Below are 72,089 nucleotides of genomic sequence, written 5' to 3'. Positions count from 1 at the left end.
CTGGAAAATCAGGTCAGGCTGTACAGTGGACACTTGTACTACATATTACGTCAATATACATGGTGCCAGGGGACAATGGCACAGAGCACAACCTATGCTGTAGACACTGAGAGTGTCCACATTTTGTGATGACACACATGGCACCTATGAAAATATGCCCCAGGGGACAGTAGTGGCCACACAACTCCATGGTCCTGAATGGGAATGACTGCAACACACGCCACCATCCCTGCACTATGCGTATCTCACACTCATGCACATCATGTCACAGGCCACAACATAGGACATGCGTGCTGTAAGGCATGACACTTGAGAGATTAACTCCCATGTCTGGACTCAGCATCAGTGCCAACTGACATGGAACCCACAAGCACTGAACTGGACAGGGCACAGGCAAGGTCCCAAAACCTGTTACACACCACCCCCACACATGATGCTACAGGCATAGTTCACGTGGAGAAAGTGCCAGCCTACATAACCTTGTGAAGGAGTGACTACACACAGACCAGGGAACACATTGCAAGGAGGGGAAGGGAGGCAGGAGAGCACCGCTATACTGTGGGTAACAGGATCTGCACAGCACCTTTAAACCCTGGCAGTGTATCCATGCAACTGTGCACTTACAAATGCTGGTGACACACAACAAACACACAGGTACCTACCCCCTTCCTGCTGCTGCTTCTCCTGTAAGCGCCTGTCCAAGTCTGGAAATACCACCGCCAGCACACGCTTGTGGATTTGGGTCAGACGGCGGCGCCCGCGGTTCTTATGGGTCTCAGGTGAGTCCCCCAGCAGGACCCGTGCGATCCTCCGCGTCCAGCACTGGATATCTTGCCAGCGTTTCCTCACCTGGGCCAGGCGCCGCTTGCGACCCTCCGTCCTCCTCACGGCACTGACGATGTTAATCCATATCTGCTTCTTGGCAGAGGCGCCTACCTGTGAGGATGAACAAGTGACACTACATCAATACACCTGGCACATGTCACAGAGACACATATTAGAACCAATTTGCTGTTTACAACAAGGCATAGTATGCATCCAACGCATTGCACCTTTGTCATAGGGACATGATCCTCTGGGGAAGGGCAAAAGCAGTACGTGCCATTGAAAGTACACAGGTGGAATGAGGGCAACGACAGAATCAATGATCCAGGCTCACACAGTGCATCACAAGCTACACCAGGATAATGTGCAGCACCTCTAAGCAGTCACATGCCACAGGCCACTGACGCTACCTCAGCAGAGTACACAGACACACACAGGCACAGGACATTCACCTGCCAATGCCAAATGCAGCGACAAACCTCACTCTGCACATGTGCCACTAGACGGGGGGGCTCACAGGTGTGGGGCTGGCTCTGCACGTCAGACACACAGCACTGCTCCCTGCTCATATCACATGGGCAGGGTATATCCATCCCTCACGCAGCCCGGGTGCCACACTCCACATATGCACCCACCCACATGACAGGGGACTTACACACACACCGATGTCCAGGGTACGAACACATCATGTGGACACTCTCAGCACAGGTACACAGAACTAACACACATCTGTGGGTACAGTCACCTGTCACACTGGGCTGACCACATAATCACATGAGGACTGTAGAGGCTACATTCCCAGGAGGACAAGACAGGCAGAATGTGGCATGCACCATGCAGTGATTGTCACAGTAAACACAATGCAAGTGAGGACGGCAGACATGCACCACAGCATGCTCTGGCTGGGAGACATCAGGCATTCCCCCCCGGGACCCCCCCTACAGTACATAGCATGTGTGTCACACCTGGACACAATGGCAGAAGTCACAGTCACAAACAAGGGACACAGTCTGTGCTAGTAGACTCTGCACTCCCCTGATACCCTGGTCGCCCATACAGCAGGGGGTACTGTGGGAGGATCACATCCAGCAATGCCAGGTTCTCCTCCAGGGTGAAAGGCTGTGACCTCTCCACAGACCTTGACATGGTTCCAGGGAATCAGTAGCAGCAGCTGGGTCGTAGAATCCAAAGATGTGCAGGCAAGTGCTCCCTCATGGGACCTGGCTGCCTTATATCTGCCTTGCTGGCCTGTTTCATGCACAGGAGTACAGAGTGATTGGTCACTCACATTTGCATTCTATGTTTCCTCCAATCCCTTCAAACCTAGCACAGTCATTGGGTTCTGATGGTGTTTTCTTCTTGAGCATGATGTCAACTCCAGAACCACATTGCAACAAAGTAGATTTATTCAAACTGACTTCTGCTGTGCACCTGCTGAAAAAATTCAAACTTTAAACGTGGTCTCCATGACAACCAGCATGCATGTAGGCCTTAATACTTGTCCCTCATGTGTCCCCTATGTAATTTGGAGTTTCACACACATGTACAGTGCGTACCAGGGCCCTAGGGCACCCCAAAAGCATAGCAACGGCCCGTACAGGCGTGTGTATGGTCCGTATCACTATGGGTGTGCTCGCGTATGCGTACCCATAGTGATAGTGAGCGTACAGGCGTGTGTACGGTCCGTACCACTATGGGTATGCATACGCGAGCACACCCATAGTGATAAGGACCGTACACACGCCTGTACGCTCATTATCACTATGGGTGTGCTCGCGTATGCGTACCCATAGTGGTACGGACCGTACACACGCCTGTACGCTCACTATCACTATGGGTACGCATACGCGAGCACACCCATAGTGATACAGACCCTACACACGCCTGTACGCTCACTATCACTATGGGTGTGCTCGCGTATGCGTACCCATAGTGGTACGGACCGTACACACGCCTGTACGCTCACTATCACTATGGGTGTGCTCGCGTATGCGTACCCATAGTGGTACGGACCGTACACACACCTGTACGCTCACTATCACTATGGGTACGCATACGCGAGCACATCCATAGTGATACGGACCGTACACATGCCTGTACGCTCACTATCACTATGGGTGTGCTCGCGTATGCGTACCCATAGTGATACGGACTGTACACACGCCTGTACGCTCACTATCACTATGGGTACGCATACGCGAGCACACCCATAGTGGTACGGACCGTACACGCGTGCGCGCGTGCGTACGCTCACTATCACTATGGGTGTTCTCGCGTATGCGTACCCATAGTGGTACGGACCGTTCACACGCCTTTACGCTCACTATCACTATGGGTACGCATACGCGAGCACACCCATAGTGATACGGACCGTACACACGCCTGTACGCTCACTATCACTATGGGTGTGCTCGCGTATGCGTACCCATAGTGGTACGGACCGTACACACGCCTGTATGCTCACTATCACTATGGGTACGCATACGCGAGCACACCCATAGTGGTACGGACCGTAAACGCGTGCGTACGCTCACTATCACTATGGGTACACATACGGCAGCACTCCCATAGTGATAGGGAACGTACACAGGCCCTCTGAGCGAATGTACGGTGCCTTTCATACATCACAGTGGTGACAGGCAACACACAGGAAGGAATATGGCTGACATACTTGTCCATGGATGGACATCAAGGCATTTTCTGGGCAGTACTACATGTGTGGGGCACAGGTGTGAAAGGCTGTGATGTGGCACATTACTCCTGAGTCGAGAAGGCACCAGATGTATGATGAGATGTGTACAGATGTCATGTGTGACGGTGCAATGTGTGCCAGGCATGCCCTTAACTCCTTTGACATGTGTGCATGTCGTACTGCACACTTGGGATGAGCGTCACTGGCATGGCACAGTCAACAACACACGCAAGTGTCCCCTGATGCCCGCTACAGGGGTTACCACACCAGACATGTCACTACCCACGGTGCACGATGTGTCTATGTCATGTATGTGTGGGGTGTTCCCATTAGCTTGATGTTGGTGCTCCCTCAAAAGCATCAGCTGTTGCAGCAACCAACATGTGTCTGTGTGTGGATGGACATGGCACACTGTTACGCACACCAGGCCACATGTGGTATCGGATGTGAGGTGCGCATGTATGCATGGGACACGGAGTAGCGTCACAAGGACATGTCTGCATCCTCTCAATGAATGTGTGGTGAGCCATTACATGTACACCTTATTGGCAAGGTGTGTGGGCTGTCCTAGTGTCATGTCATGTGACCTGTGGCTCTAGTGTTCCGCTACCAGTCTCTGAAATCGACATCCTACTTCTGCTGATGTGTTGATGTATGTCACTCCTGTGTTGCGTCTGGCTGTTCACTTACACTGGGACACAGCTAATCCCATGCCATGGCATGTGGAGGTTCACAATCTCCGTGTGTAGCTGGGTCTTGGTAGGAGTGTCACCTGGCAGCCATACGTGTCCAGGGCATATGGCACATACCTGACTCCATATGTCGCATATGTGTATTGACAGATTAACATGTGCTCAGTACAAATCAATTGTTGTTGTAGTGCACTCACTCTTCCTTGTCACTTCCAAATTACTGCAGAGCGCCGCCTCTTCCCCGACCAATTCCGGACTTGGCTGACATGCGGGAGAATGACTGTATCCGGTGCTACCGCTTCCCCCAACCATTGATTGAGGAGTTGACGGCGAGGCTGGCACCACACCTGCAACCGCTGCACAGGTGTCCTACAGCACTGACACCCAAGCTGAAGGTAATGGCAGCCCTACATTTTCTTGCCACGGGTACCTTTCAATATACCATAGCTCATGTTGGTGGCATGTCCCAGAGCATGTTCAGCCGTGTGCTGCATGATTTCTTAGAGGCCATGTTGCTTCACCTGGATGAGTTCATCCATTTCCCAACTCCTGAAATGTTGACTGGGGTCAAGCATGGATTCTATGCCCTGGAAGGGATGCCCCATGTCATTGGGTCCATAGATGGGACACATGTGGCTTTGGTACCACCACAGGCACAGGAGGTAGCGTACAGGAATCGAAAGCACTACCACTCCATCAATGCCCTTGTGGTGTGTCTGTCCAACATGGTGATTTCACATGTCTGTGCTCGTTTTCCAGGATCAGCACACGATGCCTACATCATGAGGCATAGCAGGGTGCCTGAAATGATGACGCAGCTGCGCAACGAACGAGCATGTGTTGTTGGTGGGTACACTCTGTCTGTCCTGTATTTTGCGTAGACTTCCAGCACGACCGCTTCTCCTGTCCTACTTATGTCCATGTGGTTTCCATGTAGGGGACGCTGGCTATCCCAACATGCCATGGCTGATCACACCTCTCCGCAACCCCATCACGCCGGCCCAGCTCCGCTACAACACCGCCCATGGCCAGACAAGGCGAGTGATAGAGAGGACATTTGGCCTCCTGAAGAGCCGATTCAGATGCCTCCACAAGACCGGCGGCGCCCTCCCATATGCCCCGGCTAAGGTCTGCAAAATCTTCATGGTCTGCTGCATGCTGCACAACATGGCAGTTGAGAAAGCTGTGCCACTCATCCTGGATCAAGATGATCAGGACCATCCACCCGTGGAGGACGAAGGGCTTGGCAATGGGGCTAGTGATGTGGAGGATGTTGTTCCGCAAGAGGACATCCGGAGTCGGCTCATACGCGACTTCTTTGCTTAGTGGTGAGTACCAGTGTCTGTGTGTGCACGCATTGGTCCCCGTGTGGCATGTGTTGCGATGTGTGTGTCCATCTGCATGTATGGCACGTGAGTCAGAGGTGTTTGTGGATGTGTCACTGGAGTGATGGTGCCAGTGATGAGTGTATTTCCCCAGTCATAATTGTGACCTAGCATGTTGTCATCCTTACATGTGTCGAGTACATGCACATGCAAGTGGCTGTGCTTGTTGTGGCTGACTTCTTGTGTGTCTCTCATCCCCAGGTACTTGCGCATGCCGTCTGCCGGTTGCATGGTTGTGGCACTGCTATTCCTCATGGACACGTCATCGTGTGCTGACTCAGCGTTACACGCACGGACAAGTTTGGAAGTCTCCTTAGGGTAAGGGATGCATCAGGGGTGTATTGGGTGTGACAGTTGTTTACGATGTGTGCACACTGCCCCTGTCGATGTTTGGTTCCTCTGCAGACATGTCGCATCACCATGGGACACGACATGCAGCTGGGTACACCTGAATAGATGGTCAGACTTGTTGACAGTCATCTGTGATGGGATTGTGGATTGTGATGATGGCATCAATGTGTGTTACACTGCCCTCGGACACATACGGTTTGCATTGGCTTGACATGGTGTGGGACTTCCACATCAGAGGATCAATGGTGTATGGCAGCCTCTCCGTGAGCAGCAGGGGGTGTTTAGCTGTTACCCGACACTTGTGTGCCAGTTCCATGGCTATCACGCATTTGTGCTGCAGAAGGGGGGTTCCAGTGTTGGACCCACACGTTACTCCACATGACCTGTTCATGTGTACTCCGAGTTGCCTCTGCATTCCCGAATACATGAATAATAAAGGTGTCCCTATGCCTCCAAGGTGCCTCTTCTCAGTCAATGCTGGTGTGTTGCCACGGTGCATCCGGCATGTCTGGCATGGATTTCCGTGATAGTGGCTATGTGTCTATGTGTAGAGTAGCAAGATGCTAGCTGTTTGTGTGGGATTACACTGTGTATTGTGCATGATGTCCATGACTGTGTGGGTATTGTGACATGTGCCATCCCCATGCATCCAACGTTGGCCGGGCCACCATTCTCTGCATCCACCTGACTCAAGCTTGCAGGACATGGTTCTGCCACCTGTCCACACATACCTGGGTGCCCCCCCGGACACTCCACATGATCCCTGACCTCTGCGCATGGCTGTCGCTGTACTCAATATGTCTGTCGGCACGGTTGTGCGGCCACCCCCTCAGCTGGTTGGGCCCATCACGGGTGTGTATGGTGCTCCATGTCTGTCTTGCCTAATACAATGTGACCCATGTGTGTCCCGTGCCAGACTCAGGCCCCAGGATGTGGATGGTTGAAGTCAAATGAGAACTCAGGCATGGTTAGACTTTACAAGACACATGTAAGGTAATAATGCTAAATGTAGGCATCTACTCTTCATGGTGTAACTCTTTATTTTGGTTGGGGTACGTGGGGGGGGTATGACATGAGGGGCTTTCCGGGTGTGTGGAATCCAAAGTTCACTAGGGGAGTTGGTGTCCTTGCCATTGGAAATCCTCAGAGTCCATGCCACAGTCTTTGTCAACATTGGTCAGACAGTGACCAGCAAGTCAATGTGGCAGAGAATGTCTTTTGCTGCTGTGCTGCTGTTGGTCCAGTGGGCCAGGTGCCAGGCCAGGTGTCCTGGGAGATGGTGCTGTTGCGCTGACCCTCACGGTCTTTTCCGTGGACGACCCGCCCTCCTGCGGGGACCCTCAGAAGCAGGCCGTGACGATGTTTGGGATGCTCCGTCGGATGTCTCCTCCTCCTCCTCATCCCTCCCTGTGGGTGGTGATGTTCTACGCCTGGTGGCACAGGGAGGGTTGCCCATGTTGTCAGCTATCCGACGGAGTGTACTGTGAATTCCCGTGAACACCGTCACAAGCTCAGCCTGTCTGTCCTCCATCCGCCCTTGGTGTCGCAGTAGACAGGCATGTTGCTCCACATGTTGCTGGGCCTGCTGGGTCTTGATCTCCTCGAGGATGGACACAACCTGGGCCATGCCCGTGGTGTCCTGCCGGTATGTGTCCAGGATGTTTCGGACATGGGAATATACCGGTTCCGCAGCCAACTGGTCAGGCTCGCGCCTCCGCCGTCCTCCACTCCCACCACCCCTGCCCACTTGCACCTGGCCTGCCCTTGTGGGCACATCGGGTCTCCGGGACCCCTGAGGGGTGGCATTGGCGTTGTCGCCTGCCTCCTCCTGGGTGCCCGGTACACCGTGTCCCTCCTGGCCAGCCTGGCTGCATTGTGGTGGTGGGGCAGGGATCCTGGGTGTCTCCTGGGATGTGGCAGGAGTGGGGGTGGTGGTTGGCCCAGTTGTACCTGACGCAGGTGCTGCAGGTGGTTGGACACCAGAGGGGCCAGGTTGGTCGGGGTCGGGTTCGTCCACAGAGTGGTGAGAGTCATCGCTGCCGGTGGGTCCGTCATCCCGCCGAGCCGGGTCCTGTGAGTCATCCCCCTCAGTGTTGGGGGGTGATCCACGACGTTGACCTGTGTGTGAGAGAGACAATGTTATTTTTGTTCCATGCAACATCCATGTTTCATTCGTTTCTACGTTGGCACATTTCCTCTGGGAATTTGGATATGTCTTGCATTCCACTCAGAGTGCACTTGTGCATGGGTATGTCCCTTGGCCACAGCTTTTGCGACTTTACCTATGTGTGGCACAGTCTTACTTGCTGCGTCAATTGTGACTGCAGTCAGCAGTGGAGTGAGCAGGTGTGGCGAGCCATGCATTGGCGCCTTCCGTGTTGCACTGTACGTGGGCACATGGAGTTGTTCCACACACTTAGATAATGCAGGTAGCTGGCGTTGTGCTCGTGCACTGGTTGAGACATGGCCCTGTGTTTTGCCATGGAGAAGAGGGGGGGTTCAGGCACTGGCCTCCCTTGTCTACATGCACGCAGTCCACCTGCTGTTTAGCAGACATTCCCACACCCCCCAGGGCTGAATTGGTCTCCCTGTGTGTCCCTTTCTCACTCCCTCTCTGTCCCCCTCTCCCTCCCTCTGTGTGTCAGCCTCCTCCCTCTGTCCGTCTCCCTGTGTCTCCCTCCCTCTCTCTCCCCTTCTCCCTCCCTCTGTGTGTCACCCTCTGTCACCTCAGTCCAGCTTCCTAGGCACACACTTTTAGCAGATCTTTGAATGGCCCTTGGCTTGTTGATGTGAGTTTGTTTCTGACCTCCAGGCACCCATTGGGTGTAGTGTGTGTGTGTGCGCAGCTGCTGTGGTGGTGTGTGCTGCCACTCTTTCACAGTGTTGGCTGTTCATTAGCTGCTGTCATGTGCAAAAAGTGCCTTCAACCCCATGTCTTAATGCAAGGCGTCCGCCATTTGCTGGCAAGTCTTTCCTGTGTGGGGACACACTGTTTGTCTGGCTGTGACCTAGGCCATATGGGCAGAGGGCATTGTTGTCTGCTTCTGAGTTGCACTATGTGATTTTTGGGGCCCACACTCCCGCCATCCGGCTTACCGTGTCTTGTGTTGGTGTTTTCTGTGGCCTGTGACTTTGCATTGTCCAGCTGGGTGCATGGGGCATGGTGGCGCTAGTGGCATGTGCGTGTTCATGGGGTGTGGTTGAGTCATGCGAGAGCTTGGGGTGGTTGCGTGACTGATTGTGAGTTTGGTTGTGGATGACGTTCCCTCCATGTGAGGTGAGTTGTTTGTGTACTCACCCGGGTCTCGGAGTCCTTCTAATCCATCCACTGCCACCACCGGCAGTATGGCCATCACCCTCTCCTCCCAGGGATGGTATTGTACGGGTCTGGGGGCGGCCCTCCTCCTGTGATGTTGGCCTGGTTGTGGTCGTCGGTCATTTTGGCTCGGACCCTCCTCCGCAGATCGTACCACCTGGCTTGGCATTCATGCCTGGTCCTTCTGGTGGACGCAACAGCATTGACAGCATCGACAATCCTCTGCCACATGGCTGTTTTTTCGGAAATGCTGGTCTGTCTGACCAATGTTCCAAAGAGGTGTGGCTCGACTCTGAGGATTTAGTTGACAAGGACCTCCAACTCTTGGCTAGTGAACTTTGGATTCTTGTTAGTGGGCATGGTGAGGGGTGTGGGTGTGGATGGTTGTGGGGGGTGTGGGTGTGGATGGTTGTGGGTGTGTGGGTGTGGTTGTGCAGGTGTGTGTGAATGTGATGAGGGGGTGTTTGTGAAGGTGTGTGTGTGGTTCCATGATGGAATATCGTTAACATAAATATCGTCAGAAATAAATATCGTCACTAAAATATCGCTTACATTAATATCGTCATCCTATACTTAAACAAGAATTCACACAAATATCGATTTTTTTTTATCGACAACCCTAATATCGTTCACACTAATATCTACAACATAAATATCGACTACAACATTATCGACTTTATTTTAAATATCATTACCTTAGACATTTATATCGACTATACTAACATCGACGACCTATCTGCTTATAGAAATATACAAAAAATATCGTCTTTTTATTACCAACTCGATATGCACGATTCTTTTATTTTACTCACTTGTTTTTACTATTTTACTTTACAAAACTATTCACACATATAATTATTTAGTTTTCCTAATACTTATTGATATAAAAATATATAATATATGTTAAAAAAAATTACATTTACTGATACTATCATACACTCCGATGGCCTAAATGTGAAACACATTTCATTATTTTCTACATATAAACTATTTACATATAAAACAAAAAAGCACATATAAAACTTTTTACAAAGTACTTTAACAAACAAATAGTGATGCAACAAACTCTTACGAAAATAACGGTTTTCTAATTCGAAATTACGTTCTCGACCAATGATTTTGAAATTTCACTAATTGAACCAATCAAAACCTACCATTAATTAACTCACTAATATAAAAACAATTACACACTTAACGTAATTTACCATTTTTGGCACAAACTTGGAGAAAAACGGTTACCTTGCTGAGAGAAGAGAATACAAACCTACGACTACAACTACAAAACGTCATACTACACTTCAAGTAAGTAAAATCCCATTGCTGTTTTCATTCAAATTTAGCAAAAAGTAGATAAACTCCCTAATTTAAAAACTGTTCTTCTTTATAGTGAAAACAAAACATGTTGAACTTATCAACAACGACCAAAAAATTAGATGTAAAAACATTTATAAACTACCTTATCCATGTCTACTTAGATAGCTGATAAAAATTATTTAAACTTGCTAAGTAAATGTACTATTTACTTCATATGTTAACAACTACTATCATCCAAATACTATAAGTAACACAATGATTATTTTTTACACAGACTCTACAAAATGATTTACCTATCTACAACTACACTACCAACATCTTCTACTACATCAAGTAAGTATAGTCACTGTATGTATAACAATTCTGAAAGTAAAATCAAACACCTATAACACTAAATCATGTCTTTCAATTATTCTTTAACACTACTACAGAACTTAAAAATAAGAAAATTCAGAAAGAGAAATAAGAATAAAAGAATTACCAGTGAAGCCACATAGTAAGTATATGTTCACGCTTTTTCCTGCTCTTATACGCATCTCTGTAAATCGTCTTCAATGTTCTTAAAAATACATATATATATTTTCCACAGATCTACCTTAGACATGGCAACTGGAGCTACTTTCATTACTTCGCAAAAAGGGAAACTAATGCTGAACTACATGGGTTACACCTACACCCAAGAAAGAGTAAAAGCGAATAAGACCCATTGGAAATGTAGCAAATATTACTCAAGTGCATGCTATGGTAGAGCAACAACTGTTGATAACAATGTGGTAAATGTACGTGAGCATAACCACCCACCAAATGTAACAGAAGTGGAAGTTAGAGAAGCACTGGAAACATTGAAAGATTCTAGTAAAGGATCACAAGAAACAAGCACTAGTATTTTGAAAAATGTTTTAAGCAAAGTGCCAGAACATGTGACAGGACAGCTACCTTCTATTCCCAACTTAAAAAGATTAATTTCAAAAACTAAACGTGCTTCAGATCCAACTCCACCAACGCCAGAAAGTTTTAAGGATATAAAAATATATCCTGAATATACCATTACACATAATGAGGATAAATTCCTAATGTATGACAACCAGAGTCATGACAAACGAGTTTTACTTTTTGCTACTAATAGTAATTTGCAAAAACTTAAATCATGTGAAACATGGATGATGGACGGGACTTTTAAAGTTTGTCCCAAACCTTTCTATCAACTTTACACCATCCATGGGGAATACCAAGATACAAATATCCCTCTAATTTATACTCTGCTGCCAAACAAAACAAATACTACCTACGTTGAACTTTTAACAAAGATCAAAGAATTAACAGATAATTACTATACTCAAAGAATTATAATTGACTTTGAAATAGCCATGATTCAAGCTATCCTTAAGATATATCCCCATACCTCAATACAAGGTTGTTATTATCACTACAACCAAAGTATATGGAGGCACTTACAAAAATCTACCTTAAGCATTGAATATTGTACAAACAGTCACTTTGCTTATCAAATAAAAAAGTTGATTGCATTGGCATATGTACCAACAACAGAAGTAGCTAACTACTACAATTTATTAATTGACAGCCCTTTCTACCGCACCAATGAGAAAATACTAACTCCCTTCTTGGACTATTTTGAAGATACCTGGGTTGGAAGATTACATCGTTCAGGCCACCGTAGACAACCTAAATTTCCAATTCCATGGTGGAATGTGTATGCTAGTACAATAGCACAGAAAGCTAAAACTAACAACGCAGTTGAAGGATGGCATAATGCCTTCCAAGCCACTTTAGGAAGAAGTCAACCAACACTTCACAAACTAATCCAAAGCATTAAAAAAGAACAAAGCTACCAAGAACTCAGAATAGAGCAATCCCTTTCTAAAATTGGCCCTAAACTAAGTGAACAAACATTAAATATGTACGAATATCTCCAGCAAAAAACTAGACTGTACCCAAGTATAGAAGGTCTAGCATACTTAGACCTAATAGCTAAATCCATCCTTTAAATATAAATTTACCATGTTTAGTAATAATTTACTTTTTATTCTTAAAAAACAAATGAATATTGTAAAATATACATTAATATGTTCAATAGAATTAAATATTAATTGTTTATTGTATATTAAAAAATGTTTTTCATTGTTAAATATTTTTCTCAGATGTTAAAAAATGTAAATTTATGTTATGTACATATCGTGATAAAATCAATGTCATAAAAAATATGTAATATATTAAATTTTTATAAAAAATATAAAAATTTAATATACTAATGTATGCATAATTGAAACTGTATTTATGTACAAAACTGCAATATAATTTGTTAACAAAAATTATATTAAATGTTTTATAAAATGTTCAAAATCTTTGCAGTAACAATTTAAACTATGAATAAAAAAAAGATCTAAAAATTGTTATTTCTTAATTTAGAAACTTGTCATATGTATGTAAAAATGTTATAAAAATGTTTTTAATTTATATTGTTGAAATGAATATTACAACATGACATATATTATTCTTATTAAAAATAGTAAATAGATAATGCTGGATAATAAACCATAATAATTAACTATTCTAACTCCAATCCTACGTAAGTCAGGGTAAATGGTGGATAGTAAACCATTATAATTAACTATTCTAACTCCAAACAAAACATAAGTCAAGGAAAGTGCTGGATTGTAAACCATAATAATTTACTAATCTAACTCCAATCCAACATAAGTCAGGGAAAGTGCTGGATTGTAAACCATAATAATTTACTATTCTAACTCCAATCCAACATAAGTCAGGGAAAATGCTGGATAGTAAACCATAATAAATTACTATTCTAACTCCAAACATAACATAACTCAGGGAAAGTGCTGGATAGTAAACCATAATAAATTACTATTCTAACTCCAATCCAACATAAGTCAGGGAAAGTGCTGGATAGTAAACCATAATAAATTACTATTCTAACTCCAAACATAACATAAGTCAGGGAGAGTGCTGGATAGTAAACCATAATAAATTACTATTCTAACTCCAATCCAACATAAGTCAGGGAAAGTGCTGGATTGTAAACCATAATAATTTACTATTCTAACTCCAATCCAACATAAATCAGGGAAAGTGCTGGATTGTAAACCATAATAATTTACTATTCAATGTCCAATCCAACATAAGTCAGGGAAAGTGCTGGATAGTAAACCATAATAAATTACTATTCTAACTCCAAACATAACATAAGTCAGGGAAAGTGCTGGATAGTAAACCATAATAAATTACTATTCTAACTCCAAACATAACATAACTCAGGGAAAGTGCTGGATAGTAAACCATAATAAATTACTATTCAAACTCCAATCCAACATAAGTCAGAGAGAGTGCTGGATAGTAAACCATAATAAATTACTATTCAAACTCCAATCCAACATAAGTCAGGGAAAGTGCTGGATAGTAAACCATAATAAATTACTATTCTAACTCCAAACATAACATAAGTCAGGGAAAGTGCTGGATAGTAAACCATAAAAAATTACTATTCTAACTCCAAACATAACATAACTCAGGGAGAGTGCTGGATAGTAAACCATAATAAATTACTATTCTAACTCCAAACATAACATAAGTCAGGGAGAGTGCTGGATAGTAAACCATAATAAATTACTATTCTAATTCCAATCCAACATAAGTCAGGGAAAGTGCTGGATAGTAAACCATAACAAATTACTATTCTAACTCCAATCCAACATAAGTCAGGAAATGTGCAGGTTAGTAAACAATATAAATTTTTCTATCTAAATTATTTTTTATACCCTATTACCCTATAATACCAAAATAACGCTTCTTCAATATTAATTTAATATTTTTTATTAATATTAAAAAATAAATTTCATGTAAAATTTAAAATTTCGAAGTTAAATTTAGATTTCATGATAAATTTCTAATTTATTAATATTTTCTACACTTTTAAAACACGACATTTTTAAATTACTACCCACCCTAATCCCCTATAATACCAAAAACCCGCTCCTAAAATTTTTTTTTTGAAGTTTAAAATTTAATTACAAATTTAATTTGGTGAACAATTCGAAATTTCTAATTAAAATTTCGATTTCTTAATTATTTTCTAATATTTTTATATTTTAGAAATTTTGTAAAAACCAAATTTTAAATTACTACCCACCCTTATCCCCTATAATACCAATAACCCGCTCCTAAAATTTTTTGGGGGAATTTTAAAATTTAATTACAAATTTGATTTCGTGAACAAATCGAAATTTCTAATTAAAATTTCGATTTCTTAATTATTTTCTAATATTTTTATATTTTAGAAATTTTGTAAAAACCAAATTTTAAATTACTACCTACCCTTATCCCCTATAATACCAATAACCCGCTACTAAAATTTTAACAATTCTTTTGTAGAAAATATTTTTTAACACATATTATTACTAGTAGGAGTTTTGTAAGTTTTTTAAAAACATAATACATATTTTTTTATAAATTTTATAACAACTTATATTTTTCTGTCGATATTATATGAAACGACATTTTGATCAACGATATTCTGTTCATCGATATTTTTTCTTGACGATCTTTTTGTCATTCTCAAGAAACGATATTTTTTACAAAGATATTTTCTATTACGATATTTTTCACAGTCGATATTCTTACCACGATATTAATGCTAGTCGATATTTTCCCGTCGATATTCTATCTTTATACCGTGTGTGTGAAGGTGTGCAAGTGTAAGGTGTAGTAAAGGTTCAAGTATGGTGCTGTAGGTTGTCTGTGGGGTCTGGCAGCAGTGAGTCTGTTGCAAAGGCTCATGGTTTGTGTGTGTGGGCCCTTTTTATTGGTCCATTGGTGGGTGTGGCTGTGTTTGAACTTTGGGTGGGTGTGTTATAAGGAGTGGTTGTGTTTTGGGCCTCTGTTTGGGATTTTGGCAGTTGCAGGTCAGTGAATGTGTTGTATTTGTGCTTGTTGGACATGTTTTGTGGCTTTGTGACATTCGAATAGTGTATTCTTGTGTTGTTGTGCTTTGTCCTGGTTGTGTACGTGTGTTTTTAGCGTATGTACGGTGTGTACTTCGGCAATTTTGTTGTACAGTGCTGTCCTTGTGTCTGGCTTGGTACGACTCGTACATGCGCGATGTTGGGTGAAGGTGCTGGTGTTGGGGCCTGGGGTGCGCTCCGTACTTAGAATGTTGGGGTGGGGGTACACTCCATACATACGCAGGGGAGGGTACTGGTCGTACATCCACGGTTGGGGTGGGGGTTCGGGTCGTACATACACGGTTGGGGTGGGGGTACGCTACATACATACACGGGTGAGGGTTCGGGTCGTACATACACGGTTGGGGTGGGGGTATGCTTCATCCATACGCGGGTGAGGGTTCGGGTCGTACATACACGGTTGGGGTGGGGGTACGCTTCATACATACGCGGGTGAGGGTTCGGGTCATACATACACGGTTGGGGTGGGGGTACGCTCCATACATACGCGGGTGAGGGTACAGGCCGTACATACACGGTTGGGGTGGGGGTACGCTCCATCCATACGCGGGTGAGGGTTCGGGTCGTACATACACGGTTGGGGTGGGGGTACGCTCCATACATACGCGGGTGAGGGTTCGGGTCGTACATACACGTTGGGGTGGGGGTACGGTCCGTACATACACGGTTGGGGTGGGGGTACGCTCCATACATACGCGGGTGTGGGTACGGGTCGTACATCCATGGTTGGGGTGGGGGTACGGTCCGTACATACACGGTTGGGGAGGGGGTACGCTCCATACATACGCGGGTGTGGGTACAGGTCGTACATCCACGGTTGGGGTGGGGGTACGGTCCGTACATACACGGTTGGGGTGGGGGTACGCTCCATACATACGCGGGTGAGGGTTCGGGTCGTACATACACGGTTGGGGTGGGGGTATGGTCCGTACATACACGGTTGGGGTGGGGGTACGCTCCATACATACGCGGGTGAGGGTACGGGCCGTACATACACGGTTGGGGTGGGGGTACGCTCCATCCATACACGGGCGAGTGTTCGGGTCGTACATACACGGTTGGGGTGGGGGTACGCTCCATACATACGAGGGTGAGGGTTCGGGTCATACATCCACGGTTGGGGTGGGGGTACGGTCCGTACATACACGGTTGGGGTGGGGGTACGCTCCATACATACACGGGTGTGGGTACGGGTCATACATCCACGGTTGGGGTGGGGGTACGGTCCGTACATACACGGTTGGGGTGGGGGTACGCTCTACATGGGTGTATATACACGGGTGGGTGTACGGTCCGTACGTACGGGGGTGTACATGCACGGCTGGGGGTTCGGCGCGTACATACGGGGGCTGGGGGGTGGTTCAGCGCATACATACGGGGGCTGGGGGGGTGTTCGGCGCATACATACGGGGGCTGGGGGGGTGGTTCGGCGCGTACATACGGGGGCTGGGGGGGGTGTTCGGCGCGTATGTGGGCACATGTTTCCATGGTTGATATGTGAGTTCGGTGCGGACGGTGTTTTTTCCATCCGGTTGTAAAATCGGACGCACGGGATGGATCATACTAGCGCGGTCGGACTTCACTTTTCACATTTGTACGGTAAATCGCCCGAGGATGTGTCGGACACATTTTCCGACCCGAGGACGTGTGGGGAATAATTCCCAATGCGATTCGTATGGTCTTTTTCCCATGCGAATCGTACTTGGCAGTTTGTGCGGCACTTGCACGATTCGTACGGTAAAAAGACCGGATACGAGTCGTACGGGGAATTTTTTTACAGGATCGTAATCGGCACCCTAATGTAATTATTATTAAGTGCAGTGGTTATAGTATATTTTGAGGTTTACTGTCTGGTATTTCATGAAAATAAATAAAATTGATATAGCAATAGTAAAAAAATATTTATGTGTATATTAATTGTATTTTATTATTATATATTGGATTTGTACTACTTAATTAAATATTTATAATTTAGGATAATAAATACACATAAGGTTTTAATGTGATATGTTTATTGATATATTTAATGTTATTTGTCGGAAAAAATATGTGAATATTTAGTATTGAAATAATGGGTAATGGTATTCTGTAATTTTATAATATTTATTATTTTTTTATTTTTGTAAAAACAAATTTTTATATATGTTAAATATTGATAATAGAAGGTAAATATAAATAATCAGAGAACCACAATTAATAAGACAAGAACATGGTTTTTATTGTAGTTTTTGTAATTTTTTATTGTTTATTCATTTGAGTAGAATCATTCAGAAATATCTTTATTTACATTGTAATTAAATTCAAACATATTGAGTATAGGTCAGAAAAAATGTTATGTACATTTACTATATTTTGTACAATTTTTTTTAGTACATTTAAATTATTTATAATGTAGTAGAATTTTGTGTTTTAAATTAAATTTAATATAGCAATAGGTTTTGTAAATATTTATACAAAACGTTTGGCAAATATTTTCATATATAAACATTTTTAATGTTGTAATATTTATAGTACAATCATGTTCTAAGTTTTTTATTAATATTAATATGTAAAATATTAATATTATTTTTTTTACAATGTTTTCAACACAAACACATTTTTAACATTAATACAATTTTATCATTCATGCAAAATATTTGTAACAATTTTTCATACATTGTTTTGTTGTATTTTCTTTTTAGAAATTATAATAATAAATATTGTATATTTTGTAATATTTATTTTTATAATTTTACACATGAGGAAAAAATGTTGACAATTTTTAGGTACCATGAAAAAAATAGGTCTATTTTAGATAAATAATAGAAAATATTAGTGTGTGAATTTACATTTTACCTGATTTAATGAGGTTTTTTTTATAGTTAAATGTTTTATTATGTTTTGGGCGCTCTATTTTGAAACCCGGTAATGTTGTTTTGGGTCATTTGGGTTGAAGGGAAGCTCGCGGTTGGGAGTTACTTCGCGTCGTGAAAGTTAAGGTTTGTTTTATATGTTTTACATGGTTTCAAACTTTATTTTGAGCCTAGTTAGATAGTGTTTAGTGTAGCTGTATATATATTAGTTAGATTTGGAAATGTTATGTGTTAGAGTTGCGTGTTGTGATTTTAACGTTGTGTAGGCATGTTTCGAGAGTTAGGTTTAAGGGGCCCGATTCACAGAACTAACTTAAGACAAAATCCTAAACTTACTACCATTTTGGTATTCACAGAAGGCACTTACTCATTTTGGTATTCACAGAAGGCACTTACTCATTTCGGTATTCACAGAAGTTAGGAGTCCTAACTTTAGGACTCCTAAATGCCTTCTGTGAATACCGAAAGTCTTAAAATTAGGATTTTTTTCAGTTTAGTAGTAGTATAGTTAGGACTCCTAACTTTAGGACTCCTAAATGCCTTCTGTGAATACCGAAATTCTTAAAATTAGGATTTTTCTCAATTTAGTAGTCCTAAATTTAGGACTCCTAACTTTAGGACTCCTAAATGCCTTCTGTGACTACCGAAAGCCTTAAAATTAGGATTTTTCTCAGTTTAGTAGTAGTATAGTAAGGACTCCTAACTTTAGGACTCCTAAATGCTTTCTGTGAATACCGAAAGTCTTAAAATTAGGATTTTTCTCAATTTAGTAGTCCTAAGTCTAAATTTAGGACTACTAAATTGAGAAAAATCCTAATTTTAAGACTTTCGGTATTCACAGAAGGCATTTAGGAGTCCTAAAGTTAGGAGTCCTAACTATACTACTACTAAACTGCGAAAAATCCTAATTTTAAGACTTTCGGTATTCACAGAAGGCATTTAGGAGTCCTAAAGTTAGGACTCCTAACTTCTGTGAATACCGAAATGAGTAAGTGCCTTCTGTGAATACCAAAATGAGTAAGTGCCTTCTGTGAATACCAAAATGGTAGTAAGTTTAGGATTTTGTCTTAAGTTAGTTCTGTGAATCGGGCCCAAGGTGTTTAATGTATATTTAGAACTATTTTAAATCTAGTACTATTGTTAATAAGGTGCCAATTCCGATCCGGTAAAAAAATTCCCCGTCCGACTCGTATCCGGATTTTTTTCCGTCCGAATCGTCAAAGTAGCGTACAAACTGCCAAGTACGATTCGAACGGAAAAAAGTCCATACGAATCGCATTGGGAAGATTTCCCCACACGTCCTCGGGTCGGGAAAAGTCACCGACACGTCCCCGGTCGAAAAACCCACCGTGCGGAAAAATAAAGTCCGACTGCGCAAGTACGATCCCTCCCGTCCTCCCCATTTCACAACCGTACGCAAAAAACACCGTCCGAACCGAACTCCCATAGCAACCATGGAGACATGTGCCCGCATACGCGCCGAACACCCCACCACCCCCCCCCGCCCGTGTATGTACGCACCGAACCCCCACCCGTGTATGTACGCCCCCGAACCCCCACCCGTGTATGTACGCACCGAACCCCCACCTGTGTATGTACGCCCCCGAACCCCCCCCAGCCGTGTATGTACGCACCGAACCACCACCCGTGTATGTACGCCCCCGAACCCCCACCCGTGTATGTACGCACCAAACCCCCCCCCAGCCGTGTATGTACGCACCGAACCCCCACCCGTGTATGTACGCCCCCGAACCCCCCCCAGCCGTGTATGTACGCACCGAACCACCACCCGTGTATGTACGCACCCGAACCCCCACCCGTGTATGTACGCACCAAACCCCCCCCCAGCCGTGTATGTATGCACCAAACCCCCCCCAGCCGTGTATGTACGCACCAAACCCCCACCCGTGCATGTACGCCCCCGAACCCCCACCCGTGTATGTACGCACCAAACCCCCACCCGTGTATGAACGGACCGAACCCCCCCCAGCCGTGTATGTACGCACCGAACCCCCCCAGCCGTGTATGTACGCACCGAACCCCCACCCGTGTATGTACGCCCCCGAACCCCCCCCCAGCCGTGTATGTATGCACCGAACCACCACCCGTGTATGTACGCCCCCGAACGCCCCCGAACCCCCCCCAGCCGTGTATGTACGCACCGAACCACCACCCGTGTATGTACGCCCCCGAACCCCCACCCGTGTATGTACGCACCAAACCCCCCCCAGCCGTGTATGTACGCACCAAACCCCCCCAGCCGTGTATGTACGCACCGAACCACCACCCGTGTATGTACGCACCAAACCCCCACCCCAGCCGTGTATGTACGCACCGAACCCCCCCCCAGCCGTGTATGTACGCACCGAACCCCCACCCGTGTATGTACGCCCCCGAACCCCCCCCAGCCGTGTATGTACGCACCGAACCACCACCCGTGTATGTACGCCCCCGAACGCCCCCGAACCCCCCCCCAGCCGTGTATGTACGCACCGAACCACCACCCGTGTATGTACGCCCCCGAACCCCCACCCGTGTATGTACGCACCAAACCCCCCCCAGCCGTGTATGTACGCACCAAACCCCCCCCCCAGCCGTGTATGTACGCACCGAACCACCACCCGTGTATGTACGCACCAAACCCCCACCCCAGCCGTGTATGTACGCACCGAACCACCACCCGTGTATGTACGCACCAAACCCCCCCCCAGCCGTGTATGTACGCCCCAAACCCCCCCAGCCGTGTATGTACGCACCAAACCCCCACCCGTGTATGTACGCCCCCGAACCCCCCCCAGCCGTGTATGTACGCACCGAACCACCACCCGTGTATGTACGCCCCCGAACGCCCCCGAACCCCCCCCCAGCCGTGTATGTACGCACCGAACCACCACCCGTGTATGTACGCCCCCGAACCCCCACCCGTGTATGTACGCACCAAACCCCCCCAGCCGTGTATGTACGCACCAAACCCCCCCCCCAGCCGTGTATGTACGCACCGAACCACCACCCGTGTATGTACGCACCAAACCCCCACCCCAGCCGTGTATGTACGCACCGAACCACCACCCGTGTATGTATGCACCAAACCCCCCCCAGCCGTGTATGTACGCCCCAAACCCCCCCAGCCGTGTATGTACGCACCAAACCCCCACCCGTGCATGTACGCCCCCGAACCCCCACCCGTGTATGTACGCACCAAACCCCCACCCGTGTATGAACGGACCGAACCCCCCCAGCCGTGTATGTACGCACCGAACCCCCCCCAGCCGTGTATGTACGCACCGAACCCCCACCCGTGTATGTACGCCCCCGAACCCCCCCCCAGCCGTGTATGTACGCACCGAACCACCACCCGTGTATGTACGCCCCCGAACGCCCCCGAACCCCCCAGCCGTGTATGTACGCACCGAACCACCACCCGTGTATGTACGCCCCCGAACCCCCACCCGTGTATGTACGCACCAAACCCCCCCCAGCCGTGTATGTACGCACCAAACCCCCCCCCAGCCGTGTATGTACGCACCGAACCACCACCCGTGTATGTACGCACCAAACCCCCACCCCAGCCGTGTATGTACGCACCGAACCACCACCCGTGTATGTACGCCCCCGAACCCCCACCCGTGTATGTACGCACCTAACCACCACCCGTGTATGTACGCCCCCGAACCCCCACCCGTGTATGTACGCACCAAACCCCCCCCAGCCGTGTATGTACGCACCAAACCCCCCCCCAGCCGTGTATGTACGCACCAAACCCCCACCCCAGCCGTGTATGTACGCACCGCACCCCCACCAGTGCATGTACGGACCGTACTGACGCCAAAAAAACACGTACTGTACCAGGACAAACCATACTTACACAAGGAGAGTCAAGTAGAGTTTCCCCACACCACCAAACATGCCCAACAACCCCACAAACATCACATACACTCACCTGCAACTGCCAAACTGCCAAACAGAGGCCCAAAACTCAATCACTCCTCATAACACACCCACACAAATTTCAAACACAGCCACACCCACAAATGGACCAATAAAAATGGACCACACACACAAACCATGAGCCTTTGCAACAGACCCACTGCTGCCAGAGCCCACAGACGACCCACACCACCATACTTGAACCTCACACTTGCATACCTTCACACAACCACCTACACAAACACCCCCTCATCACATTCACACACACACCTCCACTACCACACCCACACACCCACAACCATCCACACCCACACCCCCACAACCATCCACACCCACACCCCCACAACCATCCACACCCACACCCCACGCCATGTCCACCACCAAGTATCCAAAGTTCACAAAGGAGGAGCTGGAGATCCTTGTCGACGAAATCCTCAGAGTCGAGCCACAGCTCTTTGGGACATTGGTCAGACAGACCAGCATATCCGAAAAAACGGCCATGTGGCAGAGGATCGTCGATTCTGTGAATGCTGTTGGGACCACCAGAAGGACCAGGCACGAGTGCCAATCCAGGTGGTACGATCTGCGGAGGACGGTCAAGAGGAAGATGACTGACAATCACAACCAGGGGAACATCACTGGAGGAGGGCCGCCCCCCAGACCGGTACAATACCATCCCTGGGAGGAGAAGGTGATGTCCACGCTGGCGGTGGAGGGACTACACGGACTGCCAGGACTCCCAGACCCTGGTGAGTACACAAACAACTCACCGCACATGGGGGGGATGCCATACACAATCAATCATGCATGCCACCCCCCCCAAGCAACCACCGGACACAACAACACTCCACAAACACACACATGCCACTAGCGCCTCCATGCCCCATGCATCAATCAGGGCCATGCCAAGTCACAGGCCACACAAAACACCAACACAACACAGGATGTGGTCGATGCTGGGAGTGGGGGCATCAAAACTAACATTGAGCAACTCACAAGCACACAACAATGCCCTCAGCCCATATGGCCCAGGGCACAGCCATACAAACTGTGTGTACCCACACAGTACTGTCTTGCCTGCAAATGGTGGCTGCCATGCAGGATGACATGGGTCTGAAGGCACAATTTGCACATAACAGCAGACAATGAAGATGCATCGCTCTGATAGAGTCTCAGCACACACCACCACAGCAGCAGCCTACACTCAGACACACTGCCCAATGGGTGCCCGGAGAACAGGGACTAACTCACATGAACAAGCCAATGGCCATTCAAAGACCGGCTAACTGTGTGTGCCCAGGAAGCTGGCCTGAGGTGACAGAGAGTGACAAAGAGAGGGAGGGAGAGGGGGAATGAGAGGGAAGGAGACAGAGGGGGAGACAGGGAGACAGACAGAGGGAGGGAGTAGGGTGACAGAGGGAGACCGACAGAGGGAGGGAGGAGGGTGACAGAGGGAGGGAGGAAGGGAGACACAGGGAGACTAAATCACCCTTGGGTGGTGTGGCCATGTCCACTCGTCAGCCGGTGGACTGTGTGCATGCAGACCAGGTCTGGCAGTGCCTCAACCCCCCCTTCCGTAGATGAAGACCGGTCCATGTGTCAATCTGTGCACGAGTCCATCCGTGCTGCAGGCACAGACCTAACCACACACCCAGTATACCCACCCACTGTGTCGGTAAGAACCCTGTCACAAATGCTTCAGTCCCCTACCTGCAACATCAAATTGCCTTGGCAAAACACCAGTTGGCCACGTACAGTGCAACACGTAAGGCACCTCTGCATGGCTCGCTACGCCCGCACACCACACTGCTGACTGTGTACCCAAATAGATGCATCAACTAAGATTGTGTCTCACACATGCGTAAAGCCCTGACAGCTGTGGCCAAGGGACATAGCCATGCACAAGTGCACTGTGAGAGGAATGCAGGACAGATCCAACTACCCAGAGGAAGAGTGCCAAATCAGAAATGCATGCAACATGGATGCCACATCTGACACTGTTAACATTGTCTCTCTCACACACAGGTCAACGTCGACGAACACCCCCCAACACTGGGGGGGAAGTCTCACAGGACCAGGCTCCGCGGGATGAGGACCCCACCGCCAGTGATGACTCTCACCACTCCGTGGATGACCCAGACCAACCTGGCCCCTCTGGTGTCCAACCACCTGCAGCACCTGCGTCAGGTACAACTGTGCCAACCACCACCCCCATTCCTGCCACATCCCAGGAGACGTCCAGGAGCCCTGCCCGCACACGACCACCCAGCCAGTCTGCCCAGGAGGGACACGGTCCTCCGGGCACCCAGGAGGAGGCAGGCGGCAACGCAGATGCCATCCCTCAGGGGTCCCGGAGACCCGATGCACCCACAACGGCAGGCCAGGTGCACGTGGGCAGGGGTGGCGGGAGTGGAGGACGGCGGAGGCGCAAACCTGACCAGGCAGCTCAGGACCCGGTAGTGTCCCAGGTCAGCAACATCCTGGATACATACCGGCGTGACACCAGGGGCATGGACCAGATTGCGTCCACCCTCAATGACATCAAGGGGACCCTCCAGGAGATGAAGACCCTGCAGTCCCAGCAACATGCCTGTCAACTGCAACACCAAGGAAGGATGGAGGATAGACAGGCTGAGCTCGTGGCGGTGCAAACCCAAATGACCGGTGTACTCCGTCGGATTGCCGACAACATGGGCAACCCTCCCTGTGGCACCAGGCGAAGGCCATTACAAGACACAGGGAGGGATCAGGAGGAGGAGGATTCATCCGACGGAGCGTCACAGACATCGTCACGGACTGCTTCCGAGGGTCCCCGCAGGAAGGTGGGTCGTCCACGAAAAAGACTGTGAGAGTCAGCAGAACATCACCATCTCCCAGGTCACCTGGCCTGGCACCTGGCCCTCTGGCCCAATAGCAGCACATGACATTCTCTGCCACATGGACTTGCTGGTCACTGTCTGACCTATGTTGACGAAGACTGTGGCATGGACTCTGACATTTTGCTACGGCAAGGATACCAACTCCCCCAGTGAACTTTGGATTCTACACTCCCGCTGTGCACCTCTTGTCATCCCCACAAACCCGTACCCCACCACAAATAAATTAATCACACTTACAAGATGATGCCGTGATTCTGCATTATTACAATACATGTGTGTGTCGTGAAGTCAAAGCATGCCTGATCTCAGAATTAACTCCAACCATCCAAACCGTGGGGTCGCAGTCTTGCCCAGGACACACATGGGTCCCAATGTATCATCTGATACAGACATGGAGTACCATACTCACCTGTGCTGGGCCCAACCAGCTGAGTGGTTCCCGCACAACTGTGGCTACAGACACATTCAGGGGAGCAACAGTCATGCGCAGAGGTCAGGGATCATGTGGAGTGACCTGGCTTGCCGCTCCCAGGTATGTCTAGACATGTGTCCCTACAATGTGCAGCATGCTTGCGTCAGGCGGATGTTGAGAATGGTGGCTAGGCCAAGGTTGGATGCATGGAGATGCCAGAATGCAGTTTAGGATCACAGTGCCACATGGTTGTGTTGGGGTTGTGGGCTGCATCATGAGTGTGGGCGTGGATCGAGAAGGTCATCCTGCAGCTGGCTGTGAAACATTCCCCCCATCCCGTTTGGACGTTGATGTGGCCTGGTTGCCCGACGCAGTAGCAGAGCTGTGCAGATGCACTCCGGATATGGACAAGTACCATGGGAGTCGTAAGGCACATGTCCGTAGACTGCAGGGTAGGATTCGACACGGATGTTGTAGTTGCCCTGGGGGATGGTCTCTCTTGCCTTGAGGTGGATGGAACTGTGCATCTTGTGCATAATACAGTTCCCACTCCCTGACAAACCCCTAGCATCTTGTCACTCTACACATAGACACATATGCACCACCTATGAAAACTATGCCAGACATGCCGCACGCACAGTGGCAACAGGCCACCATTGACAGGGAAGAGGCACCTTGGAGACAGAGGGACAAATTTATTAGTCATGTGTGTTGGAATGACAATGATACTCTGTCAACACATACACAGGTCATGTGGATGAACATGTGGGAGCAACACTGGCACCCCCCATTGCAACACAGATGCTGGTATCCCATTGACCTGGCACACAAGTGACGGATAACAGCTAAACACCCCCTGCTGCCACGGAGAGGCCGCTATACACCATTGAGGCCCTGATGGGGCAATCACACACCATGTCAACCCGGTGCAACCTGTATGTTTCCGAGGCCAGTGTTACACACAATGATGGCCTCATCACAATCCCCAATCCCCTGCCACATGACAGTCACCAAGTCTGACCATGGCTCCAGGTGAAGCCTGCCCCATGTCATGTTCCCCATGTAGGATCACCATGTATGCAAATGGAACACACATGAACCGGAGAAGTGCACACAGACTACAAACAATTCACACACCAAAAACGACGTGAGGCATCCCTTACCCTAAGGAGATTTCAACACTTGCCCGTGCATGTGACGCTGAATCAGCACATGTTGCTGTGTTCATGAGGAGTAGCAGGAGCACAACAATGCCACCAGCAGACAGCATGCACATGGACCTGTGGAAGAGAGACACACAAGGAGTCAGCACAAAGGAGCACATCCGCAAGCATGTACTCAACACGTATCATGTTGTCAACATGACAGGTGACAATGATGACCCTCAGACAACATCCTTCCATTGCGCCATCACTTGAGTGACACTTCAATACACACCACTGACTCACTTGGCAGACATGCAGATGGACACACACATTGCAACACATGCCACACACGGCCCAATGCGTGCACACTCAGACACTGGAACTCACCACTAAGCAAAGAAGTTGCGTATGAGCCGACTCCGCATGTCCTCCACAGCCTCCTCCTCCTCCACATCACTTGCCCCGTCACCAAGGCCTTCATCCTCCACGGGTGGATGGTCCTGGTCATCTTGATCCAGTATGAGTGGAACAGCTTCCTCCACTGCCATGTTGTGCAGCATGCAGCAGACGATGATGATCTTGCACACCTTCACCGGGGCATATGGGAGTGCTCCGCCGGTCTTGTGGAGGCACCGGAATCGGCTCTTCAGAAGGCCAAACGTCCTCTCAATGACTCTCCTGGTCCGCCCATGTGCGTTGTTGTAGCGGTGCTCGGCAGCCGTGCTGGGGTTGCGGACAGGCGTCATCAGCCATGGCATGTTGGGATAGCCAGCGTCCCCTACAAGGAAACATCATGGACAGAAGTGTGTCAGCACAGGCAGTGAGATTGGAAGATGACGCCAAACACTGAACTGCCAGAGTCTACCCACCAACAATACATGCTCGCTCGTTCCGCAGCTGCAGCATCATTTCAGGCAGCCTGCTACGCCTCATGATGAAGGCATCGTGTGCTGATCCTGGAAAGCGAACACAGACATGTGAAATCACCATGTTGGACAGACACACCACAAGGGCATTAATGGAGTGATAATGTTTGCGATTCCTATACACCACCTCCTGTGCCTGTGGTGGTACCAACGCAACATGTGTCCCATCTATGGACCCAATGACATGGGGCATCCCTCCCAGGACATAGAACTCACGCTTGACATCTGTCAACTGCTCACGAATTGGGAATTGAATGTACTCATCCAGGTGAACCAACATGGCCTCTAAGAAATCATGCAGAACACGGCTGAACATCGTCTGGGACATGCCCCCGACGTCAGCAATGGTATGTTGGAACGTACCCGTGGCAAGGAAATGTAGGGCTGCCATCACCTTCAACTTGGGTGTCAGTGCACTGGGATACCTGTGGCGCGGGAGGAGTTGTGCTTCCAGCCGGCCAGTCAACTCATCAATCAACCGTTGGCTGAATCTGTAGCGGCGTATACAGTCCCGTTCATGCAGGGCAGCCATGTCTGGCATACGTCGAGGGAGAGGCGGAGCCCTGCAGTGAAATGGAAGGAACACCGAAGAGTGAGCACTGTACAACGACATCGTCAATGCACTGAGCACATGTTACACAGCCAATACACATATGCCACGTTGTGAGTCAGGTCTGTGCCACATTTCCTGGACACGTACGCCAGTCAGGTGACACTCCTACCAAGGGACAGCCACTAACGGAGGGGGGCAAGATCACGATGACATGGCATGAGACTAGCTGTGGGCCAGTGTGAGTGAACATGCACACGCATCACAGGATTCACAGACATCCACACATGTGCAGAAGTAGTATGCGTATGGTACAGACAGGTAGTTGGATGCGATATGCACTGGTCACATGTCATAGGAATAGGACAGGCCACACACATTGCCTTTGAGGAGTACATGTCGAGACAGAACATACATAGGGAGCATGTGGATATGTACTTGTGTTGATACTCCGTGTAGTTGCATACATACACACCTCATGGCAAATCACATATGTGGGCTGGTGTGCGGAACAGTGTGCCATGCCCATCGACACACAGACACATGTTGGCAGCAGCAACTGCTGATGCATTGAACCACACACCTACAGCAAAATCATGGAAAGACATGCCACACACATGACATGGTTGCAGCGTGCAACGCAGCCATACACATGTCATGTGTAATATTCCGTGTACCTGGCATCAGGGGACAGGTGCGGGTGTCCGTGACTGGGACATGCAAGTGACTCATGGCTCCACTAGTGTGTACGACATGCACACATGTCAAAGGAGTGCAGGGGATGTGTTGTACAATGCACACCATCACACACGACATGTGTACACAGCTCATCGTACATGTGCTTTGCCCACACCTCAGGGGTAAAGTGCCACATCACATCCTGACACACCTGTGTCACACACATGTGGTATTGCACAGACAATGCATTGGTGTCCACCCTTGGCAATACCTGTCCGCTCCATTCCTGTCTGTGTGCCGCCTGTCACCACTGACAGTTGTGAAACGCACCGTACATACGCTCGGAGTGCGTGTATAGGGTCCCTGGGCCAATATTGCCGCTGGCGTATGCGTACGCCACAGTAGTACGGACCGTACAAGCGCTTGTACGGTCCGGATCACAATATGGGCGCTGGCGTATGCGTACGCCACAGTAGTACGGACCGTACAAGCGCTTGTACGGTCCGGTCACAATATGGGCGCTGGCGTATGCGTACGCCACAGTAGTACGGACTGTACACGCGCTTGTACGGTCCGGATCACAATATGGGCGCTGGCGTATGCGTACGCCACAGTAGTACGGACCGTACACGCACTTGTACGGTCCGGATCACAATATGGGCGCTGGCGTATGCGTACGCCACAGTAGTACGGACTGTACAGGCGCTTGTACGGTCCGGATCACAATATGGGCACTGGCGTATGCGTACGCCACAGTAGTACGGACTGTACACGCGCTTGTACGGTCCGGATCACAATATGGGCGCTGGCGTATGCGTACGCCACAGTAGTACGGACCGTACACGCGCTTGTACGGTCCGGATCACAATATGGGCGCTGGCGTATGCGTACGCCACAGTAGTACGGACTGTACACGCGCTTGTACGGTCCGGATCACAATATGGGCGCTGGCGTATGCGTACGCCACAGTAGTACGGACTGTACACGCGCTTGTACGGTCCGTACTACTGTGGCTTGTACGGTCGGTATCACTGCTTGTGGGGTGCCCTAGGGCGTGGAACGCACCGTACCTGTGTGTAAATGTATGAAAACACATAGGGGACACATGAGGGACAAGTATAAGGGCCTAAATGCATGATGGTTGCCATGGAGACTGAGTTAAATTTTTGAATTTGAGCACCAGGTGCACAGCAGAAGTCAGTTTGAAAGAATCTACATTGTTGCAATGTGGATGTTGACTTGACATCATTATCAAAACTGAAACCATGCAAAGCCACACACTGGGGTAGGTTTGAAGGGATTGGATGAAACGTAGGATGCTAATGTGACTGACCAATCAATCTGTACTCCTATACATGAACAGGCCAGCCAGGCATATATAAGGCAGCCAGGTCCCATGAGAGAGCACTTGCCTGCACATCCATTCATCCATGACCACTGCTGCTGATAGTGATTCCTCTGGCACCATGTCCAGGACTGTGGAGAGGTCACAGCCATTCACCCAGGAGGAGAACCTTGCCCTGATAGATGTGATCCTCCCACAGTTCCAGAGCCTGTATGGTCGACCAGGGGTTCAGGTGAGTGCAGACTCCACTAGCTTAGACTGTGCCCCTTTTGTGTGCCAGTGACTTCTGGCATTGTGTCCATGTGTGACAGACATGCACTGTTGTTTGGAGTGGGTCCCAGGGTGTGGAAGGCCTCATGTCACCCATGCAGAGCATGCTGTGTTTCCTGTGTGCACTCCTCACTTGCATAGTGCCTACTGTGACAATGAATGCAAGGTGCATGCCACATTCTGCCTGCATACTCCTCCTGGGGATGTTGTTTCCACAGTCCTGATGTGATCCTGTGTTCCCCCCAGTGTGACAGGTGTCAGTACCCATGGATGTGTGTTTGTTCAGTGTACCTGTGCTGTGAGTGTCCAAAGGCCGTGTTCGTCCCCTGCACATTGGTGTGTGTGTTAGTCCCCTGTCATGTGAGTGAGTGCATATGGGGAGTGTTGCACACAAGCAGCATGAGGGATGGATATGGCCTGGCCATCCGATGTGAGCAGGGAGCAGTGCTGTGTGCATGCCGTGCTGAGCCAGCCCCACACCTGTGACACACCCGTCTACTGGCACATGGGCAGAGTGAGGTGTGTACCCGCAGTTGGCAATGCCATGTGATTGTCCTGTACCTGTGTGTGTCTGTGTACTCTGCTGAGGTAGCATCAGTGTGCTGGGGCAGGTGACTGCTGTGAGGTGCTGTACATAATCCTGGTGTAGCCTGGGAGGCACAGTGTGATCCCTGGTCATTGAGTGTGTGGTACCCCTCATGCCACCCGTGTGCTTTCACTGGCACGTAGTGCATTTGGCCTTCCACAGTGGATAATGTCCCTATGACAAAGGTGCAATTAGTTGCATGCATACCATGGCCTGTTCATAATGAGGATTGTTCTATATGTGTGTCTCTGTGTCTTTGCTCATGTGGATTAATGTATTCTCTCTTTTGCATCCTCACAGGTAGGCGCCATTGCCAAGGGGGAGATCTGGAGGGAAGCCGTCAGTGCCGTGAGGGGTACAGAGGGTCGGAGGCGGAGCCTGTCTCAGGTGAGGAAACGCTGGCAGGACATCCGGTGCTGGACGAGGAGGATTGCACGGCTCCTGCTGGGGGACTCACCTGAGAGCCGTAAGAACCGTGGGCGCCGTCGTCTGACCCACATCCAGAAGCGTGTGCTGGCGGTGGTCTTCCCCGATATGGACAGGCGCCTACAGGAGAGGCAGCAGCAGGAAGGGGGTAGGTACATGTGTGTCAGTTGTGTGTCCCCAGCCAATGTAAGTGTGCAGTTGCATGGATACACTGCCAGGGTTTGATTGTGCAGTGCGTCAACTTCTCCACAAAGTAGCACAGTGCTGTTCTCACTCCCTCCCTTCCCCTCCTTGCAATGTGTTCCCTGGTCTGTCTGTAGCCACTCTTGCACAAGGTTATTTAGGCAGGCAGTTCATGCAGGTGCCCTATGCTATCAGCATCATATGTGGGGGTGATGTGCCACAGGTATGGGGACCTTGCGTGTGCCATGGCCAATTTCAGTCATTGTGGTGTCCATGTCACTTGGCACTGATTGTGAATCACGACATAGGGGTGTGTCTCCAAAATGTACAGCCTTCCAGCATGCATGTCCAATTGTGTGCCCTCTGACATGATGTGCCTGAGTGGGAGGCCTGCTAAGTGCAGGGACGGTTGCTTCATTTGCAGTCATGTCCATCCTGGACCATGGAGGAGTGTGGGCACTACTGTGCCCTGGGGCACCTCTTCCTAGGTATCATGTGCGTCATCCAACAATATGGCCATTCACTGTGTCTTCACCATGGGTTGGGTAGGGTGGCATTGTACCCTGGGCTCAACTGTTAGGACCTACAGGTTGCTACATGTGTCCACTGTACAGGGGGACCCATTTTGCTTGTGCATACTCACAGTGGGCATTACCTGTGTGTGTTGTTGAGACAATCTGATGATGTTTGCCTGTCAATGATGTGTGGACATGGCCACCAGGGGCTGTGTGTGTACAGTCATGAATTAGTGGAGGCCATGTGTTTCCATCCCAGAGTAAGAGGTGTACATACTTTCTCCGTCTCAATGAGATTGTCTCAGGTGTGGGTGGTTTGTGCGTACAAGGCCTACATGTCAGAAGCTTCATCCTCCTTGCTGGGTTTAGCCTGTGTGTGATGTTTGACTGGACATACGCTCAAGGTGCAGTGACCCTGTCATGTGTGGCCTGGTTTCATGTATTGCCTTTGCAGCATGCGGCAAGAGTAAATGGATATGATTCATGCTCATCCCTTTTTGACGACGCAGTGTGGTGCAGGTGCTGTGCACATTTGTCCCCAGAGGCTGGCTCCTCTCTAAAATTTCAGGTGCAGTGATTTGCTGTTGTGTCATGATCTCCATTGTGTCTCAGTGGCATGGTGGGTCGAAAAACTGTGTGTTCCATGGCCTACATGTGTACATTGTTTTGTAGGTGTTACTCCTGTTGCTTTTCAGGCTATGCAATGTGACCTATGTATATTTGACTCATGTGACATATGTGTACAGGTGTCTGATTTTCTCCTGTCTCTTCACCTTGCCCACAGCATCGCCGGGGGACACGGAAGGAGACACTAGCACGGACCGGGAGGAGGGATTGAGCACCAGTGCCAGCAGTGCTGTCCTGTCTGGCACATGGAGTGGCACGGAGGCCGAAGGGAGTGAGGCAGAGGACCTGTTGACTGCCAACACAGACTATGACGCAGACGGGTCCGAGGCTGAGCTCCCAGAGGTGGCGGAGTCTGCCCCCCCAGCTGATGGCAGCCCTCCACATCCCCCCGCCACCTCAGGTTCCATCACCGGCCTCCCACATGCTCGTGGCCCTTCCCTCCGTGCTCGGTCCCCACATGTCTCCTTCCTGCCAGGCACCGCACCCCCTGCCCCTGTCACCACTGCTGCGGTGAGTGCGGAGTCTGTGGACATCCTGAGGCAGTTGCAGGTTGGTCAGACTGCGATGCTAAATGTCCTCCATGCCCACACCCAGGTGCTGACCCAGATGGAGGCATACATGGAGGGCATGTCGGCTGCGCAGTCTGACCAACGGCAGTTGCTGAGGTCCATAGACTCCACACTGACTGCAGCACTGGATCTCCTGCAGCGCTGCGTAACACCCCCTACCCCTGCCCCATCCACAATTCCCACTCCCGTGCCTGTCCCACGCACATCCAGACGTCAGCGTGCACGCACCCCAACAGACACAGGCACCACACCACCAGGGAAGTCGAAGCGCACACCTCCTGTCACGCACACACAGGGTGAGGAAGGCACACCCACTGGGTCGGGGGGGAAACGTAGAACACGCAGCCACAGTGGGAGTCCGCATTCCACACAACCCACTCCCTCCAAATCCACTCCCCTTAGCTCTCCTGGCCAACAGTCAGTGACAGCATCATCCACTGCGAGTGTGCCCCCCAGCCCCAGGATGACACCACCCCGCAAGCGGTGGAGGCGGGACCCGGCCAGGGGAGTTGAGTCCCCCACCCTGTCCACACCCTCCCCCAGTGGCGCTGCGACCCATCCCTTTGCCCCCCCCCTCCTTGGGGCCTGTGGTTGGATTGGGTGCGGGGGAGTCGCTGGGGGAACTTGCCGACGTGTGCAGCGCCATTCTGTCCTCCACCTTTGGCGCTGGCACCCCCCCTGTGGCAGAATCATCCCTCCCTGCACCCACAACACCTACCCTTTCCCCTCCTGTCCCTGCGGTGCCTGTTTCCACCCTCCCCCCTGATGCCCCCTCTTCTGTGGATGAAATGGACTTGTGAACTGTGCAGGCAAGCTAGGGGACACACGTCCCGATGTGTACCCCCCCCCCCGGACTTTGCTGCTGGGCTGGCCCATGGCCCTTGTACATAGTGGACATTTTCTTAGATATATTTTCCTGCTGAATAAAGCCTTTTATTTTGGTTTTGCACACTGATGCTTTCCTGGACTTGCTGTTGGTGCTGGTGCTCCCTGCGTTGGGGTGGTGATAATGTGTTAGGGGTCTGTGAAATGTTGGAGTGTGCTGCTCATGGGGTGTACCCTGCCATCTGCGTGCCATCACAAAGGTCTCTGCCAATGGTATTTGGTCATGTTTGCTCTCACTGTATGGTGACATTGTCCCAAGGTGTGTTCCATCCTCTGTGGAGCAGGCCATTTTCCCTGCAGGGTGTCTCCCAAATGATGTGCTGTGCTGTGTCTACATTTCCTGGATGTGTGAGGGTTGCCGTTCAATATAGCCATGCTGGCTCAGCGATGGCTCCGCCTGCATCTGGGGTATCACCCTTGTAGGTCACTGAACTTGTTGAGGGGGTATATTGTCCTATGTCTGGGCACTGCTGGGAGGACTCTGCACACACCCCTCCTGTGTCTGGGCACTGCTGGGAGGACCCTGCACCCACCCCTCCTGTGTCTGGGCACTGCTGGGGGACTCTGCACCCACCCCTCCTGTGTCTGGGCACTGCTGGGAGGACTCTGCACCCACCCCTCCTGTGTCTGGACACTGCTGGGAGGACCCTGCACCCACCCCTCCTGTGTCTGGGCACTGCTGGGAGGACCCTGCACCCACCCCTCCTGTGTCTGGGCACTGCTGGGGGTGTTTGGCACACCCCATTCTTATTGCAGGTTCGGTGCGTACATACACGGGTGGGGGTTCGGTGCGTACATACACGGGTGGCGCTTGGGTGCGTACATACACGGGTGGGGGTTCGGTGCGTACATACACGGGTGAGGTTTCGGTGCGTACATACACGGGTGGGGGTTAGGGGCGTACATACACGGCTGGGGGTTCGGTGCGTACATACACGGCTGGGGGTTTGGTGCGTACATACACGGGTGGGGGTTCGGGGCGTACATACACGGGTGAGGTTTCGGTGCGTACATACACGGGTGGCGCTTGGGTGCGTACATACACGGGTGGGGGTTCGGTGCGTACATACACGGGTGAGGTTTCGGTGCGTACATACACGGGTGGGGGTTCGGGGCGTACATACACGGCTGGGGGTTCGGTGCGTACATACACGGCTGGGGGTTTGGTGCGTACATACACGGGTGGGGGTTCGGTGCGTACATACACGGGTGGGGGTTCGTGGCGTACATACACGGCTGGGGGTTCGGTGCGTACATACACGGGTGGGGGTTCGGTGCGTACATACACGGGTGAGGTTTCGGTGCGTACATACACGGGTGGGGGTTTGGGGCGTACATACACGGGTGAGGTTTCGGTGCGTACATACACGGGTGGCGCTTGGGTGCGTACATACACGGGTGGGGGTTCGGTGCGTACATACACGGGTGAGGTTTCGGTGCGTACATACACGGGTGGGGGTTCGGGGCGTACATACACGGCTGGGGGTTCGGTGCGTACATACACGGCTGGGGGTTTGGTGCGTACATACACGGGTGGGGGTTCGGTGCGTACATACACGGGTGGGGGTTCGTGGCGTACATACACGGCTGGGGGTTCGGTGCGTACATACATGGCTGGGGGTTCGGTGCGTACATACACGGCTGGGGGTTTGGTGCGTACATACACGGGTGGGGGTTCGGTGCGTACATACACGGGTGGGGGTTCGGTGCGTACATACACGGGTGGGGGTTCGGGGCGTACATACACGGGTGGGGGTTCGGTGCGTACATACACGGGTGGGGGTTCGGGGCGTACATACACGGGTGGGGGTTCGGGGCGTATATACACGGGTGGTGCTTGGGTGCGTACATACACGGGTGGGGGTTCGGGGCGTACATGCACGGGTGGGGGTACGGGCCGTACTTCTACGGGTGGGGGTACGGTCCGTACATACCCCTGCCCACGCTCTGCGTGCCTGGGTACGGGCCGTACCCATGCCTTTGGTGGGTGGGTACGGTGCGTCCCCCCATTGTTGCGGTGCCGTGGGGTCCGCACCGTACACAGGCCTTGGGGGCGTGGCTACGGGTCATACCACGCGTACCCCTACATGACCCCAGCAATGCTGGTACGAGCTGTACCAAGGCCTTTCTGACGTGGGTACGGGCCGTACCGCCATTGTTGGAGTGACGTAGGGGGACGCGTGGTACGTTCCGTACCCACGCTCTTGCGGCCTGGGTAGGGTACGTACCGGTTCGCGTGACCATCCACTTCCGTTGTGGCGGACGCTTGCATTGCTGGCCTCGCCCCCACACCCTGGCAGTGTCCAGGCCCTGATGGTCAGGTATGTCCAGGCCATGTGTGATTTGGTACCATGTGTTGGTGTTGTGTGTCCTGCCCCTGCCCCCCCCTTTGCCCCTGGTTGTTGTGCTGACCTTCTGCGGCGTCTGCGTCGGTTCCTGTACGCCAGGTGGACTGCTAGGAGGGCAGGGATGGCACGTAGGTTCGGGTCCATGTCTGTTCGTCGCGTCCATCTGCTCCTTGCGTGTCTCGTCCTGATTTCCCGGCAGTTTTTGGCAGCCGGTAAATATTTACCGTGCGGGATGACGTCGGTTCGAATCGTACTTCCTGGTTCGTGAAACGTAGGCTGGATGCGTACCGACGTCACGTCGGCGCCTTTCAGGATCGGAATTGTGTTTAGTTTCTGTTCGGTCGGTGTTTTGTTCGATTCGTACGGAAATGGTGTTTCCGTATGAATCGTACTTGCATTTTCGGATGGATTTCGCACCGGGTACGAGTCGGACGGAGAAAAGGCTCCGTCCGACGGTTCGTACCCGGTTTTTACCGGATCGGAATTGGCACCTAAGTGTTTATGTGTTGTTTTATGTGGGTGGGAATGTATGTTGCTTTGTTTTTCTACTTTCTTTTCTAGGTTCTTCGTTTCGGATGGAGTCGTTTTTTTTTTAAAGAAGTGTGTGTTCGTTTTATTGAACAATATGTTTTTTACACTTCTTTAAATGTTTCGGTTTTCATGGAGCGTTTTTTACTATTTTTATCTATTTTCGGGTTTTTTATGGTTTTCCGATGTATATTTGGTACATGGATTATGGATTTAATCGACAGTTGTATTTTTGCATTTTTTTTTGGGAACATTTTTTTTTAATGTTTGGATTGTGTAAGCATGAAATTGATTTTTCAGAGTTTGGAATAAACTTGGTAAGTTAATTTATTATTATTTATTGTGGGTGGGTATTGTTTAATATTATTGTTTATTTTTATTTTATTACAAATATAATTAATGTGTGTTAATATATTTTTGACAATATGTCTAAATATGTTACACACAGAAATTATTTTTGTAATAAGATAAATATATTTTATTTGTTTGATATGATTGAAAATGAGTAATCAGTCATTTATTTGTATTGGTCTTTTAAAGAAGTGTTTTAGCTATGATGTTTAGGTATTCTAGGCCTTTGGTAGTAGGGTACAATTTTACTTGTTGTTCTAGATATTTATACATTTGTTTAGTTTTTTTTGAGGTTTTTGGAGTTAGCTGAGTTATGGATTGTTCCATTCGGAACTCTTGATAACTCTGTTCTTTTTGTAGGCATGATATAAATCTTTCTAGTGTTGGTTTTGTTCTGCCTGTTGATTGCAGGAAGGCGTTATGCCATCCTTCAACTGCGTTATTAGTTTTTGATTCTCCATTTAATGTGCTTCTGTATACGTTCCACCAGGGAATTAAGAATTTAGGGTTTCTTCTGTGGCCAGATCTATGTTGTCTGCCGACCCATGTATCTTCGAAATAGTCCAATAGTGGACTTAGTTTATCTTCATTTTGTTTGTAGAAGGCGCTGTCTATTAAAATGTTGTAATGTTCTGTTACGTCTGTGTCAGGTACATAAGCTAGTGCTATTAGTTTTTTTATTTGATATGCGAAAGCTGAATTAGTTGCATATTCAATGCTTAGGGCTGATTTTTGCATGTGTCTCCATAGGCACTGATTAAAATGATAGTAACAGCCTTGGATGGAGGTATGGGGGTGTGTTTTTAATATAGTATTAATCATTGCATGTTCAAAATCTAGGATGATTTTTTGTGGGGAAAAGTTATTTGTTTTTTGTTTTATTATATTTAATAGTTCAGTGTATGTGGAGTTATGTTTGTTTGGTAATAATGTGTAAATTAATGGTATATTGCAATTGTGATATAGGACGTGTATTGTATATAGTTGGAAAAAGGGTTTAGGACATATGGTAAAAGTCCCATCCATCATCCAGTTTTGTGATTCTTGTAGTTTACAGAGATTATTAGCTGTTCCAAATATTATTATTCTTTTGTCATTGTTTTTATTATCAAAAATGACAAATGGTTCTTTATTTAAAGTTATACTTTGTTCTGGACTTAGAATAACTTCAGTATATGTGTGAGGAATTGGGGTTGAAGTAGTAGTGTTTTATTTTTGTACGTGCTATAGTTCTTTTGAGTGAAGTTACAGATGGCATTTGTGTAGTAGCAGTTTTAGGAATTTTGGGAAGCTGCTCTTTTAAAATTACACTTGTAGGTTTTTGAGAACTTGTGCTAGCTTCCTTTATAGTTTCCAATGCAGATCTGACTTCTATTTCAGTAATGTTTGGTGGATGGTTATGTTCTCTAGTGTACAGTACTGTTGTTTGTCGTGTTGTAGCACGCCCATAGCACTTATTAGAGTAGTATTTAGTGCGTTTCCAGTTAACTTTTAAACCATACACTTTTTCCTGTGTGTAAGTGTATCCCATATAGCATAGTAACATTTTTCCCTTCTGGCTTGTTATGAATTCTGCTCCTTCAGTCATTTTGATGTAGCTTTATCTATGAAAAATATATATTATAGTTATTATATATGCTGTTGTATGAATTTCAGTAGAAAAAAACCAAGATTTAGTTACAATAATTACAAAGTTGGTTTTGATGTGTTTGAGTAGAATCCTTTTTATTCTTTATTTGTGGAGTTTTCTTCCAGTATTTTCTTTCTCTGGAAAATAAAAGTACATTTGTTTTAAGATTTGTTTCTATATTTTCATAGGGAATGGTTAGGGGATTTGTTTTTGGGATTTAATTTGGGTGGTTTTTTAATCTATTAGTTGATTTTTGGTTGTGAAATACTTACTTTGTTAGTTGTATCTTTTTTGGTGTTGTTCTGTATTTTCTTAGTTTCTTGTGGAGTTTCCTGTAGTGAAAACATAAAATAGAAAGAAGATATTTATTTATTTATAGTGTATGTATATTGTAATTACAATTTATTAGCTTAATGAGTATAATATAGTTAACTTACTTGTGATAGTTTTAAATATTTGCTGTATGTTGATTTCCTTATATCTGCAGTTGCAATCCAGTAGACTTTCTTCTTCATTTCATTTCTTTTTTTTGGTTCTGGACTGTGAATGAAGTAGAACTTCTTTTTATAGTGGTTTGGATGTTGTAATCTGTGTTTTATTGGTCAGTTTGAATTTGGAGTGTTTTTATTGGTTAGTTCGAATTTTGTTTATTTTTATTCTGGTAGTTAGTTTCCTACTAAGGAAAACGCTAATTAGTGGTTTAGTGGTGTATTATTCTATAAGTATTTTTCTAAACATTATATTATGTATTGTATGCATGAATTGATAAAGTATAATATAATAATATTGTTGTTTAATGTAGGAAGGTTGTTAATAATGTTTTAGTAAATAGTTACGTTTTGTAATCTATTTTTAAATGTAGTAAATATATTATTGTTTAATATAAATTTGTGTAAAGTTAAAAGACATTATTTGGTGTTTTTGTCGTTTGATTTTAGTATTTAATTTAATTTTATATAGTCGATATTAGTAAAAAGGAGATATTTTAGTGGTCGATATTTTAGTTTACGATATTTTGTAATGAAGTATATGTTTATTAATGAGCGTCGATATTTGAGTATTTCGATAACTGTGTTTGCGATATTTTGTGTATCTATATTTATGTAGTTCGATATTGTGTGTTCGATATTTTTGTAATGTTTTAAATAAGTATGTGATGTCGATAATAATGTGATCGATAATTTTGTATCGATATATTAGTACGTCGATTTTGTGTCTTTCGATATTTTGTCAGTGATTCGTATAAGACAACTCTGCCATTTTAAACGTAAATACATGTAGTACAGGCGTGAATGTGCGCTGGGTGCAAGCAGGAAAAGTGCTACCTATTATGGTGAATGCGGTGCCCTCGGGGCAATCACAAACAAGCGCTGCTCTGGGGGCAACACATTCAAGTGGAATACGAAGTGACTGCTTCAGAGCTACTCCGTGTTTCACAGTGCAGGCGGCATGTCACCTGCAATTTCAGGCGGGGAGAGGGAACCCATTGCTGTTGGGTGTATTGAGTGACTGCTCCTGCCTGCAGGGGGATTACTGGGACTTTCATTACACCCCCTTGCTCCCCCCTTAGAAGGCTGCCTTAGAAGGTACACTGAAAGTGCGCCACCTTTTTTTGATGCACTTTCAGTGCGCCTCCTAAAGGCATGTGTGGCTCTGCGTGCACATCTGCAATATGGCACAGGCACGCAGGCAAAGTGATTCCCTCATTTGCGTGGGGCCATGTCCAATTCAAATGAGGGAAAACTTCTGAAGATAGTGCTTTCGCTACATGTGCTCCAGAGCTAGCAGTAATACAGAAGAGGATGCACAAGTCTCTTCAGTCTCTTCTGTAATACTATTGTGCCCTGGCGACATGCAAAGCATGCGCATACGCCCGTTGTACATCTGGGGAATATTGTGTAATATGGCCCCTGGCCAAGAATTCCAGAGTTACATTTGACATTGCTATTGTTATTTAACACTTGCATTGCACAGTTTACCAAGGTCTGACACCAGGTCTCTTTGTCTCATCCATTTTTGTTGGAGGCTAGAGTGTGCAGACATTGTAGGAGGTTTGTGTAGGTTCGACGTGGCCTGACGGGGCAATGTATTGTTGCAGCTGACCTACTGAGTGATTCTCTGAATCATGCTGTAGGACATGTCACCAGTGGCAGAGTGCCTGTGTAATGTCACAGAACTTCAAGGAGACTGCTAACATCCTAACTAACGTCTAGTTAAGAGATATTTGGTGTTCTATTATTCCATATTGTAAATGTGTGGGTAATACTACTTCTCTTTTCTCATTCTACAAATACTTTCAGAGGATGGGATGATAAGGTGGACATCCTCATATCCGTGAACTTCACCTTATACACAAACATGTGCAATGGGTGCTCAACACACTAAGCAACCTGACAAGATATGCACGCTCGAAGAATGTGAATTTTAGCACATATTTTTTGTGTACATTCTATTTCAGCAGCCTTTGTCTGTAGTTACTGCTATTGCTGTGGCTTTAAATCTGCAATTTGTTATGCAATTTAGAAAATGATCCAAAAAAATCATAAACATCCTAGTATCGCCTTTCTACGACCATATAGGTTGTTATTTGTTTCCTAACATCCCGTTTTTCAGTATGTACAAACTTACATCAACTTTTACTTCTGTTCCTCTGCTGACCAAGCATCCACGTCAGAAGTGCAGTGCCCCGTTGCTCGCTGCAGGCTGCCTTGGTAAATTAAGCGCCCACGCAAAATGCAGGCCTTTGTTGGGTCTGCCGACATCCAACCTTCCCTTTCCACAATTTAGTGCACTGACAAGGCCCTCCCCTACTGCCCTGCCTTCCGGGGCAGCAGCTGTAGCATCACACCTCATGGAGCGTGAGCTGTAGGAGGAGGTGCGAGCGCCGCTTCCCTCAAGCCGGAGGCAATACGCGTGAGGTATTTACTTCCACTGTAGCGGAGAGCTGATCACCAGTGGGCCAGGCACCTGCACACGGCAGCCAGCAGGGGGCGGTAGTACTGCTCAGATAGCATGTCTGGTGGGCAATAGGTTCTTACAGCTTAGTTTCTGATCCTGCTTCCGGGTGACGCCGTTTGTCCCGGTGCCAGGAGCTGGGACTGGTCGTTAGGTCTGCGATGGCATGCGACAGTCTGTGGTGAGTGCTGCTTCGGTTTCTGGCTTCATTTTTCTGTCTCCACTCCCAATGCTGCGCTTGTCGGACAGCGCCTGAGGCCGGGGGCAGTAACTCCGGGTAGCCTGTAACCCACCTCGTGGTCGCTGGGAGGCCCTGAGCCAAGGGCTGCGATAGCCCCTCCTCCAGGCATGGAGCATCATTGGAGATGCTTGAATGCATTAAAACTGACCATGGTTGCTTTAGTCGTAGCTGATTGTAGGAGCCCGTGCCTAGAGTCCCCCGTGGAAGCAGCCCGGCTAGTGCCGAGTGCGGCTTGCGGTCATACTCAGAAGGCCCCACCCGTGCTTATAGCCCACCTCAGGAGTGACCACAACTCCACTGTCTCATTGGTGCCCATGAAACCCTGTCCACCAAAGTGGTGATACTGGCCGGCAGCAGCCCACAGGCCTGGAGGAGCTTGAAGGAGACAGCAACATTGAGCCACTCTCCCAGTAGCGATGCTGGCCTGTGTGATGAGCATGACAGCAGTCTGACCTGCAGCCCTTCCCGGTTCTCACCCAGAGACGAGCGATTAGTTCTAGCACGCCAAACACTATTGTGCAGTTTGAGACTTCCGGCCAGCGCTTTCAGTGAGGCAGAAGGGTAGAGAGTGTGCTAGCGAGGAGCCATCTGACCCCGCCCCACATCGCTCTGCAGTGGCGTGGGCAAAAGCTGCAGTGCAGACAATCAGTGCATCACCCCCGAGGAGGCTGGTGGAGACTTCGGGAAGAAAAGAGGCCCCGAGGAGGCCGGTGGAGACTCTGGAAAGAGAAGAAGGCATGGGACCCAGCCCCGCAGCAATGAGTCTCTAGGCTCTACCGGTGAGAGAGGAGGGGGGTGGGCCTCTTAATGTAAATTTGTAAATTTGATACTTGTATAGCGCACTACTCACCCGCAAGGGTCTCAAGGCGCGTGTACGAATACCGCTGTGGAACCCATCCTGGCTTTCCCTGTGAGGCGTCCACTCCTGGGCACCCCCTAGGTGGAGGCCAGGCATCCTTAGCGTTGTGGGGGCCGTTGTGGAGATTAAGCAAGCTATTGCCCAGAGTTGCAGAGTGGGACTCCATGATTGGAATAGGCACCGAGGCGAGAATTATCAGGTCCGTGGAATTTTTGAGCCCAAGACCCGCCGAGGCGGGGAATTGAACCCTGGTCCCGGGCTAGACCTCTGCATCAGGGTCTGCCGCTCTAATCATTGAGCCACACTTCTCCACTCTAAAGCTGAAAGCCAAAAAGATCTTCTAACGTCCTCTGGTGCGAATCGAAACCCATCTGACATCGCTGCACCCAGAGGCCGTATCCCTCAATAGTGCCCAGGGCACTGCCCCAGTGCACAGGAAGTTTAAGGAGGTAGGAAATCACCTGCAGCGTTTTCCCCCAGCCAGCAAAATCAGGCCCCCCATTGCAGGATGACAAAAAAGAAGACCCCTTTGCGTCTCAAAGTTGTCTCTGAGGGGAAAACCTCCCTGACGTCAGAGACATCCCGAAACTTAAGAAGTGCACGGAATGCAGCCCAGGCAGCTTCAGCCCCAAAGTCGCTTCAAAAGACCCCAAAAGCAGGTCTTATAACACACTTCTTACATAAACCCACACTCAATGAAGGCAAACCCCTTGCACCGACAGCCCCACCAGCACTTGCCACAGCCAGTAACGAGGAGCCCGGCTTAGGCAGTCTCCCTACCTGCAAAACCCCCGCTGTGCATGACCAACGAACACACATAGGGAGACGTAGGTCTTAATCCTTCCCAAGGCTGGGTAGCCCCCTCAGAAACTAACGTACAATCCCATGGGATCCAAACGCCGCAACCAACACCCCTATCCAAGAAAGCTGGGAGCAGGTAGTCACAGTCCAAATACACCACCAACAACAACTTTCCCTGCAGATTCCCACCCAGCTCCACTTCACCAAGCTCTTAGGCACTGGCTCAAGTATGAAAGAAGCACCAGAATGCAAACAAGAACTGGGGAACCTATCAATAAAATTTTTACAGAATTTGGAGCCAAAAATACAAAGAACATTGGAGCTCACTCTGAAGCTGTTTAGATCAGCTGTAATAATTGGGCAATCTCCCTCATTCAGCCAATGCAATCAAAACAGTGACTCAATCAATGACTCGCAACCAACCTCCATCAATGAAGTAAATCTCACCACGGCAAGAACACTACTTTGGCAATCCACCAAAATTGAGTTACTAATTTAACTCTTGCAGTCAATTGCACAACGCCTAGTAGATTGGACCTCACTGAAAACAAACTCGGCCGAAACCAAGAAACCTGGTCCTGTACCTGCTCGTGTGCAGCAATTATAGATGAATGGGCAACCCTCGCCAAAGTTCTAACTCACCTGGTAGCCATGCTCAAGGAGACAACTGGGAGCAACGGCACCAATAATCTGTCAACCAACAGCAGCCCTAAGACAACAATGCTAGCCGGCTCCCAAATCATCCGGAACACAAACAACATCGGCAGACCTACAACGAAGCCTGGGAACCAAGTTTCAATCTCGGGCATCAATCTTCCTGCTGGCTCACAGGGGCAAAGCCCCAGCACCAGAATCTCATGTACAGAAGAGGAAACCAAGGACAACTGTTCCACTCAGAAACAGCAAGAAGTGCCGCTCTCTACGAGGGCCAAGAAAAAATTAAGGAAACAACATAAAAAGGCCCACACCTCTAAAAGAGTTGCATCCCTGATATCAACTCAGAACCAAACCTCACAAGCAAAAGGCGACCAAATCCAGGCTCATCCAATTTTTGCTATAAGGCCCACCTCAAAAACCAACCTCGACAGAAGCAAAAGAACAAGCGATCAAAATACTACTTGACTCAACATTCTTAACTGGGGTACTGAAGGGACCAGAGGACTGGCAATTGAAATTCAACCATCCTCTTAATTAATAACCGTGAAGTCTGAGCCAACAACCCAATCTTACTCGTCTAGAAAATTGAGCCTAAACATATAATCGTGCTCCACTTGGGGTCCTTTACCCTTGGTCCCCCAGACACCTTGCGCTGTAAATGCCCTGCCATCCCCAAGCTCCACCTTCAGCCCAAAAGCCAGCCATTGCGATGCAGGATTGGGCCCCAACTCAAGCTCTGCCCAGCAGGGACTTAGAGCCCCACCTATGGGGAACCAAAACATAAAAACAACACATGAGGTCGTTCTAACACCCAGATCCCTTATAAAGGGAGATTATGAGATCTTAAAAAGGGGTAATATACTTCTGCTATTCAAGCACATCGACACCTTGGCCCCATACACAATCGGACAACCTAGTCTGGGTCATGTTTTGAGCCTACCTGGGAATACCCATGGTGAATCCACCTCCATAGGGCTGAGCCGCCACTCACAGCAAGCATTAACACCAAAAGAACAATCTCTCATGGTGGAATAGGGAATAGACATTGTACTACCCACACCAGATAAATATCCACATGTGCTTTAAGCAACCCCGCTAAAGAAAGAAGTTTACTCTGCTCTAAGGGGTATAGATGGCAATCACCAGGGAAATAATTCAACAGCAATGCCCAACCCCTAAAAAGCATACACACAGAATAACCTTAACACATGACCAAAGGACAGTATTTCCGAGCGAGCCAATGCAAAATCCCGAACATGGAACCAGGTACCGATCGGATAGCCAACTCTTACGATGGCACCACTAACATCACAAAGGCTGACAGCCAATGGATTCCCACTAGAACTCTTGGATTCAAAACACAACTATCTATCACATCCTGGAACATGGCAGGCCTAAAAAAACTTCTCAAGATCAATTCAACAACCTTCATAATAGTGACATCCTTTGCTTACAGGAGACCTAGGCCACTGAAACCACAATCCTAACCAGGTTTCCAAGAGCTCCACTCCACAGCCACAAAATGCAACATTTTTGGGCAGGTGTCTGGCAGTCTCTCAATCTTCATTAATCCTGCTTGCAGAATAGAGACCACAGTAATTGCAACCAACACGACAGACCTGCAAGCAGCACTCATCAGTGGGCTAAAAAGAAAAAATCATCCAATCCGTCTATTGCTAATCAACTGCTATGTCACCCCTGCTTCCCACCTAAAAAATAAGTTTTAAAAGCAGTCCACTAAAGGCTCTCAAGGTAAGAAGAAAAGGGAACAAAATCCTGCAAACCCAAACAATCCCCCCACTTCGTGCGGAGCACAGAAAGAAAGTCTGGCAGCTAAGAATAAAGAAGATTGAAACAGAATGGCTACAAATCATCACCTTCCTCAAAGAAAGGGGGCAAACTCAACTCTGGAAGTACATCAACCAACATAGCAACACCGGACAGACAAAAGAGAATGGAGTGGCAGCCCTTGAGTGGGTCAAATATGTCAAATAGTTATACTTCAACCATCAGAGTACGCCATATATCAACCCTCATCAATCTTCCTCAGCATCAGGTTCGGTCCCAAAATAGCCAGTATCTCAGAGGCCAAGGTAACCGATTCAAACAAAAAATGAGGAACGATGGAGCCCCAGGACTCAATGGGGTTTCTACATCAGTGTTCAAATCTTCATAAGCATATTGGTCAGGCCAGCTCACTCCACTCTTCAAGCACACTTAGGCTACCTCTATAATTCCGTTGTCATGGAAAGGATCAATCCTTTTCCCGATCCACAAAAATGGGGACCGTACGAAACCGTAAAATTACGAGCTCATTGCTTTACTAGACTTAGAAGCGAAAGAGTATGCCAGAATATTTTTGAAAGAACCAGAAGCCTGGGCAACATACAACAATATTCTCCCCTTTTTCCAATCCGGACCCAGACAAGAATGCTCCACCATGGATAATATTCTAGGACTGGGTCACCTGTCATATCGAGCTACACAGCCGAAGCACCCACCTATTTTTTGATGTTTCGTAGACTACAGTGCAGCATTTGACTGGGTGCACCAAGGGAAATTGTGAGAGAAACTAATTACCTGGGGAATTCCCCGAAAGCTACTAAAGGCAATAACGGCACTATACCAGGGACATGGGTCTCAATAAAAACCAGCCACACTACTGCAACAGCAAAGGTACCAACTAACAGCGGCCTCAAACAAGGCTGTGTCCTCGCCTCCTTTCTTTTCAATCTCTATACGGCAGATCTGGACAAAGCTTTGGAAGGTGCTAGCTTATTGACACCAAGGGGGGATGGTGCGGCTTCAAATCCACCACCAGTATGCTGATGATATTGTAATAATGGATCACTCGCGGATTGGTATACAGAGAGCCCTCAATGCATTCTACAGGTACAATCAAAACAACAAACTTTTGGTGATTAAGGGGAAGACCAAGATAGTCATCTTTGTGGAATATCTACGAAAGAAAACAGCTCAATGGCAACTAGGTGACCTGCAAATTAAATCATGCACGAGTTACAATTAACTTGGCGCCAGGCTATCAGATAGGGCAAAACCAGCGGCCCACCTAAAACATCTTAGAAGCATCCATAGTTTGAAACGTTGAATTCAGCAGCTACAAAGTCCAACCGTGGAACCCATTTTAAAAGTTTTGAGAGCTAAACTAGTCCCCTCCCTCACCTAGTTTTCCCCGGTGCACTGAACAAGAACCTCACGAATTTCCAAATCTCTGCTTACAAGAAGAATTTAACACTTCCCCAGCAGGCCAGGAGAGCCAGGGTGATGCTGGAGCTGGGTCTTTGTTGTCCAGACATCATATGCTCAGGGGATCAAATAAAATATTACATCAGCACCCAGCGTGCCACAGCATCCTCACTGAAAGCACAAATCAAAACTATCTTTGAAGAAGCAGACTCCCCATGGCAGGGCCACAGGCCTTCTTGACATTGAAGTCAGCAATCTGCATAACCGGGACATCCCGGTGACAGCCTGGAAATAAACAGTGAACTCTCAGGTCAAGAAATTGTCTTCGAAAGGGACATGGAAAGTCTGTGTCATAGATCAAAACTCTCCACATAGGATGCCTCCTATATACTGGGCAAAGCTCAGATATATTTCGAACTAGCACTGACAGCCCAGGCACAAAAGAAACGTACCTACATGAGACTGCTCGCACAGATAACGTGGACTTCAATCCATTCTGGGCCCGGCGGGACAACTCAGTTGCCTGTCGCCTATTCAGCTACAAACATGAATCCTGACGTCACCTAATGTGCTGCTGCCCAAAGATGGCAAGCGAACAACGTCGCCTGCTACCTCCACTTTGCTGGTCCTATGGCCTCACCACTGCAGAAAAGTCTCAGATCTGTGTTTTTCTGCCAACACAACTTAAACCCTGGCCAGACTGGGAACATTTACTGACGCAATCCGAGCCTCCCTGCCACAAACAATTAAAATCATTAACAGCAAGTAGCAGGCCACAAAGCCCGAATGGCAATGCTGAAAGGGACATCAAAGTACCATATCAACCCAGTGTCATTATTAAAAATGAAGTCAACCCTTAGTGTTTTTAAATAGTTTTTCCTTTCATGAGTTTTATAATGATATCTTGCCAAATGTGTTTTAAAGCTGTTTACAAATAAAGATTTTAAGTAATCGATCATGAATAAATAAATACTGAAAAAAATACACTATTTAGTGGTGACCATTTTAGTGCTTGTGTGAAAACTAGCATTGGCTTAGGATTCTTTAGAGACTTTAAACTATGACTAAATCTGCACACATGCCAAGCACAAGCATTCCAAACAGTGTAATAATAATTCTCATTGATTATATACTGACTAAACTGGCATAATTAAAAAGTGTGCCGTCTCTCTTTCACAATTAAGGAAGCTTGTGGAGCCTGCACACCGGAAGACAGGTTACCGTGTGCTTTGATGATTGTAATGAAATGCACTCGCAATTAGATTGCAACATTTGCATAGGAGGGCTGATTTTAAAAAATCGTTGAAGTAGTTCTGTTTGATTGCATTAGGCTGTAAAGTCTAAATCGGTTTCCTAAAATGTATAGACGGAGCACATTGGAAAAGGAAACACGTATAGAGGAGGCCTAACAACTTTCTTGAATAAACGTTAACAAATGGCAGTGACATTTAAGAGTCTGCAAAAGATAGCTCTGATTTCTTTTAACTTTAGAAGTACAGCGCAAAGTACGTTTTGTGTGAACAGTGAAGATTAAAGTTAATTTATTTGAGGTGGTGAAAATGTCTAATGCCAGGATGCCAGGTATTCAGGTAACAGTTTTGAGGGAGACAAATCAGCGCAATGCATCACCCCCTCCCTCAATCCCTCGCCCCCCATCCGAATTTAAATGTATGGCATCCGGCCAGGTCCAAGGTCACAGGAAATAAAGGCCCAGGTCACCCTGTCCTTGTGGTATGATACTCCCCATGGTTACGGTCCGAACGTGACGGCACCATTCTTGCCTAAGTGCCCCATGTAAAAACGTATTTTTTTTTTTTGATATTCAAGTTTATTTGCATTTGAAAAACATACAGACAAAAGGACAGCATACAATTGCATCGTAGAGCAGAGACCATCTCTAACAGACAACAAAAGCCAAAGTCATGATTGAAGTATTTCAAGCAGACCACCCCAGTTGAAAGACAGTAGAGCGATGTGTGAGAAAAGCAGAGAAAATATTTCAAAACAGTAGGTTCAGCCACTTGCCCCATACCTTGTGGAACTTCCCAGGACATCCCCGGGCCTCAAAGAGAGGCTCCTCCTGGGCCGCGCACCAGTCCACCCCCCGTCACCACTTTCGCAGGGTAGGGGTTTGGCCTGAGCACAGGCTGCTGCGATGTCTCACCTGGCAACCGCCACCACCGTGCCCAGAAATGTTTGTCGGCTCTAGAGTCGTCCAGACCTTCAAATACCCCCAGAAGAAGGCGTATGAGGTAATGGGGAACCTGCCAACCCAGAGTCTGCGTAAGCTCAGAGTCCACACCCGACGAAAACGGGGCAAGACAAGGGCACAACCAGACCACGTGGTAAAAATCGTCCGGGGCTTGGCCACATCATGTACAATCTGGGGAGGGGTGCAGTCCCGCCTTATGTAGGTGAACAGGGGTGAGGTTGGCCATGTGTAGATAATAAAGTTGGATAAGACGGAGTTTAGAGGAGGTTGTAAGAGCTTTGGGAGCCATAAGGGTGTTGTGCTAGTCTGCTTCTTCTAGGGGACCCAGCCATCCCTCCCAGAGGGTTCTCAGCGAGTCCAAGGTAGTGGGGCCATTATTCACTAGGGAGCAGTATATCCGTGACACCCCTCCTCTGCCCAAATTTTCCATCATAACCTGGGCCCCCAACGGGCTAAACTCGGAAATCGATGTACCTGGCGGAATATGTGGGGTAAGGGCGTGGCGGAGTTGTAGATAGTTCTAAAATTGGGAGGGGTGTAGGGAGTGACGTTGTTGTAGATCGGGGAAGGCCGTGACGTGGTCCCCCACCCAGACATCTCCAAGGAGCGAAATCCCGACATGATCCCATTGCCGAAAGCCTGCAAGGGTCGATGCCTCCCGCAGCCACGTGCCACAGAAGTGTGGGTTGTGAAAGTCGCTTGTCCCAGCGCGTATATCGCAGGGCAGAGCGCCAGGCTACTAGGACCGCTCTGGTGATAGGTGGGATCGTCTGTGGAATGGGAGTCCCATATAAGTAGGTTTGGATTTCCGGGAAGTCCATGGTTCTTAGCTCAGTCCAATAGGCTGGGTCAGACCACCCCCCCCAGTGAACCAATCATTGACGACAAGGAGTGTGGTAGCCAAGTAATAGAGTTGACGATTTGTCATACCCATCCCTCCATCAAAGGGTGGGATCCGGCAGCGGGCCAGGGCTATTCGCTGCCTCCCACTCCCCCACAGGAACCTAGTAATTACCCCATCAAAGTCTCTGAACCAACTACCCTGGAGATGAGAGGTGATTTTCTGAATGATGTATAGGAAGCGGGGGGAGGATCATCATTTTAAAGAGTGCCCCTCTTCCAAGGGGGTTAAGTGGGTGGGTTTGCAAGCGCTTAAGGTCGTTTTTGGCTTTTGTGAGCAGGGGTGTAATATTAAGCGCCCATTCCAACTCTGGGAGCAGAGTCACCCAGATCGCAAGATATTTAAACGATTGTCTTCTGATAGGGATATTAGACTGTCAGTCAAAGCAAGCCCTTGAGATATGGAGGGGGATCAGAGTGGGCTTCGCCGGTTTGAGTCGCAGGCCCGAGACATTCTCGAAGGCCCGGAGCACCTGCAGGCAGCGTGGGCCAGAGCACTCCGGGTCAGCCAAGAAAAGCAGGACGTCTTCCGAGTATAGGGTGATTTTCTGCACCTGGTGGGGATCCCAGGACCACCCTCGGATTTGGGAGACATTACATATGAGGCAGGCCAGAGGTTCCCCCACCAGAGCGAATAAAAGTTGTGAGAGGGGGCACCCCTGGCGCGTGCCTCTTCGGATTTGAAATGCCTATGAGAAGGCACTGTTGGTCAGGACCCTGGCTTTGGGGTTGGGATAGAGGACACGGATAAGGCGTCAGAAATGGAGGCCGAATCCCATAGTCATGAGGACATCCTCCAGGTACTTCCAGTCAACCGTGTCAAAGGCCTTCTCAAAATCTATAAGTAGCAGGACCAGGAATGGTGTGAGGTTGTGGCGATGGGCCAGGGCGAGGTGGAGGCGCCGTATGCAGTGCCGCGTGCCGGCATGAAACCACATTGGTCCGGAGGGACCAGTTTGTGCAACAGGGGAAGGAGGTGCTGGGCCAGGGCTGTGACGAAGATTTTCTTTTCAGTGTTGATTAAAGAGATCGGACAGTAGCCCGCACAGGAGGAAGAAGGTGGTTGGGTCTTTGGGATGACCACTATGGTAGCCACGTCAGTCTCAGGGGGGGAAGAGAGCCCTCCTCGGCCACATGTTGGATGAGATCCACCAAATGGGGCACAAATAAGTCTCTATAGGCAGCATAATTCTCCTGTGGGAAGCCATCTAGGCCTGGTGTCTTCCCAGAATTCAGCAGGGAAATAGCCCCATGTATCTCCTCTGGGGTAATGGGGAGATTGAGTTCCGTCCACTCCGCCTGGGCAAGGCAGGGGAGCCGGATCGTTGCCTGCCCCAACAAATCAACAAGAGAGGCCCCAGGGGGGCGTTGTAGCCAGCAAAAGCCTTGGCAATAGCCCGCGAGGTGCAGTGGCGAGTTAAAGTGGCGTCTCGGATTTCGGGGATAATTCTGTTAGCCTTGGGGTATGAGACTAAGTTGTGAAGCAACTTTCCATTCTTGTCACCCCACCCCTACACACGTGCCACAGATGAGTGCCACAACATCTTGGCAGAGTCAAGGGAAATCTGACGGATCTCATCCCGGATCTCTGCAAGCTGTCTGGCGGGTTGGGCTTTGGCTGTAGTTGTGAGGGTCAGTTCCAGTCGCGTGGCTTGCGCCTCCAGCTGGGTCAGGCGAACAGTCTGTGCCGCACATTTCGTGTGCACTAGGCCTCTGGCTACGCCACGTAAGGTGGTCTTACCGGCCTCCCAGAATGTGCCCGGGGAGGGGACCGAACCCTGGTTGATAAGGAAATAATGCTGCAACTCTACTGCAAGCCCGTCTTTAATCTCCGTGTCTTGCAAAAACCACGCGCTCAGTCGCCAGACCGTCCGTGTACCATCAGTGGCGCCTCCCAAGCATAATGAAATGGCTGTAAAAACGTATTTTATGACATGCTAGCACCCAGAACAATTTAGGCACTCCACAAATAACAATTGTGATTGATAACATCCTAGATCAACATCTGAGTTGCAGTTAACAATAAACAGAGATTTTTCTTTATTTTTTTCGGAGTTTTATAGAGCGGGAACTTGACCAGAAGGTACCAGAGCACTTTAACAAGACCACCAGTTGTGTTAGAGACAGAAAAATTCATTTTTTAGTAGGCACGGAGGGATTAAGGGATTTGCCCGGAATCCCAGGATGTTGAGCGTCCCTGCAGAGACTCGAACTCGGTTCCCCAGCTTGAGGTCACCCGCTCTAGCCGTTAGGTCACACCCTCTCCCCCGAAGATGGGGTATCAGGCTACATTACATAGGACTGTAAGATCCAAGAGCAGAGTGGGGTAGATAAAACACATGAAGTGTTATCCATTAAGAATAGGCAATATAATCATATCTTAAGAAGCTTCTCGATGAGAAAATGGAATGGTCTAGTTCTGAGCAAAGTTTTTGCTTTGTTTCAGCCTCATGGCTTCCTTCAACAACAGCTTTAGTTTCACGCTCATCAGTGTGCTGTACTTGTCACATTCACAGCATTGTTAGGCACACTTAAATTCAGTACCATCGTCCCTCTGGCCTAGAAAATCTGATTACTCTTTCACCACTTTCCTTATTGAAAAACCCAGTTCAGAGGGTTATTTAAAATAATGTTCAGGCCTTAAGATATAAAAAGGGATATGACCCTATACCTGATTAGTTTTTATAACAATGATTTCTATAAGCAACCCAATGTTAACTTTACTAACCTTTTTGATTACATTACTGCCCTAAGGAGCTAGAAGGATTTTGACAACATAGCAGGTATTTGTTTGGGAGATGAGTTTAATGCCAAACTGACTCGCATGGATTCTTTTTTTAGTAATCTTAGCAGAGTTCAAACTTGCAATTAGGGGCGCAGAGCTGATGGAACATCTGATAACCCAAAATCTGAATAATGTTATGGACATCGCTGCCTCTGATAACATATTGCAACCTACGTTCAGCGACAGGGGCTGCGCTACTACAACTGACTATATTTTTATGTTCCCTAATTTAGAGGATTTTTTTTTTCATGGTAAAGTTGTTGCAACACTCCACAGCAATCATAACCCAATTGAAGTGGCATTTAAACTGTCCCCAAAGCCTGAGTACAAAATTGAGTGTGCTGCAAGGAATCTGGAACCATCCACAGACAGTTTACGATTGGTGAGGATTTGACTCTGCCCAAATATTTTATAAAGTGGTTAGGGAGAACCTTGCATTTTTTTAGGTGTATCTGACAGTGCACAAACCCAATCCTGATGTAGTCAACACATTCACCAATCTCTGTTCGATTATTAAGACAGAATTAATGAAATCTGCCCATTCAATATCCCATAGCCCTAGATGGTTTAATAATGAATGCTCAGTAGTAAACTGACAGCTACGAAAAACCCCTGCGGCCAAACCAAGGTGCTCGCAGGCGGTGCAAATGTTAAGGAAAAAACAAAAGTTGGTCACTTCATTGAGGAGGGAATAGATATTTGTCCAACGATAAGATGGGCATGACAACAACGCGAGTCTAAAGAATGGTAAACCTTTTTGGGCTGCCATAAAAGGCATGCGAGCGATGGGCCAGGTGCTAACACCAATTAGTTGTAACATAACTAGCGAAGCATGGGAAGTACATTTTTCTGCGATATACACAGCTCCGCCTTCTGATAAGGATATATCTGAGTTGCCCACTCCTAAGGGAGTAACGATATCCCTGTCTGAAGTGGAGGAAGACATAAATCAGAGTATGGATAATAAGGCTCTGGGACTCAATGGGGTGCCCATGGACCTCGTCAAACATAAACCAGATATCTGGGTCCCACTTTTGTTAAACGTTTTTAATAACTTAGTTTGCTCCCCGTTACCAAGCACAAGGTCAACTTCTCTCATTGTACCAATTTTTAAATAGAGTGACCGTTCCCAGCCAGCCTGTTACAGGCCCATCTCTTTGATAGACACTACGCTGAAAATCCTGGGTAGGGTCCTGTACAACAAGATTAAAACTTGGGCAGAGGAGAACTCTAATCTGCACCCCTGCAAATTGGGTTTTAGAAATAATGTGGGCACAATAGAACAGTGTCTTTATCTAAATATTATAATTAGGAAATATACCATCGCCCAGCGCTCACCAATATATATGGCGTTTATGGATTTGACCTCTGCATTCAATTTTGTCAACAGATCTTGGCTGTGGTCTATCCTCTTGGAAAGTGGAATGGATGAGAAACTAGTGCATTTTGAAAGCTAGGATTAGAATCAATACACACTGTGACATTTCTAATAATATTGGTGTTTTAGAGGGGTAAGGCAAGGTTGTGTTTTGGCACATTACTTTTTATTCTATATATTAATATTTAACATGTGTTTTTAGTGTCTCTCAGCAAAGATGTCCCAAGGATTAATGGGTCTATACTCCCATTTCTATTATATGCTGATGATATGGTCTTATTGGGCCACACTCCCAAAGCCCTGTGTCTTTTAGTACTGGATTTGTGGATTTTATGGCCCCCTTAGATTTGTGTACTCATTTAAAAAAATCTTTTATAATGGCCTGTGGACCAAGGTTTTAAGAGTTTATAAAGCACTTTTCCCTATTTGGGACTGGTTTTTGCTGCTAATAGTCTGTGGACAGACCACATTGCACGTTGTAGGAATACGTTTTCTAAGTCAATTAATACAGTAAATAGTTTACACTAACCGAGGAGGGGGTGCCATTTTAGATATTTAAAAAAAAAAAAACTCTGTGTACACCTATAGCAACCTGTTGCACAGAGGTTTGGGGTATTTCTAAATGTCATAATATCCAGTATGAAGAGAACAGGTTCTGCCATAAGGTCCTGGGAGTCCCAACCACGTTGACCCAATATGTGTGCCATAGTGAATTAAAGTTACATTATGTTGAAGTCTATATCAGAGTGCACCCTGCTCTATTTTGGCTAGCTATATGGAAAAACAAGGCAGCGTCCATCACCAGAGACATTATAGCAATTACCTAAAGGGGCTCATTACTATGTCGGGCAGAAAACCTCGGCCCGAGAGTTGGAATGTCCTAGACCGCGTCGGAACCCTTCAAAATGACATGGTCGGTTTACAATCTGCCCAACCAATTATGATGTTTGTGGTCAGATTGTAAACCTCTCGGTCCTTCCAAAGTGGTTCTGACTGGCTCTCGGAGAACTTGTGTCAGTTGGAAACGCTTCATGCAGCTCTGTGGACAGCGTTACCGAACGACCGATTACGATGTCTGTTTCCAACAGCCATTCCAAGTAGGCCGGTCTGACATGAAAAGGCTGTCAGAAAGTGACTTTGAGGGTCCCTAGCAGGGCACCCTTCATCCTGCGGCCTCTGGTTGGGGGCAGAGGGGGTACCTAAGGTACCCCCCTGTAAATCCCTGCACTGTGTGACTGTCATCATGGGGTGCCTGCCACAGGGTGCAGAGTTTTACAAACACACCCCATTTTCCCAGAGGAGCCTGTGTTGTTGGACGGAACATGGGCCCCCATAGGAAACAATGGGACTCAGACAGAACAGTACCGAACAGTGTTCGGTTGCATCGTAATCAGGCAGGCAGTACCGCTGACCACAAGTTAGTTGGTTCCCGAATCTGAGACGGTTTCGGCTAGAAACTTTCTGCCCAACAACGTAATGAGGCCCTAAGTGTGAGAAAGGTTAGCAGCTCTTCCATGGTTAGCAGAGGTGAGAACTCGTTTACGTAGGATTAGTTACGGTCATGTTTCCGACAACCCTAATGAACTAGATATTGTAAATGAAAAGGAGCTTCGGGCAGCCCTATACATGTGCTACAGCGAGGATAGATTGGCCAAGGAGTCCAGTAAATCAAGCGTAGCCATGTTTCTGAATATTGAGAATGACCAACAACTGGCTAGCTATCGATCAAACCTATGGGTTGCTGGGAACGTGGTCTTCTTTTTCACCTAAGGGATGGAACCATTAAGCACGGAAGGGCGGTGCCCTCTAGGGCCACGCGGGTTCTTACGACCACCTGCTATGCCTTTCAAAATGAAGAGTCAGTCAGGCAGTAGAGAATTAAAACTTACAATTATTCAGGTATGTACTCTGCAGAGGAGCCCAGTCAGACCTTTACCCTAAGATGTCTGTCGAGGGGACTGACTCTCCAGGGTATGCTAATACATAATAAACCGTTCTGGAGATTTCGGCTCTGCCTCTGGTGGAAAACTACCGGCTTGAGCCGGGCATGAACAAAGGAGGTACACAGAGATGAGCTAGCACGTGCCAGAGGGGTGCTCTATCAGTATTTCAAGGCCACTGTGCCGAGTCTCAGCGTCTCCTAACGTGGGAGCAGAACTACATGAAGAGATTGGAATGTGCAAACAGAATAACAGTTCATTAGCAAGTCGAGTTACAGCCTTGGACAAAAGAGAATAATAACGAAGTACAGTTTTCTGCTGAGGCAAGCATGTTAGGGAAGTAAGGCCTAATGTGGGCACAGCCTAAGCAGTCTTCTAGTGATTACAAAATACAAAATGGAGTCACATGGGCTAACTAAGGCCTACATGCGGCAATCATAATTCAGTGGGTTACACAACGTGAATTCAAATGGCGTCTATTTTAGCCACACATTGCTAACCTACCATGGTATAACCGGTGCACTGTAGGAAAGGGAATTTCAAACCTAACAGACCCTCCTTTTAGCATGAGTGGCTACAAGCTTTATTGCTATCCGGCAGGGTCTTTACAATTCTAGGTGAGGCGAGAGATACTACCTAGCCACTCATTGGTCAAAGTGAAAACACAGCAAATGCGAGTAACAAAGAAATGTTATTCAGTATTCAAATATTCCCTAGTCTATTAACATTATTGATTGTATTTCTTGCATGATCATGGGAGAGCACTTATTGTCAGATTCGGGCAACGGAACACTAGGAGTGCGTGTACTTATGCAATATGTGCAGCAGGCTGGGAGACAATTTATGCATAGACAACATGTGAAAATTACACCTGCAATGGCAATCAGGACAAGAAGTATCTTCCTACCCCATGATGTCAATAGACCCCAGAGCCATCCCGAGAGGGACCATGTACCATTGTCTTCGTGAATTTTGGAAGCTAGCCTGTGCAATTTCGGTATTGTATAGTATACAGTCGGGAACTGTCAGGTATGTACACACAGCAAGTGCTGCCGATGACGCGGCAGGCTCCACCCCTGTCAGCTAAGATAACATCTAAAACCATCCGTTTTTGGAGCGAGACAAGTCTCGTAGCCTGGAGCTCGACTGTAATATTGGTCAGTATACCTGCAGTGGTATTAATGACTCCCTCGAGTACTCTGGCCAGATGTCGGATATTGCGGGCATTGAACATGGGACCCCAGAACGGTATGAAACCCTTCATTATGTCAGTAAACTGCTGCAAGGTAGTATATGTTTGGTCAATATTGTCTGGATCTATAACCCTTTTAACACGAAAAGCTGCGGCATCCCTACGCTGCAGGCAATTAGTTTTGTGATAGTTGGAAAGAGCTATATAAACTGGGGGAAGGAGGTAAGAAAGGTAGCATCGCCCAGACCATCCCTCAGGCAGCCACACATAACCACGATCACCACACATAAAATGCATTGTCCTTCCGTCGGGCCACAGACTGTACCTGGTGCACCCAGGCACTTCATCGTTAACAAATAGGAAAAAAAACTCGATTCAGTTGGGGATCGGGACTCAGATGTTTGCACGGCAGGAGCTGGAGTATCCAGGGCAGCCCTTATCTCAGGGGGTATCACCTCAAATAAGGCCTCGTCCCTCTCCTTGTCTTTTCGAAACCCTCTCAGCTGGGTGTCAGAGAAAGGGATAAAATGGGGAATCAGCTCACCTTCCTGATCAGTGATCCCATCCCGCACCCAGGCATTGTATGGAAGTGGAAGGGGCACCCTTTTTGCGTGGGAGGCATGGACCCAGTGCTTTCGGCCGTCAATCTTCACTGCAGAGTGGTTGGCCAAAAGCATCTGGGCAGGCCCCTTCCACCTCGGCTCCAAACAGGTTTTGCACTGAAACTGACGAACCATAACAAATTCCCTCGGCTGAATCTGGTGCCTGGGGCCCTCTGGCACTGGTTATAGAGTGGCATGTATCTGTTGATGGAGAGAATGGAGATCTTTAGACAAGGCATACAAATAGTCAATCAAAGAGGGTACTCTATCTCAGAAAATGGTTGGGTCTTGGGATGCCCCAGACATTGGCAGGCCGTCCGAAGACAACTTCATAAGGTGACAGCCCTGTTATACAGTGTGCTGTCACCCATTTTATTTTATTTATAAAGTTTTATATAGTGCGAACATGACCCACAGGGGTATCAGAGCGCTTTACAATATGCAGTTGTTAAACATTAGATGGTTGAGTTAGTATACATAGATTAGGTATTCACCACTCGGTGCAAAATAGGTGGATAGGAGTATATGGGTGGCATAGGAGACTAGTAGTTATTAAGGAATGATCCATGAGGGAATCAGAGCGCGTTACAATACACATATTATTACATAATAGGAGGTTGAGGTAGTATACATACATTTGATATTCGTCATTCAGTACAAAAGAGGTAGACAGTAGTATAAGGGTAGCATGGGAGACTGGTAGTCATCATAGAGTTAAAGTCTTTGGATGTGAATTTGTTCATTAGGAGCAGTTTTACTTCTTTTTTGAAGGAGGTAAAGGAAGTGATTCCCCGAACCACTGAAGGTAGGGAGTTTCAGATCTTCGGAGCGATCCCTGAGAATGCTCTACAACCAATTCTCTGTTTGTGGAAGGATTGTGGTTTCAGTAGTAATGAACTTGCACTACGCAATAGTCTGCATCCACCTGATCGCTCAAGCTTTCGAGCTAAGTAGCTGGGGGTGTTGCAATGGAGGGCTTTGTGAGTCATGCAGGTGATCTTTAGGTGTATTCTTGCCTCGTAGGGTAGCCAGTCCAAAGCTTTCAAGGTTGGGGAGAAATGTGGTTATTTCTTTTAGTTCCTGAGACCAGTCTGGCTGCAGCGTTAAGCGAAGCCCTCAGTGGGGCAAGCTTGTATTTGGGAAGACCACATAGAGTGGTGCTTCCATAGTCCAATCTTGGTAGCATTAGGGCTTGTACCGCCATTTTTAAGTCATTCTGTGGGCGGAAGGGCTTAAGCTTCCTTAGTATGCTCATTTGATGATTAGCTCCCTTGGTGGCAATATTGATTTGTGCCTGCATGTTCAAGTGTTTGTCTATGGTGACTCCCAAGGATTTCGCGGAGTCAATGATGTAGGGTGCACAATCAAAGGAGGTAAGATGCTTCAGCCATAGGTCTATCTTGGGTGTGTGATTGGGAGGAGAGATGAGAAGGAATTCCATTTTTTTGGTGTTAAGCATGAGGGGGTTATCAGTGAGCCAACTTTGAGTATTCTGTAGAATAGCGTTGAGGGAGATGAAGTCTTCTGGTTGCGAGATTTTCATATAAAGTTGAGTGTCATCCGCATATAGGTGATTTAGAATGTTCGCAGAGTTCAGTGCTTTTGCCAGGGGTTCCATGAGTAATTTGAAAAGGATGGGTGAGAGTGCTGATCCCTGCAGAACCCCTACGGTGATCCTGGAGGGTTGAGAGAGTAAATGCTTCATCTTGATTCTTTGTGTTCTGTTATTTAGGAAGGAGGTGAACCATTGTAGCACTTGGCCAGTTAGGCCCATCCTTCGTTCTAGTAAGGACAGTAGGTTGTCATGCTTAACTGTATCGAAAGCGGAGGATAAGTCAAGAAGTATCAATAGGCATGATTTGTTGTGGTCAAGCATTTTTAGGATGTCGTCCATTATGTGGGTGAGTGCTGATTCAGTGCTGTGACCTTGCTGGAAGCCGGATTGGTGTTTGTCTAGGAGGTTGTAATTCTCAATGTGATTGCATAGTTGTATTTGGACACATTTTTCCAGCAATTTCGCCAAAGTGGGGATGTTGGATATAGGGTGGAAGTTGTTGAGATCAGTGGGGAGGGAGTCGGATTTCTTTAGTATAGGTGTGACCTGTCCTATTTTAAGACAGTCCGGTATGGACCCTTGTCTCAGAAAGGCATTTACGATCTTCGCCCATAGGGGAAGAATAGAGGTTTTAATCATTTTGAATACAGAAGGAGGTAAGGGGTCCAAAAAGTGATTTGAGGGGTTAATCCTTAGAAAAGTGTTATAGATTTCTTGTTCAGGGATGGGAGAGACGGTGTGCCAAGATGCATTGTCTTTTGGGGATTTTCTTCAGAGTATTAAAATGGACCTTGATCTGAGAGTGAGATTTAGCATCAAGGGCCATAGTTTATGGGAGGGCCTTCTTAGATTGGATGTTGAGTTCAATGGATTTTGTTTTTTCTAGGAAGAAGTTGTCCAGCTCATCACAGTTAGGTGTAGTAGAGTCGGTTGGTTCCAGGCAGTTTGTCTTGTTGTGCGCTTGTTGTTTGACGATATCGAATAGTTTTTTGGGACTGGTGATTGCTTGGTTCAGCTGGGATTTGAAAAAGTCTGCTCTAGTCTTTATGATCTTCCTATTGTATGAATTCCTCAGCACTCAGAGTTGATATAGGTGCTCAATGGAGGGTGCTGATTTCCATAGTCGCTCCGCTGCTCTTAGCTTGCGCCGATCCAAATTCAGGCTCTCATCGAACCATGGTTTGGAGAGCTTGGAGGAAACATTTTTTTCTGGGAAGGGCGCTGCGGAGTCAAGAATTTCAAGTATCGTGGAATTGTAAAAGACTGTGAGATCATGGACGTCGGCCATGTTTGTCGAGGGGATCAGGGCGGAGTTGCATAGGTTTACAAGGTCGATGGGGTTGATATTTTGTAAATTCCTTTTCCACTGTTTTGTTTTTGTGGGTTGACCCCTTTTTGGAATTAACTCAATATTGATTAAAAAGAGAATGCTATAATGGTCTGTCCAGTCACATGGGGTGATGGATTCTAATGATACCGTGTTCATTTTAGCTATCATGAGGTCCAATGTCTCTCCCTTGTTGTGGGTTGGACTGTCACAGAGTTGGGACAGATCCTGATTTGCCAGAAAAGATTTAAGACAGCTTACACCATGATCGCTTGAGTTGTTCCAATGGGGATTGAAGTCGCCCAGGAAAATCTGTGGCACTTGTGAGTTGTCATTGGATGTAATGACTTCCATCAGCTCATCGATGAACGTCAAATTATCACCCGGGTGGTGGTAAATTATGTGAAGTTTGCAGGTGAGGCGCTTGTCATCAGAGATGTTGATACAGAGATATTCGCAGGAGGATAAAGAGATGGAGTCTGCTTGATTGACTGCGATAGTGTTTCGAGAAATACAGGCTAGCCCACCACCGGGTTGCATGTTTCTGTCTAGGCGGATTAGGTCATTACTAGGAGGTACCAGTAGGTCCAGGATGGGAGAGGAGGAACTATTTAACCATGTTTCAGTAAGGATGATAATGTCAAGATCAAGGATGAGGTCGTGTTTGCTAGCAGATCTGCAATTGATGAGTGCACATTTCAGCTTGCTAGTTGCATGGGGGAGTAGTCTGCACTATGTTGATATTTGTGAGGTTTTCTCTATTAATGGATCTGTAGATGTGAGTGGGTTCTCTGAAGGGGTTAGTTTGAAAGGATTGGATAGGGCCACCACGTGACTCACTGTTGCCTCCTAGGATGAGATGGGTCATTGGGGGAAGGAATCTTATACTGTCTGGTGTCCTCGACCCATGTTTCCATGTTACCATGTGTCCTTGACCCATTATTGGCCCATATGGACAATAATGCTAAGGACAACACATCTGGCCATTGCAATCCTGGGCTTTCATGGATTTTCGCTAGCTTCAGTTTGAGAGTACCATTGTACTTCTCAACATGACCTGCTGGGGGTGATTTGCTGCATGAAATGTCTGCATAATTTGTAAGCCCTTACACACCAGATCAATGACTTTTACATTGAAGTGGCTCCCATTGTCACTCCAGATCACGCGTGGCAATCCGTAGCGTGGGAAGTACTCTTTTAAAAGTGCCTTTGCCGTTGCCATGGCCGTATTCTCTTTGGTTGGGTAGGCCTCTATCCACTTACTGAATGCACACACAGCCACTGGTACATATTTCAAGTTATTCACTAGTTTCATTTCAGTTAAATCCATTTGGAGAACCTCGAAAGGGAAGGAAGGCAGTTCAAAATTACCAGCAGGTGTAGAGGTGCCCTTCCCAGGGTTGTGCTTTAGGCAAATAATACAGTGCTTTAACAAATGCGCAGCAACCTTAAGGATATTCTCATTCTGCCACAATGGGTCTAGTAGTTTACATATCCCTTTGGCACTAATGTGCGCCGGGCCATGAGCCATGGTGACTACGGGGAAGACGAAAGCACTTGGCAACAACCATCTCTGCTTCCCTGACAAATCAGTCCAGCACCCTTCCTCATCCAAACGTCCTGTCCTCTCCTCCCACATCTCCAGTTTGTCTACCGTCGCCTCTCTTTGTATTTTCTTTACACTTTCTACTGTATCCTCAAACATTCCATTGTCTGGAACCCATCTAGCAGGACCTGCCCCAAACATTTTATTCAGTTTTAATCTAGCTGTCTCCTTAGCTGTTTGTTCAGCAAATACATTACCCCTTCCAACATCATCTACAACAGCCTTGTGTGCGCTTGTCCGGGAAGTGTCAATGCTGATAACAACCTAAGTATTAGGGGACCGTGCTGTATCCTTTGCCCATGGGATGTCAGGGACCCTCTCTCTACCCAGAGACTCCCAACATTATGTGCCACCCCAAAAGCGTACTGGCTGTCAGTGTAGACATTAACAGCCAGTCCTTCACTCACTTCACAGGCTCTCAGAAGGGCGACTAACTCTGCAGCTTGGGCCGACTGGTATGGAATACGGGATGTCTCAACTACGGTATGTAATGTGCTGATTGCATAGGTTGCAGTAGTAGTGCCATCTGGCAGTTTGAAACAAGAGCCATCGACATATATTTCCCCTTGGGGGTCATATAGGGAAACATCAGTAAGGTGTACCCGTCCCTTCATTTCCTCTTCAGTCCGGAATAGACAATCATGCACATCGCTGTCCTTTTCTTCCGAAGGGAGGGGTAGTAACATGGCTGGCAAGGTAGTGCATCTTTTGATGGTAATGTGCGGAGCAAATAATGTTAGCTCATATCCAGTGAGATGTGCATTGGTGAGGTGCTTTTGTCTTGCTCAAAAGCGTGTCCACAGCATGAGGTACCATAACTGTGAGGTCAGTATCAAGAACGAGCCCTACCGTTTGCCTGATAGATACTGCTGCTTCCGCGGCAGCTCGCGAGCACTCTGGCGACATTATCCAAAATAGTGGAGAAGTAAGAGCAGGGCCTATGCTTACCACTGAAACCCTGTGTTCGAACAGAAAGCGTGCAACCGTCCGCCTCAGGTACATAGAACACAAAAGGCTTCTGGTAGTCAAGAGTACCAAGAACAGGAGCAGAGCAAAGCGCAGCCTTTAATTGCTCGAAAGCCTGCTGGCATGCAGGTGTCCAAGGCACAGGCTCATTCAAGTCTTTGGTGGTGAGGTAAAGAAGGGGTTTTGTTAGTAAGGAAACGTTCAGGATCCAGTGCCGACAATACAAAGTTATTCCCAGGAATGAGCGTACCTCGCGTTGGGTTTTAGGAACAGGCATGTTAGCGATAGCAGCTATGCATTCAGGTTTTAGCTTGCGACCCTCCTTCGACAGTAGATGACCTAGGTATGTGACCTCCTGTCGACAATACTGAAATTTCGAAAGTGACACTTTGTGTCCATGATGTGCCAAATGTAACAACAATTTAACCGTGGCCTCTTTACAGCCTGTTTCAGTGTCATATTGCAGCAACACATTACCAGAGTGGAGTTCCAAAACATCTAATTGCACTTTCGAAGCCTGACTATAAATACTGGGGCTTTCTGTATAACCTTGTGGAGAACAACAGAATCTAAAGCTCTGACCGGCTATTGCAAATTCAAACAGATGAAGGCTGTCGGGGTGTATTGGGATGCTAAAGAAAATGTTTTTTAAATCAATCACTGAGAAGAATTTAGCTGTCGGGGGAATCATTGTCAGGATCGTTGTGATGTCAGGGACCACAGGATATTGTGGAACCACAATTTTATTGACCTCTCTAAGATCAATAACGAAACGGTATACATCAGGGTGGGTGTCAGAACTGTCCAAAGGTGCCTTTTAAAGAATAGGTAGAATAGGTCTGTTGCACACATTTTCTGCTGTCTCTTCAATCACACCAGACTTAATCAATTCCTGTATTATTTGCAACAAGGCCTTCTCTCCTGCCTGGGATATCTTGTATTGGGGAATCCGAGGCAGTTTAGCATTTTCCTTTATCTGTATAGATACTGGTCGGATCTGAAGAAACCCCACATCTGTATCTCCTGTAGCCCATAATGTGGGGGGCACATCCCAGAACTCGGGAGGGAGGGGATCATCATTTGCGAAGCATTGTTTGGCATAGGCAACTCGTTGGTCAACAGTCATGTAAACACCATCTGGGGAACAATATATTGTTGCATGCAATATTTTTAACAGAACCAGGCCTAGTAAGTTCTCCACACAATTGGACGTTAGTAGAAATGGTGAGTCAACTGTAAAGGGGCTGATAGTCAGGGCAAGAGGCTTGAAAATGTGGCTAGCAACCGGTACGCCTGAGAAACCCACCAAAACATTCTTTTGGCCTGACAGAGCTGCCCCCGGGACCAGTGAATGGGAAACAGAGCTATTTATAGCCCCTGTATCGACTAGGAATTGCTCAGAGGTACCTTGTAAATCTTCAGTAACGTATGGTCCACGCTGATCTACACGCACCGGAACTGGTCCCTTGCCCTGCCTTGGCTGTCTTAGCTGTGAGACTACCCCGTCACTTCATCCATGTCATAGTCGTTGTGGTAGTACTGTCTTCCCCGAGGGTCGTCAAAATAAATCCCACTCTGCCTGTTGTAAGACACTGTCCCGGACTGCGTCCCCCCTCGGCATCCTCCTCCTCACCCTCTGCCTCCAAATCCCTGATCTCTCAGAGCCCCACCCTTCTGCAACAAATTCAGACACCCGCTCCGCCAGTGTCCCTCCTTTTTACAATACACACATTGGTTGGGTCCCACAGGACCACCTGAAGCACCAACCCTGTTTTTCGGGTTGGCCGCGGACCCGAACCTCGTCCTCTGCCTCTTCCTCTTGCAACTTGCTGCATTAATACCCTCGTCTTCAGATCTTTTGACTTCTTTTCCACCCATTTTTTGTCCTCGTTCTCTCTATGCTCATAGTATTGTGCCATACTCAAAATGACCGACGGAGAGAAGGTCATCCAGGTACTTTTCAAGGCCTGCAACTAGTTGCAACCTCAGGGAGCAGGTTAGTGACAAACCTGTTTACGTACAAGCGAACACCACCTTCCTGTGACAAATCGTGACCACTAAAGTTGAGAAACACCCCTTCTGAACTTCGCACTCCGCGGAGCTCAGAGTACAGAAAACTCTGCTTTGCGATGTGCAGCGGAGTTTTTTCCCTGCTACCATTCGCGAGCACAAGCTGACGCTCGGGTAGAATTTCTTCCCGAGCTGCAGGAATACCAGCACAAACTGCAGTTCACACTGCACTTCGCCACTCGCGGAACTTCGCAGAGTTTTTTTGTAACTTTGCAGAGTTCCGCATAGCTAAGCTACGTGAACTACGACCAGGCCTGCTTCAAATCTGGTGAAGAAATCCGACACACTCTCATCCTTCTTCTGACGAAACACAGCCAACGTTTCCCAATCCACTTTCTTCAGTGGGATAAGTGAGTACATATAGGCAATAATACGCCCCGGTAAAGCCAATAACTCTGCCTTTGACTTCTCCCTGGGCTTGAGCTCCTTATCCTATGCTCTAATCTCATCCCATGTGCCGCCCAACTCCAGAGCATGGTCCTGCGTGTGGACCTGTCTCCATATATCTACCAGTAGTAACAAGCCAAAAAATAACTCTATGTCAGCCAACGTCATCACTGTGGAGGAGGCCGCCTCTAACAGTTCTTTATAATATGCAGTGTGGTTTTTCCGTGGGTCTGACAGCTGTCTCTTTAGGGAAAGTACCTCACTCCTCTTCAAAGGAGTGTAGATCCATTGTTCTTGAAACCAGGCTTCGACTCGTGGTCTTATTACAGTATTCGTGGGGTTGCGCATTTCTGGTATTTCAGGATGATAAATAGGATGGACTTCCCTCATGGGGTGTTGCATCCCTAGCAAAGGAACATTCTGAAGTAATCTGCCTTGATAACCCACCAAGGTAGACACATTACTGAAAACCTCATTCGGGGCCATGTCTGTAACATATACTCTGTCTCATATATTATAGATAATCTGCGGTGCAGTACCCTGGAAACACTGTTCCCACAGTTCTATCAGAGTGGCCGACATGTGCTTAAGGGGGTGCTGTTGTATAAAGGGCTCATAATCTTTAATCACACTCCACACATCCTCCACGCTATAGATTGTGTGCCGGGCCCACTGAGCTGCCAGATTCGCCACCATCTGTTTCTCCTCCGTACCCACAGCAGAGCACACCAACACTTTCTCCATGCTGCCCAACCAGCTCTGGGAAGTCCACGCAAGCGTTTCAGCATTCAACGGTGTCTGTGGTGTCACACTCACAGGGGAAAGGGCAGATGCAGAGACAGGCACCATCATGTAGGAGGACAGATTTATAGGTGTAAAAAGAAGCGTAGTGGTCGAGGCAGAACCAAGGGACAGGTAAGGAGAGGGAAGGGATAGAACAGGGGAAACGGTAATATCCGCCCCTGTGGCCGGCGGGAATGCAAGGGAGGCAAGTGGGGCCAAGGTCGGAGGAGAAATTGGGGCCTGGATCGAGGCAACAGTACCAGAAGCATCAGAGGGAATAGTCCCAGTGGTCGAGGACGGGGATATAGGGACCGTAGAATGGCTCTCTTCCAACCTAGCTTCAGTACAACAGCATCGACATCCAAAACATCCTATCTGACTTAAACAAGGCATCTTAATATAAGGCACATGCACTGTCCCTAATGGGCAAACAACACCCACAATGGTAATTCAAAAGATAAGGTAACAACGTCGCTCAAGAGCCACACCAACCATCTGGAAAGCACAGTCGCTTCTCACTCAAACACACATTCTACCAATATTGTCACCAGCTTTAGTCTACAGACCACGCAATACCCAGACACACAAGCACATCACAAGTCAGCCAGAAGGCTGCGTCACGTTCAAGACAACAACCCAAGAAACCATACCAAGTTCAAGGGGACATGCTTTAACCCCAGACCTTTTTGAACATACGGCAATTACCAGTTGGCCTTGAAGATTGTCCACGAACAGCCCCAGACCTTTTCAATACGCAAGCCGAATTACCAGTTGGCTCGTCAGACTGCTCGCAAACCCTCTGTGTCCTTTACAAGGGTCCGCAAACCCACCAGATACAAACCAACCCGTTGTTAAACCGTACCGAGACACGGCCCGTCGACTCATGTCGTTCAAACAAGACAGTTCAGAAACTGCCGACAAGACAGTCCAAAGACTGCATCAGAACACAGCCCAAAAGCTCGTGCCAGCCAAGAAGGGCGCCATTTTCCCAAGAACCAAGTTACTCACCTTGTGCACACAGGTCGAGTCAAATTATTCTCCACTGCCAACACTTCAGACCAAACGGTCAGCTCCAAGGTTCCGCCTTCTCAGGACCCAGCCGGTGACCACTAGCCGAGGATGCGCCCGATCGGAAGGGTGGGGGAGCTGCGAGAACCAAGCTCAGTATTATGGATGTGGGGCCCGATCCGCCTGACCGACCAGACACCATCCCGGCCCCTATGACCCGATTACGGGGGGGCGAGGGGGTCACACTTTGTGAGGTCACTGTTTGGGTGCCAACTGAAGGACAGGGCCTTCCAGGGCCACGCGGGTTCTTACGACCACCTGCTATGCCTTCCAAAATGAAGAATTGGTCAGACATCAGAGAATGAAAACTTACATTTATTCAGGCATGTATTCTGCAGAGGAGCCCAGTCAGACCTTCACCCTAAGATGTCTGCTGAGGGGACTGACTCCTCAGGGTACGCTAATACATAATAACCCTTTCTGGAGACTTCCGCCACGCTTCTGGTGGAAAACTACCATCTTGAGCCAGGCAGAACAAAGGAGGTACACAGAGATGAGCTAGCACCTGCCAGAGGGCTCCACTATCTGTATTTCAAGGCCACTGTGCTGAGTCTCAGTGTCTCCTAATGTGGGAGCAGAACTACATGAAGAGATTGGAATGTGCAAACAGAATAACAGTTCATTAGCAAGTCGAGTTACAGCCTTGGACAAAAGAGGATAATAACAAAGTACAGTTTTCTGCTGAGGCAAGAGTGTTAGGGAAGTAAGGCCTAATACGGGCACAGCCTAAGCAGTCTACTAGTGATTACGAAATACAAACTAGAGTCACACAGGCTAACTAAGGCCTACATGCGGCAATGATGATTCAATGGGTTACATAACGTGAATACAAATGGCGTCTAGTTTAGCCACACATTGCTAACCTAACATAGCATAACGGGTGCACTGTCCGAAAGAGAATTTTAAACCTAACAGCACCTACTATGCTTTCTCTTGGGCTTTCAAGTAGACCTTGATCTTATTCTCTGTCCATGCAACAGGCACTCAGGCCAAACCTTGCTACATTTGTTATTCTTCTGTAAGTACTATAAACAATATATTAAATTGTTCCTACTCCCTCTTTTTAAGACACGCTCATACGTTATCCACAGAGACACATATAAGACTCTCCTTAAATTGGGAGAGGATGAGTTAATAATACATGTGGGGGCCTTTTTGAAAACTGCTGTTTGAGAACACAACTCGATGAATACTGCACTTTAATAGCTTTGCACTGTAATTAACATTTATGTGTTTTCATTTTACGAATGTTATGACTTTGTATGTATTTAAGTATTGTATGTGCCTGCTTCTGTTGTGGATATGTTTTTATCCGAATAAAGTAATAAAGAAAGAAAATTAAGGTGTGTTATTGGCTTTGTGGGTCAGGGAGTGGGTGTGTGAGTGGCTGTATGGGTTTGTAAGTGGCTATGTAGGTGTGTGAGTGCGTTTTTGAGTGGCTGTATGGGTGTGTGAGTAGCTGTATGGGTCTGTGAGTGGGTGTGTGAGTGGTTATGTTGGTGTGTGTGAATGGCTGTATGGGTCTATGAGTGGGTGTGTGAGTGCATGTGTGATTGTATGGGTACTCTATGGGTGTTTGAGTGGATGTGTGGGTCTGTGAGTAGATGAGAGAGTGGCAGAATGGATGCATGAGTAGGTGCCTGAGTGTCTATGTAGGTGGGTCAGTAGCTGTGTAAGTGACTGGTCAAGAATGGAACCTGACCTGCCCCTTTATCCAACAAGAGCCCACTGTTTTGCACAAAATATCTACCCAACTGGGTTACTTTTAAAGAGGTGAATCTCCACCAAACTAGGGTACTTCCTCTTAACTATTTAAAGTGAGTGCTTCTTTGTTTGGTGGAGATGTCCTCATGTTCTTTGCATCAAGAAGGCTTTACCAAAATCGGCATGAAACACACTGGGGGACCTTCTGCAAAGCTGCCCAGCATACTGGCAAAAAACAGGAAGACATATGCATACTACGAAGGAGCATTGGCGGGACCAAAAGGGCAAGGCTTTCATGTGATTTTGCACAGTAATTTAAAGGGAGAAACATGGACTTTGCTCTCACCAGGAGAGGCCAAAAATAAACAAACTCATCACAGTGATTACAGATTGCCTCCGATAGATCAACAATGCATTTACCTTTACCAAGGATTTCAGATACTTTTTAAATGTGGAATTGCCGAAAAAACACACTTGCTTTGCCTTTGTCAAGCCCAAGAAGTTAGGATCATTTGCCCTTTACAAAAGTGGCGCTTAAACTGGGCATGTGCTATGTTTGTATTTGTAAGTTCTTGCTGTTGCAGTATAATGTCTTTGAAATGAGCAACGGGAGCACAACTGAACCTCACTTGCCCATTTGTCCAACAAGAGTCCACAGTTTTGCACACAATGGAGCCCGGGGGGGGGGGGGAGCCCCAATGCACCCAACGTCTCTGCTGGCTCACCACCTCTAGCTGGAGCCGGCATTGCTTCTGCACCCATGGAGCAGCAAAAATGATGCTCCCTGCATGCAGGGGCATTCCTTTCATTGTTTTCCTGCCTGCTTGACAGCGAGCAGGAAAACAGATGAAAAGTTCACTTCATGCCAACGTGAGCGGTTTTCCTGTTCCCACCCACTGAGAGCAGACTTAGGGGCCGATTACGATGTTGTTTGGAAAGGCACCGAACGGCATTCGATTAATCTGAAGCCGATTCGGAACCCGCCTGTTCCAACAACTCGGGAACGTTTCCCACAACCGATTACAATTAGGATGTCAAATACGGACAGCCTTTCCGAATCAGTTGTGCCGACATGGATCAAATGTTAGAATCTGACTTTGGCGGCCTGTAGCTGGCCCCCTTCACCTGGGACCCTCGGAAACAGGACTGTGGGGGTCCCCCTTCCCATGCAAGCACAACGTGGAAGGCACGATGGGGTGCCTGCCACAGGGTGCAAGCTTTTCCCCAACAACCCCTTTTGTCAATGGAAGCCTGTGTTCCCATTCGGAATACAATGCAAGTCTGAACGATGTCCAGAAGCAATGTAATCCTTCGGTAGGACTCACAGTACCCGATTTGGTTGGAAACGATTCTGGAACGGATTTGGTCGTAAGAGTTTCCAAACAACATCTTAATCAGCCCCTTAATGTTTGATCATGCTTGACGGGAGCTGTCAAGGCTCCAGCAAAGCGAGAGCAAGCAGCGTTGTCCTGGGATGGGCACCCCTACATATAGGTAGCAGGCCATGAAGGGTGGTGGACCCCAAGACCATTTATAACTCTAGGAGGTAGGCCAGGCCGCTCCCCCTCATTTGTTATTCTAGGTCCTACCGCCCTGGTCCACCCGGGGGCTGAAAAACAAACAAGCGTGGAAGACTGCACTCTTTTTTTTTCAAATTTTTGCAAATACACTGCAAAATTGCAGCAACATT

This window comes from Triturus cristatus, chromosome 6 (genome assembly GCF_964204655.1).
Source record: "Triturus cristatus chromosome 6, aTriCri1.1, whole genome shotgun sequence".
Taxonomy (NCBI): Eukaryota; Metazoa; Chordata; class Amphibia; order Caudata; family Salamandridae; genus Triturus; species Triturus cristatus.
This window is presented reverse-complemented; position numbering follows the sequence as displayed.